Source organism: Phoca vitulina, unplaced genomic scaffold, assembly GCF_004348235.1.
Source record: "Phoca vitulina isolate PV1807 unplaced genomic scaffold, GSC_HSeal_1.0 scaffold2, whole genome shotgun sequence".
Taxonomy (NCBI): domain Eukaryota; kingdom Metazoa; phylum Chordata; class Mammalia; order Carnivora; family Phocidae; genus Phoca; species Phoca vitulina.
The window spans coordinates 70102670-70173437 of NW_022589705.1; the positions used below are offsets into that span (position 1 = coordinate 70102670).

Below are 70768 nucleotides of genomic sequence, written 5' to 3' on the forward strand. Positions count from 1 at the left end.
AAGTTTTGAAATAAAAACAACCAACATACTGAACACGTACTATATGGCAACTATTTGAAGGGTTTTACATGTATTAACTCATGTGATCTTTAAAAGAAACCTGAAGTAAGGATTAATATTATCCCTCTTTTATAAATAAAGTGTGCTACAAAATAATTAGGTTAGACAGTGATTGGTGGAGTAAGACTTCAAATCCACACAATCTGACTACCTTACAAGAACCAGATGTATGGAAAAGATCTGTGCTCATGTTGAGGAAAAAAAGAAGAATGAAGATTTTAGGAATTAAGAGAACAAAGCAAGGACCTCCATGGAACAGGCAGTGCAGGGAGCCAGGGCAGAGAGGAGAGGGCCCTCCCTCCATACAAAAGCTGAGCAAAGAGAAAGAGTAGCCATGCGAGCAGAGTGAGTGAAGGTGTCATCTGGGGATCTGACGATGTTATGTCAAGTGGCCCCAGTCACTTCCAAAGCTGTGTGGCTTTTAAGAAGGGCTTCCTGAAAGAGCTGCTTCAGAGGGACCTGTCCCTCACTGACCGACTGGAATCTCAATTCCAAAGACTCCCATCTGCCTGGTTTTCTTTCACTCACCTGGATGGCGCCAATGTGGGTTCTCCCCCTCCCCCATCCATGGCTCTTGTCCTTGCTCTGCCTTGAAGATCGCTTTTGTTTGGGTAACTGGGCCCCCTGTTCATGGGAAACAACACAGAACTGGAGACCAAGTGCTAGAGACAAACGACTACCTCACAATTCAGGTCTGTCTCCTTGAGTCTCAGGGCCTGGAAAGGATGACAAACAGGCTTTAGAACAGAAAAGACCCTTCTCCTCCATTTGGGAGGCAGAAGCATAAACCCTCTATCTGTTTATGCGTCATCTCAAAGGGGATTAAGAATCTGTGACCACTAACGTTCAGGGCCAAACTCAGGAATGCTTCAGAATGTCCACAGCTTCCAACAAGTCCTAAAGGCAGGGCGCTAGGAGTATATTCTTAGTTCCCCTGAACAGTTACCACCCACTGTCCTTACCCACTGAGATGAGGTTTCTAAAGTTCTCCAACATCACATCCCAATACAAGGTTCTCTGCTCACAGTCAAGCAGCTGCCACTCCTCTGGGGTGAAGTCCACAGCCACATCCGGGAATGTCACTGATCCCTGTAACAGCACATTCATCTTCAAACTAAAGTATGCATCATTTGGGGACTTGCAAGAGAATCATGGCAGCCTCTTATGATCGTATCATATTCATTGTTGAGTTTTCAGAAAGTTATATATTATAACTACTATATGCTTGACTCAGAAATATATTTTGTGATCGGGCGCCTGGGTGGCTCAGTTGGTTAAGCGACTGCCTTCGGCTCAGGTCGTGATCCTGGAGTCCCGGGATCGAGTCCCGCATCGGACTCCCTGCTCGGCGGGGAGTCTGCTTCTCCCTCAGACCCTCCCCCCTCTCATGTGCTCTCTTTCTCATTCTCTCTCTCTCAAATAAAAAAAAAAAAAACTTTAAAAAAAAGGAATATATTTTGTGATAGAAATAAAAATCACATTAAAAATATTCACTAGTGTCAGGACAGTTCAATCGGGTAAAGCATAGTCTTTTTAACAAATGGTGTTGGGATAGCTAAATATCCACATGCAAAAGAATGAAGCTGGACCCCCTTCACACACACAAACACCTCATATCATATGCAAAAATGAACTAAAAAGGGATCAGAGACCTAAATGCAAGAGCTAAAACTATAAAATTCTTAGAATACATACATAGGAGTAAATCTTTCCGACCTTGGATTGGGCAATGGTTTCTTAGATACGACAGGAAGTGTAAGTGACCAAAGAAAAAAATAGATAAAATGGAAATCATCAAAATTTAAACTTTGTGCTTCAAAGGACAACATCAAGAAAGTGAAAAGACAACCCACAGAATAGGATAAAATATGTGCAAATCATATACCTTGATAAGAGACTTGTACCTAGAATATGAAAAGAACTCTTACAACAATAAAAAGATAACCCAACTTAAAAATGGGCAAAGGATTTGAACAGATTTTCTCCAAAGACACACATGGTCCATAAGCACATGAAAAGATGCTCAACATCATTAGTAAATACAAATCAAAACCAAATGAGATACCACTGCACACTCACTAGGATGGTTAAAATCAAAGACAGACAATGACAAGCAGTGACAAGGATGTAGAAAAACTGGAACTCTCATATATTGCTAGAGGGGTTGTAAAATGGTGCAACAACTATGGAAAACAGTTTTACAGTTCCTTGAAATGTAAAACATTGAGTTACCATATGACCCAGCAATTCCTCCTAAGTATATACCCAAGAAAACTGAAAATATATGCCCGCATAAAAACTATACACAAATGTTCACTAAGAAGTGTTCATCCAAAAGTAAAAACAATATGAGTATCCATCAGCTGATGAATAGATGGATGAACAAAATGAGGTATATCCATATAATGCAATATTATTTGGCATACATGTAACATTAATGACCCTTGAAAATACTAAGCTAGGTGAAAGAAGCTAGTCAAAAAAAAAATCACATATTGTATTGTCCTAGTTACATTAAATGTTCAGAAAAGGCAAATCCATAGAAACAGAAAACAAATTAGGGCTGGGAGATGGGAGGAACAGGGAATGACTGCTAATACTGGGTTTCTTTTGAGGTAATGAAGATATTCTAAAGTTAGATAATGGAGATGGTTTTAGTGAATAGACTAAAAACCACTGAGTTGTATATACTTTAAATGGGTCAATCTGTAATATTTGAATTATGTCTCAATAAAATTATTAAAATATTGCTTATATGTCCTTCATTCATTCACTCAAAGAATGTTTAATAAGGACCTATCAGACACTGTACTAGTGATACAAAAAAGAATAAAGGTATTACTGGTCTCAGAGATCTTACAATCTATTAGACACAACAAAGTAAATATATAAATTAGAAGGGCTATAAGGTTAACATGTCAGACTCACATGACCATAATAAAATAGAAAATAAGGACTCTTTTTTACATGATAAAATATATCCTCTCAACCATAAGGCCAAAATCATGTTTAACTAACTTATGCTGAAATTAAAAAGGCATGTAGCTACATGTCTATCACAAAGAGATAGTTAAGATCATAAAGAACAGGGGTCAGCAAACTACAACCTATACACTGGCCTGCTGTTTTTGTAAATAAAATGTTACTGGAACATTTACACCCATTCATTTACTTCAGCTGCAAAGTCAGAGGTGAGTAGTTGCCACAGAGGCCATGTGGACTTCAAACCTAAAATATTTACTATATGGCCCTTTAAAAAGTTAGGAGACTAGCTAGGGTTTGTCCCATGAATGCATAGATAGTTCAGTATTAAGAAATGTATTAGAAATTATCTAAATTGCTGTATTAAAGAAGACAAAATATATTATTTTATCAACAGGTATTTTAAAAAACATATAAGGAAAAAAGTTTCCAATTTATGAAAACAATCTTAAGCTAAAAATCTTTAACTTGATTAAAAACAACAAAAAACAAAAAACCCCAAATATCTACCAAAATACAAAAGGAAACAATGAAACACTGGAACCATTCCCATTAAAACTGGAACAAAAAAGATACTGGCTAGTAATTACATTGAAAATTATAGTTCCCAGAAGTCCTGTCCATTGCAATAAGACAAGAAAAAAAAAAAATGAAGACATACATACTGAGCAGTAAGGAACAAACTCCATTTGAAGAGTATATGACTGTCTACCTAGAAAATCTAAGAACCAACTAAAAAATTCTTGGACTTAATAAGAGTCCTGTAAGTTGACATAAAGTCAAATAGATAAACACATATTTTCCTATACACCAAAATAGCTGATTAGAAAATATAATGAAAAAAGATCCATCCATTCTCAACAGCAACCTAAACCATAAGTAAGAATAAACATTACAAGAAATGTACAAGAATTATAATAATAAACCTATAAAAATATAAATAAGGACCTATAAGAAAAATTGAACGGAGAATACATTATCAAAAAGTTATGAATTCTCTACAAATCAATATAAAAGTATACTGCAATCACAATTAAAACACCTAATATATTCCTTTATAGAGCCTGACACACTGATTTTAAAATTCACATGGAAGAGAAAATGCTCAAGAATACCAGAAGACTCTGGAAAAAGGTACAAGGTTTACTTATGGTTCCAGAAGAATATTAGAAAGGCTATGTAACTGAACTTACAAATTGAGTTCATATAGTGCTGCTTATTGGCACTATGTTCTCTGCTTACTCTGGGAAACACTCTAAGAAAGTCATAGGAAATGTGATGTTATATTTATCACAGGTTTGTTGCTGTGAATGTTATTTCTAACATTATCTCTATAAAAACCCATTATAAGATTTTTTTTTTTCAGAGAATTGAATCAGGAATATCTTTACTTATCTGAGGAATTATTTAGCTTCAATCCTTACAGATAATACCAACACTTTAACTGGTTGGCTATCCATTTTCTATGATTGAATAAAGACTGGGTATACACATGCAGCTCAAATTTATTCCAACTATGTGCAGACCCTGTGACCTGGATATCAACTTAACAATTTTCTAAATTTTCTTTTGGACTTGATCTATTCAATCCACGTTTCCCCTGTTTATACATTTCCTTTTTATATGTTTTTTTGAGAGATTTAAATGACTGAATAAATGGATACCTTACCTGCAAGTTGATCATTTTCTGCAGCTCTTACACAGAGACCTATGAATATAAAAATGGGAAAAAAGAATAGAAAGGCATGAAAAACTAGAAAGCAATGTAGAAAAGAAAAGAAGCACAATCAGAAAAGAAGGACCCGGGTGCCTGGGTGGCTCAGATGGTTAAGCGTCTGCCGTCGGCTCAGGTCATGATTCCGGGGTCCTGGGATCGAGTCCCGCATCGGGCTCCCTGCTCCGCGGGGAGCCTGCTTCTCCCTCTGACTCTCTCTCTCTCATGAATAAATAAATAAAATCTTAAAAAAAAAGAAAAGAAGAAAAGAAGGACCCACATTGCAGCTTCAGTAAATGTGACCTAGTGGGAGAATGATGATTCTAGGAGATGTCAGAAAAGTCCATATTTTATAAGCACCAAACTCTACTGGTGGTTTTGTTATGAATATATGAAGGTTAGATAAGTATGTTGTACATTTCTGTCCTGCTGATCTAACAGCAAGTTGTTAATCTTTGAACCAGTGACATTTTTTCCTCCCAAAATTTATCCTAAGAAAATAATAATAAGTGAATCAAAAGACTAACTAAAAGCCTGGTCTCTGAAACTCAGTATCTCTGGAAGTCTCTGCTCTGAAGCTGGGATAAGAGAGCTCAAATTAGGTTGGGTTTTCTTGAGAAGGCTGGACCCAGGATTTTTTTTTTTTTTTTTTTTTTAAGCTGGAGCACCTTCAGTTTAAACTCTAAATCAAACTCTCTCTGTCTCTCTTTCTCTGGAAATTTACCATCTCCTATGAGCCTAGTATCAGTTTTTAAAAATTCCAACCAGCAAAGCTGGGGCCATAAAAAGGCTAAAATATGCAAAAGAGATTCACAGCTTTATTTACACAGCCTTCCCTGGAAAATCTGCAGATTCAACAGAGACCCTTTAAAAAAAAGAAGACTACAAATAGAAATTTACTTAGAATTCATTGCTCAAATATTTCAAAAGGAGAATAAATCCAACTTTTGTTTTTTTTGCAGGATGCTATCTTGCAAAAAAAGAATAAAATCTGGAGCACAGCATAAGGAATATAGTCAATGATACTGTAATAGTCATTTAAGGGGTAGAGATGGTAACTATACTTGTGGTGAACATAGCATAATGTATAAACTTGTCAAATCACTAAGTTGTACATCTGAAACTAATATAACATTGTGTGTCAACTATAGCCAAAAGAAGAAAAGGAGGAGGAAGAGGAGAAAGAGAAGGAAGATAATTTATAGAAAACTCATCTGGGTTTGAATCTCAGCTCTTCCACTTTCTAAGCTGTCAGTCTAAAGCAAATAACCTCTCTCAGCTTCAGTTCATACGCAAAATGGAGAGAACACTTACTTCAGATTATTGTGAAAATACACTAAGAAGAGAACATAGCAGTTTCTCTAGAAATGCTTTCTTCCTAGATCCTTTTGAAGGTTTAATATTACCTTTTGCAGGCTCTGGTAGGGCCAATGATGTTCTTGTAACCAGGAAAGGTGCAGCTTGATGCACATACTCCTACACAGTGATCTCTACCTACAAGAGCAGGAATATGCAAACTGAGCCTGCCCCAGCCCCACCCGGAATCTGGGAACCCACTGAGTGGTAGTCAGCCCCTGCTCTTGCTCTCTCTGAACTACTCCAGAATTGGACAGGTTTCACACACCCAAACACGAAATCACCGCACGTGGGGGTTGTGAAGTTTTATCTTCGGTTAGGTAAGCCAATAAACTGGTCCCTGTCTTTCTCCTCGCCCGTCCCTTACGTCCCCAGGCTCCGCAGAGTCATACCTGCCTTTCACCGCCACGCTCCCAGCGTTGCCTCTAAAACATCAGGTTACAGAGCTCTCCTAGAGACTCGGGGCGAAACCCGCGTTCTCACTTCACTCTGCACAGGTTGGAAGATTACGGAATACCGGTTGCCGCCCCATTGCGCGTGTGCGGAAGTAATTGACGTCCAGGTTCCCAGGTCCCTCCGCGGTGCAGCCTATTCATAGGGGACTACATTTCCCATAAGGGCTGTGGAGCTCGTTTCCGGAAGGCGTCAGAAGCATCGGCCTCTTTGGGGCAGGTTTCTGGGTAGTATCTCTGGGGCTTCCCTGAGAGCTGCGCTCGCTTGTAAAAAGGAGGTGTATATATCATTTTCGTTAAAAAAAATATAAAGACATCAGAATTTTTAAGAACTGGAAAATCTAAATCAGCGGTGTAAAATAATAATCTACCCTTAGTTCAGTTTCTTCTGGCAATGCCCCAGCTTAGGTCCCAACAAAGGAGGTGAAGAGGACTCAAGAAAAAAGACTAAGAGATAATGTGTGAGACAGACTTAAAAGTAGGAGAGTTTGGATCTACAAAATCGAAGGAAGAAAATGTTTCAAGACGTGGAGACTGATCCACTGTGTTAAATGCTAGTGATAAGTAGGATGGTAACTAAGAATTGACCATTGGATTTAGCATGTGGAAGCTGTTAAAACATGCTGTTTTGGTGTAGTGGTAGAAGTTTGATTAAATCTGGTAAGAATTTGGTAAGAGTGGGATGAAAGAATGGGAAGAGAGGAAGTGTAGAAAGCAAGTATAGACAGTACTTTTAAGAAGTTTGTTTTGGGGGGGCCACCTTGGTGGCTCAGTCGTTAAGCGTCTGCCTTCAGCTCAGGTCCTGATCCCAGGGTCCTGGGATCGAGTCCCATATCGGGCTCCCTGCTCCTCGGGAAGCCTGCTTCTCCCTCTCTCGCTGTCTCTCTCTCTGTCAAATAAATAAATAAAAATATTTTTTTTAAAAAGTTTGATTTTTTTAAAGGTGAGTAGAAAAAGAAAGCTGTCATTGTGTATGGATTTGGGGTCCAGAATTTTTTTTTTAAGTTGGAAGAAATTATAGTATGTATGCTAATTAAAATGATACAGTAGAGGGGGAAATTGACAATATACGAGACATGGGACAGTTGCAGAAAGAAAGTCCTTGAGAAAAGGGATGGAATCCAGTACACATCAGAAGGATCAGTTGTGAGTATGGAACATTCATCTATTGAAATAAAAAGGGAGGCAGAATTTATAGGTACAGATGCAGATAGGCATACAGATTTGGTGGTGGGAGAATGAGTATGTCCTTTTCTGAGTGCTTCTGTTTTCTCAGTGAAATAGGAAGCTGAAAATGAAGATAGGGAGAAGGTATTGGAGGTCTGAGGAGAGAAAAGAAATACGATATTACATTGATTCTAATACACTTTTCATATTTTAACATCTGCGAAATTGCTTTCTTACAAATGTTGGCATGCCATAGTTTAACTGGCAGTATTTTTTTTTTTTAGAGTATGTGAAATATTTATGTATCTTATAGTCAATGGCATCTGAGATTCTAATGATAGTTACTTAGGAATGTGGGAGAGTGAGTGGATTAAGGAAATATAGTACTATTGCTCGGTAACAGTAAGAGCCCACTCGATATTAGTAGCCATTGACTTTACTGGCATTTTCAATGTCATAAAAACATATTTTTATATCTCATCTTTTAAAAACATCCTTTTGGGGCACCTGGGTGGCTTAGTCAGTTAAGTGTCTGCCTTTGGCTCAGGTCATGATCTCAGGGTCCTGGGATCGAGCCCCACATTGGGCCACTGCTCAGTGGGGTGTCTGCTTCTCCCTCTCCCTCTGACCCTCCACCCCTGCTCATGTGCGCACTCTCTCTGTCTCTCTCAAATAAATAATTTTTAAAAAATTAAAATCTTTTCTTGGGGTGCCTGGGTGGCTCAGTCAGTTAAGTGTCCGACTCTTGATCTCAGCTCAGGTCTTGATCTAGGGTCATGAGTTCAAGCCCAGTGTTGGGCTCCATGCAGGGCAGGCATGGAGTCTACTTTAAAAAAATCCTTTCTTGATCTGTAGCCCACTTGAGCAATTGCACCATTTCTTAACTTTCCTTCATAGAAAAATTCTTCTTAAGAGTTGCTTCTTGTTGCTGCCTACATTTTCTCACCTCCAATTTTCTCTGCAGTCCACTCTAATGGCTTCTTGACTCTATTCTCCTGAAACTGATCTTGTAAAGTTACTAATGAAATTCCATTCTGTCCTCATTACATTTGACCTCAACAGCACTCAACATAATTAAAACACTTCCTTATTTTGGTTTCTAGAACATCTCAAAAAATCTAGTTTCTCCCACTTCACTAAGACTACTTCTGTATTTCCTTTACTAAAACTCTTCCTCTGTTCTACCTCCAAATGTTTGAATACTCAAGGGTTTGACTTTGGGTCTTTTCTTTCTGAAAATTTCCTCTAAATGATCTCATTTGGTCCATGACTTTAAATACCATTTATGTGATGATGACTAAAAAAATATATATCTCCAGCTTTCACCTCTCCCCTGAACAGAAGACCCCTGATTCCTATGCCTACCTGAAATCTCCCCTTAAATATCTAAAAGTCACCTCCAACTTCACATGTCCAAACCCATTAATGCCTGCCCCCTCCCATCCCCCAGTCTAGCACTTCTAGTTCGATAAATACATCACCACCTCATTACTCAAGCAAAAATTTAGGAGCCATCCTTGATTTCTCCTATTCCTTTTCCTTTCTTTCCCTCATTGTATATATGTTCTATGAAAGCACATTATTTTTGTTTTGTGATATTGTGACATAATAATAAATATATATTTCATCTTCATCCCCATTTCTGGCACAGAGCTCCTAAAACTCTTGGAATTTCCTAATGATAATGGTGTCTTTTATTATATTAATGAAGTGACTTTTGGACTGTACCTAAGGATGGGGGCTGGCTGCCAGGAGAACCAACCATATGATTAGAGGGTTGGAACTTTCAGTCCCAACTCTCTGACTTCTGGGGAGGGGAGAGAGGCTGGTGGTTGAATCAATTGCCAGTGACCAATAATTTAATCAATCATGCCTATGTAATGAAGTCTCCATAAGAACTCAAAGGATGGGGTTCAGAGACTTTCTGGGTTGGTGAACACGTGGAGGTATAGGGAGAGTGATGACCCAGAAAGGGCGTGGACGCTCTTTACCCCTTTCCCATACTTTGCCCTATGCATCTCTTCCATCTGACTGTTCCTGAGTTATATATTCTTTTCTAATAAACTGGTAATCTAGAGAATAAAGTGTTTCTCCAAGTTCTGTGAGCTGCCTAGAAAATTGGTCAAACCCAAGGAGGGATTGTTGGAACTGCCAATCTATAGCCAGTAGGTCAAAAGCACAGGTGACAACATGGACATGTGATTGGCATCTGAAGTTGGGGGAGAGGGCCAGCCTTGTAGGACTGAGCTCTTAACCTGTGGGATCTGACACTATCACCAGGTGGTGTCAGAGAATTGCTTGGTTGTGGGGAAAAACCCATACATTGGAATTGATATTGGTAGAATTTTAGTTTTGTTCATGACTATATCTCCAGAACCTGGCACATAATAGGTGCTAAATAAATATTTGCAATACTGAATAAATGTGTAATTGTCTATAGTTTTATCTCCATAAATGCATCATGGAATTTGTGTTTCCCAGATATGGGAAAATATGAGTCCATTTCTGTTCTGCTTTATTTGTTCATTTGTTTTGTTTTTCAGATCCCACATATAAGTGAAATCATATGGTATTTGTCTTTCTCTGACTGATTTCACTTAGCATAATACTGTCTAGGTCCATTCATGTTGTCAAAAATGGCAAGATTTCATTCTTTTTTATGACTAATATTTCACATTCCATTTTGTGTGTGTGTGTTTGTATGTGTGCACACACACACACATTTTCTTTATCCATTCATCTCTTGGGCACTTAGGTTGCTTCCATATCTTGACTATTGTAAATAATGCTGCAATGAATATAGGGGTGCATATGTTTCTTCAAATTGGTGTTTGTGTTTTGGTTTTTGGTTTTCATTTTGTATAAACACCCAGATGTGGTATTGCTGGATCACATGGTAGTTCTATTCTTAATTTTTGAGTAATCTCCATTCTGTTTTCCATTGTGGCTGCACCACTTTACATTCCCACCAACGGTGTTTAAAAGTTCCCTTTTCTCATGGAACAAATAATCCTAAAATTTGTATGGAACCAGAAAAGACCCTGAATAGCCAGAGGAATGTTGAAAAAGAAAAACAAAGCTGGTGGCATCACAATTCTGGACTTCAAGCTCTATTACAAAGCTGTAATCATCAAGACAGTATGGTACTGGCACAAAAACAGACACATAGATCAATGGAACAGAATAGAGAACTCAGAAATGGACTCTCAACTCTATGGTCAACTAATCTTTGACAAAGCAGGAAAGAATAGCCAATGGAAAAAAGACAGTCTCTTCAACAAATGGTGTTGGGAAAATTGGACAGCCACATGCAGAAGAATGAAACTGGACCATTTCCTTACACAACACAAAAAAAGTAGACTCAAAATGGATGAAAGACCTAAATGTGAGACAAGAATCCAGCAACCTCTTCGACCTCAGCCGCAGCAACTTCTACCTAGACACATTGCCAAAGGCAAGGGAAGCAAGGGCAAAAATGAACTATTGGGACTTCATCAAGATAAAAAGCTTTTGCACAGCAAAGGAAACAATCAACAAAACCAAAAGACAACTGACAGAATGGGAGGAGATATTTGCAAATGACATATCAGATAAAGGGCTGGTATCCAAAATCTATAAAGAACTTACCAAACTCAACACACAAAGAACAAATGATCCAATCAAGAAATGGGCAGAAGACATGAACAGACTTTTCTGCAAAGAAGATATCCAAATGGCCAAGAGACACATGAAAAAGTGCTCAACATCACTTGGCATCAGGGAAATCCAAATCAAAACCTCAATGAGATACCACCTCACACCAGTCAGATGGCTAAAATTAATAAGTCAGGAAATGACAGATGTTGGTGAGGATGTGGAGAAAGGGGAACCCTCCTACACTGTTGGTGGGAATGCAAGCTGGTGCAGCCACTCTGGAAAACAATATGGAGGTTCCTCAAAAAGTTGAAAATAGAGCTACCCTATGACCCAGCAATTGCACTCCTGGGTACTTATCCCAAAGATACAAATGTAGTAATCTGAAGGGGCACCTGCACCCCAATGTTGATAGCAGCAATGTCCACAATAGCCAAACTATGGAAAGAGCCCAGATGTCTATCGACAGATGAATGGGTAAAGAAGAGGTGGCATATGTATACAATGGAATATCATGCAGCCATCAAAAAATGAAATCTTGCCATTTCCAACGATGTGGATGGAACTAGAGGGTATTATGCTAAGCGAAACAAATCAATCAGAGAAAGACAATTATCATATGATCTCACTGATATGTGGAATTTGAGAAATACGGCAGAGGATCATAGGGGAAGAGGAAAAAAATGAAACAAGATGAAACCAGAGAGGGAGACGAACCATCAGAGACTCTTAATTTCAGGAAACAAACTGAGGGTTGCTGGAGTGGTGGGGGGTGGGAGGGATGGGGTGGCTGGGTGATGGACATTGGGGAGGGTATGTGCTATGGTGAGCGCCGTGAATTGTGTAAGACTGATGAATCACAGACCTGTACCCTGAAACAAATAATACATTATATGTTAAAAAAAAAAAAAAAAGAAGACGATAGTAGGAAGGGAAAAATGAAAGGGGGAAAATCGGAGGGGGAGCTGAACCATGAGAGACTATGGACTCTGAGAAACAAACTGAGGGTTTTGGGGGGGGTTGATGGGTATTATGGAGGGCACATATTGCATGGAGCACTGGGTGTTATATGCAAACAATGAATCATGGAACATTACATCAAAAACTAATAATGTAATGTGTGGTGACTAACATAACATAATAAAATAAAATTAAAAAAAAATAAAGCTTCTAGTATAACTAAGATGATGCCAACAGAACTCTGAGCAAGTTGTTTTCTTGAAGACTGTTAATACTGTTTATCCTATAAAGTCCAGTTTACTTACTATGCCCCCAGTTTGATTCCAAACTTCCTAGGGCCTAGAATAAGATACAGTGTAGGAGGCTTAACAACAGCAAGAAATATCTTAGAGCATAATGGTGAAGAGCATAAGCACTGCAGTCAGACATACCTAGGCTGGAGTCTCCCACTTTCAAATTGTAGGATCTCAGGCAAGTTTTAGAAGGCTTCTAAGCCTCAATTCCCTCATCAGGGATAATAATGGATATACAGATTTAATCATAAAAGTTCTTAGCACAATGCCTGGCACATAACACTCATTCAGTAAATGAGAAAGAGTTATTATCACAAGATTCCCATTGTCCATAAGAAAAGTTTATGTGTAGCTCAGAACACCTCCAGAGGTAATTTACCATAACTCCAAAAATGTCCAGGTTTTACCAGTTCATGTAGAACATGGAGTCACATTAACAATATTCACCATGTTCTGCTGGTTCTTGGCCTTCTAGTTCATATGGAAACCCCACCCCTGCCAACTCTTCTCTCCCCTCCATCTACTTATGCAAATTCTCCAGTAGTGTCTGCATAAACAAGTCTTTTCCTTCCAGGTGATACCCGTATCATTCTTTCCTCTGGCCTCTTTGGTGATGTTTACAGTTAAGGGCTCCACCGCCTCCTAAAATGCACTGAGATTCCTCTCCACTATCTTCATGTTTTCCTTAAAATGTTTTTAATTTTGGGCGCCTGGGTGGCTCAGTCAGTTAAGCGACTGCCTTCGGCTCAGGTCATGATCCCGGAGTCCTGGGATCGAGCCCCACATCGGGCTCCCTGCTCAGCAGGGAGTCTGCTTCTCCCTCTGACTCTACCCCCTCTTGTGCTCTCTCTCTCAAATAAAGTCTTTTAAAAAAAGTTTTTAATTTTATTGGTTCTCCCTTTATAAAAAGGGCACTGTACCGTATGTAACCTTTGGGGGCTTATCCTTTCATTTAATATTGTGCTAAGATTCACCCATGTTACACGTCATTGCGGCTCATTTATTTTGGCTGCTATACATTACCCACACTCTCCTGATGATGGGCACCTGGATACTTTCTAGGTTTAGGTTTTGCTATTGTGAAAGTACTACAAAGTATACTCTTCTTGGTATGTGTAAGAGCTTCCCTTGGCCTACCCCTAGGAGTGGTATTGTAAGGTGTAAATGTTACATGTTACTTCATGTATTATATTTTTTATATCTAATGTTTTCATTTTTTATGATCTCCTACTCCTGCTTCATTTTCCCTTACTTCTTTGAGCATATTTATTATGCTTATTTTAAATTCTTGGTGTGCTCATTCCACTAATTCTGCTTCAGAAATATGTTTATGTTATGTACTTAAAGGCTTGGAATACCATACAACTATTTATAGTGGTCATCTTTGAGGGATTGAGATTATGGGGGGAAAAAAAAAATCAGTTCAACTGACCTGGACAGCATTTCATTTTATTTTATTATATAAAATGTAGAAAGCCTTGACTAATAAAAAATAGGGAAGAGACTTAATAGAAACTTCAGAATCTTCTTAGGAAAGCAATGATTGCTGAAGGATACCTTTTGCTCAAGCCATGATGAGCAACTGTCTTCTTGGCAATTCACAGCAAAGTTCCAGAGACCATATAATCCCAGATTCCTCCCACTCACCCTTGAACCTTGGTCATGATTTAACTGGTTAGAATTTGAGGAAATATGAAAAGAACCAAAATAAGAACACTCTCCATGAAAGCCAAGCTCAACGACTGGTCCTCTTTTATTCTGCTGATATAAGCTGAAGTTCCTGAAGAAGGCATACACTTCTATTCATTTCACTTTTTTGGCTTGGGGCTCTAGAATGGAGCTGGGCATCCCACCACCCTTCCTCCACTCACAGATATCTGCATAGTTGCATGTCCGGCACTTCCAAGCCTCCTCCACATCAACCCCTTGAGGCTCTCGGTGGCCCATCCAGTAGGCCATATAGTGCTGCACTTTGCCTTTCACCTCGCTCTCTTCGAAGGCCACAATCTCTGTACCCAGCACAGTGGCAGTCTCTTGGTGGAGGTACTCAATCTTCAGGATATCAATAACTGGGAGGTCAGACAGTGTTAGAGACAAGAAGACTAGCTCCATGAGGTCACCCAAGGACTTCACAGAGAAGCCTCCCTGCCGGGCATGCCTCAGCACTGAAGGTCCTAGCGGCTTGTCTGGACATAATTTTGTGTGGTGGATTAGGCTGGCACTGGTCACTTTCCCTTGAACCATGGCATCAAAGATGTATTTGTACAGGTTGACTTGAAAACAGTCTTTTTTTTTCTGGGCTTCCAGAGGGAGCACAGGGCGCCTGCGTGTCTTAAGTTCAGCCAGTTCCAGTTCCCCCTTGGCTGTATAGTGCAGCTCATCAATTACTCCAACGAGCAGCACACCCTCCACTTCTCCAAACACTGGAAACTCTCTGATGCGTCCTTCTGACTGCAAGATAGGAATCATTGATAATATATTCAGAAACTTAACTGCCCAAGCATCTTCTTTAGTATTGATGGGGATAGTCACAAGATCATGAACTTCTAGTTCTCTAGCTAGGTGGATGCTGGCACCAGAGTCCAAAACAGCTGCCTTCTCAGGAGCCAAGAAACCAGGAAGCTCCTTCTCATATACCATTTGCTGTTCACACCAATCCTGAGTACACAGCTCAGTGACATACAAATATTTAAGGTGGAATCGCTCAATAGGTGATGAGACATCCAATCGTCTTTTCCACTTTGGTAAGCTGATGAGCTTGCCATCCTTCCCAGGGAGTTCAGAAGAAGGGCCAGGCTTGCTAAGTGAAGCACTTGACTCTTGAGTATCTTCCAGGTCCAGATACTCTAGAAACTCTGAGTCACTCAAGTCTGAGAACCCTGAGGCCTCTGCTGACACCTCTTCCCCAGTCTCTGCCATGGCACAAAGCCCTGCATATCCTGTTAAAGAAATGTATTATCCAAATAAAAAATTTCTCCAAAGCACTGTCAAATTCTAATAAGGTTAAAAGAATCATGACTATTTACATTCTTTAAAGTAGCCTATTTTTTTTAATTTAAATTCAATTAGCCAACATACAGTACATCATTAGTTCCAGATGTAGTGTTAAATAATAGAAGCCTATCTATTTATGACCAATTAGTAATGTAACAGATTTGCCTTGGCCTCAGTCTCTTCATTTAAAAGGAGATTGAGGTCAGGGGCGCCTGGGTGGCTCAGTCAGTTAAGCATCTGCCTTCGGCTCAGGTCATGATCCCAGGGTCCTAGGATCGAGCCCCACATCAGGCTCCCCGCTAAGCGGGAAGCCTGCTTCTCCCTCTCCCACTCTCCCTGCTTGTGTTCCCTCTCTCGCTCTCTCTCTGTCAAATAAATAAATAAAATCTTTAAAAAATAATAATAAAATAAAAGGAGATTGAGGTTTGCCTTTTCTGCTTCAAAATTCTCCTGACTTGGGACATTATTTCATTATTTTAAGTGAGTACAGATCTTTGTAAATGTTGGGGCAATGTTGGTAAAACCATGTCCACTTCTACAATTCCTTCGATACAAAGTCCCTGACTAGGAAAATAAAATTACAAACTGTTCCTTGAGAAAAATCAGCTCCATAATGACTGTTTTTAAATGTAGCTCTCAGGAACACAGTATGGCAAAATTCAAAGACTAACTATAAATAAATACAAATAGATCTGCTCACACACAAATTATTGGCATGAAGTAATGAGAGAGGATGTTCACAGCAACATGTGGAAATCAGTTGCTTTTTATATTTGAGATATATCAAGGAAACGGCAAAGAGGAAATGCTCTTGGTGGGTTCTATTTTACCCATACTGACTTTACAAATTACCCTCCTAACATTACAGAAATTGGTGTTTCCCACTAAGTTTATTTTTTCCTTCCACAAGAAATTAGCTTATGATGGAAAATATCTGTCAATAAGCGTTATAAAATACCACTGTATCTGCTATAATAGTGAATATTTTATTGTGCAGTTATTGAGTGTCAGACACTGAGCCAAGTGCTTCACATCCAATACCTCACTACTCTACTGTGGGACAGGTACTCTTTTTAAAACTTTTACTGCAAGAAATTTCACATATACAGAGAAATAGAACAATGAACACCTATATACATACAATGTAGATAAACAACTGTTGATACGTTGTTGTATTTGCATCTTTCATGTGTGCATTTTTTTGGATTATTTTAGTTTGGCTATTTTAAAGTAAATTATAGATATCATAACATTTCAGGTATAAATGCTTCAGTATACATTTCTAGATAAGGACATTCTCCTACATTAACTACAATATTGTTATCACATCTAACAAAATTAATAATTCCCTAATACTACCATCCGTACTCAAATTTCCCAACTGCCCTAAAATGTCTTGGATAGCTTTTCTTTAAACCAGGAAACAAAGACCACACATTATGTTTGATTTGCTTGGTCTCTCAAACATTTTTAATCCTAAGAAACTAGGCAAATTATCCTGTAAAGATACTCTTCTTAAGCCTTCTTCCTAACCTCACATATCTAATCTAGCATAGAGACAAGACAAAACAAAACAAGGTTATGACCACTCCACCAGTATTTGACTTTGGGTGCCAGGAAAATAATCTGACACAGAATTTAAACTGATTGAGGTAACTTTGAGCCAAGTTTTCTCTTTGCTAATCTAATAAGCAATGAATAAACTGACTGCACCAACTCCCATATTAAAAGCTTAAGAATTGATACCTTGAAAATGGTATTAATATTAGTTATGGTTGTACCTAACTCATTTTTAAATACTCTAAATGTCCCTAATGAAAGAAAACATAGATATAGCTGGAATAAAAGTTATTTGCAATGTAATACAATGTGAAGACTTCTGCTTATATCCTATAAAGTATAGGATATACTTTAATAGTAATAAAACACAGAAGCTACACATTTGTACAAGTGTCTTAAATTATAAGCAGTGCCTGGGTGGCTCAGTTGGTTAAGCTACTGCCTTCGGCTCGGGTCATGATCCTGGAGTCCTGGGATTGAGTCCTGAATCAGGCTCCCTGCTCAGTGGGGAGTCTGCTTCTCCCTCTGACCCTACCCCCTCTCATGCACTCTCTCTCTCTCAAATAAATAAATAAAATCTTTTTTTTTAAAAAGTGTCTTAAATTATAAATGTGCCTTAGATGATGATGTTTCAAAATGAGTAATGTTAGTTGGACTATGAAGTCCCTGTAAGTTGGAGAGAATCTTTACCCTCTGTCAAGAAACTGAAGTTAAATGGCAATTAACATATATTGGGGTGTTCCCCCCCCAAGTGGGAGGGCATTAAATCCAAATCAATGGACCTTGAAAAAAAATTTTTTTTCCAAATATTTAGACCTGGGCTGTCCAATATGTAGCCATCAGCCACATGTGGCTATTTAAATTAACTAAAATCAAATAAAATTTAAAACTCAATTTCTCTGTTGCATTAGGCACATTTCAAGTGCTCAACAGCTACATGTGGCTAGTGGGTAGTACATCATAAGGCAAAGATACAGAACATTTCCCTGACCACAGAAAGTTCTATTGGACAGTACTGTTTTAGATTAATTCATGTGTGAGTATTAACTCCCAAAGAGAGAGTAAGCTCTTGAGGTATGGACTTTGTACTTGTTTTACATACTGAGAATAGGGTAGCCCTGAACAGGTTAAGTGAAATGTTTTGCAGAGAAGACACAAAAAGGGGGCATTCTCTGTGGAATTATTCATCTAAAGGAAGAAAACAATACACTGATGATGGACAATTTAGACTCAGATGTATTGCCTGGACTTTCCTATGCAGAAAAAATCCAGGCAAGAGCATGATGCAGTACATTGTGTCCCTAATGCAAGTTTGTATCTTTCTAACATGAGATGATTTTACATGGCACAAAGGTCAACATTTTTAGATGTATCTCAGAATATAAAGCTATTAGAGTTTCCATCAAATGCATAATTTCATAGAGAGTGTTTCTTAGGACAAGTTTGGTTTTTAAATAAATGAAAGTAAAAAATTTAAAATATGACAATAACAATACAGGTAGTACATAGGAATGGAAACAATTATTAGGTGGTAAGGGAATGAAATAAAATATTCAGGAAATACCAGCAATACCAGTGTCAAGAGTCTGGGGTCCTATGGATCTAGATTCTAAACCTTATCCTGACTAGGTCAGTAGTATTTAGTAGGATGCTACTTGCCTCATGAGTATTCTTGGGCAAGTTTTTCCTTTTCCTGAAGCTACTGACACTTTAGAGTACTCCTTCCAACCCTACTCAGCTACCCAAAATAATGATAAAACATTATATACATACTAACATTCAACAAATGTGGATCTCCTTCCCCTTCCCAAGGAAGGGATGATAGTCTATCTATTCCCTCTGACAAATGAGATTAAACTTTAGGAGAGAGGAAACTTCTACTCCCCTGGGACTTGGCTGATCTTTCTCCTCACGAGGTAGTGCAGAATGCTAAAATGACACACGGCTAGGGGAGGAGAAAGGAGCTCTGAAAAACCAGGTCTGCGTTGAGGAATCCAGATTAGCAACTCTGCGCCGTGCTGTGGCAAAACGGGGACTTTTGGTCCTTTCTCACCTGACCAGTCCCTCACATTGCAGCATATCATCCTCTCTGATCCCCTCGGCACAGGCTGTTGCCCATCCCAGATACTAGGTAACGCTTGCCCCTCTCCTGGATCAAATTCTCCATGACCTCTTCGTTTTCCCACAACCCGGATGTAGTTACTTAATCCAATCTTTGCTCCCTGCAAGCAAAAGAGTCAAAAATAACCAAAAGTCCCCCAGGAGTCCAAGATCAGTTCCCTCTTCCAGCCCCAAACCTCAGCCCAGGTGCTCAGCAGAGACTCAGGTGAGAGGCTTTTCTTTGATGGGTTCCTGCTGCCTGTGGGGCTGCCACGACCTTCACCCTCAACATCCTGACTTGTTCGGAGCAGCCCGGACTTCTGGGCTCCGAGAGCGCTCGCCTTCAGCAGGGACCTTTCCAAGAGCCCCAAACAACTGTCGGCCCAGGAATTCCACGTCTGCCCTAAAGTTTACTGAGCACTCCCCACCACGTCTTGGAGGAGCCGGAAATGACAACAAGGAGTCGCCGGCCTCGGGAAGGGGTCCCAGTGGACCTCCGCAAAAGGTCCAGAAGCCACAGGAGCCTGGCCTGCGAGGGCAGACACGACGAGCCGCTGCCCGGGGACCGCTCCCATTCGGGGGCCGCGGGGACAGCGGGGACAGACCCCTGCGCTCCACACCACAGCCCCTCAGCTCCCCACCCCCATTCGCCGGCCTTGCCCTAACCTTGGCTACTCCTTCGAACCGCGGGCTCTTCCCGGCTCCGCCGCGGCCTCGGAAGTGCTGGCGGACGCTGCCCACGACCAGCAGGCGGAGCGTGGGCAGAGAGCAGCGGAGTCGGCACAGCCCCGGGTGGAAAGCACACCCAGAATGCTCAGCGGCCGCCCCAGACCCGCCCCCTCCCAGAGGCCTCAGCGGCGCCGCCTGGTCCTCGCGAGTCCCGGGCCCGAGCGGACTCCCTTTCGCGGCGGGGCGAGGAGGCCGCTAAGGTGAGGGGTAGTGTTTGGGCAGGCCGTCCCCGCGCGCGCGGGCTGTGCGTGTGGCTTCATTCTGGACGGAACCGCGCTGTCGCCTGACCCGGAAGCTCTCACTGCGGCGGGGCTCCCGGCTAGCTGCAAGCCGGGGTCCGAGAGAGGTGAGGGCGCGGCCCTCTCCCGGCGGTGCACCGGCCTCTGTCCGTTCAGTGCTGCCGTCTTGGCTTTGTCTTTCTTGGGTTCCGCACCACCTTGCTTCTCGCGCCGGCGTTCCCAGCTGAGAACAACCACGAACTCCCTTTGCAAAGATGCTGGCGCCCGTCTTTTAACCTTTATAAACACAGCTATATTCTGAAATAGAAAATAAAGGTAAATATTAAGTATTGAAAAGATATGTCATCGTTAGATCAAAAACAGAAAAGCGAAAGTTCTTTTCCAAATACACTCCCATGCCCCCTTCCGGAGGAAACACACTAGCCTGACTTTTAGGACAGTCCCTTCCTTGCTTTTCTTTACAGTTTTATCACATATGGGAAATTTATTTTACAATAAAGGTGGCATCACATAGCAACGGAGAAAAGATGGTCTTTTCGATGAAGGTTCTGTGACGATAGGGTATCCTTATGAAAAAAAATATATGAAATGAGACCTCACAAAAATCAATTCCAGGAGTATTAAAGTCCTAAATGTGAAAAGCTAAACTAGAAAGCTTTTAGAATATAATACAGTAAACTATTGTTTGGACTTCAAAATAGGCAAAGATTTCTTAAAAATAAAATACAGAATACTAGAAAGGACAGTTGGGGAAATTAAATGTGACTTGTATATTAGATAATAGTATCTATCAATTATAAGTACCCTGGGTGTGATAATGATTTTGTGGTTGTGTAGGAAAACGTCCTTGATCTTAGAAATATGAAAGTTGAGGACAATCTTTTTAATCAAGTGAAATGAGTAGGCATTGCTGGGTTGAGGCTGGAGAAGGTTTCTTCCTCCTCCCCAGTATAATCTTCTGTAGCCAAAATGTAACTTCCAAAGCCAGGAAAGCCTCTCCTCAACCCTTTCACACATGGACCTGTCTTCAAATGAAGTTTGCAGTGTAGGGTATGCTGCTGGGGGGAGTGAAGCAGGAGAGATTCCCAAGACAGTAGGATCATGTTCCCCAAGGCTTTCATTCTCAACACTGTGGGACTCAAATTTTAGGAAGTGATGCCCTTTCCCCAAAAGGCTATATCCTAAGAAGTGTGGGCATGTAAGGCCCATTCCTATACAAAACTCACTGATACAGTTCATCCATCTCCAGGGATATCTGTAACCATGGAAATACTGTTAGACTCAAATGATCTGCTTGCCTCTCTTTCCATCTTTCCTTCCTCTTTCAGAGCACGGGATTTGTACCTCTAACATCGCACTGATTACAGTCTATCATATAAGAGTCTATATGATAAAAGTGTTTCTCTGTATGATTACTCTCTAGAGCTGCACTGTCCAATGAAGTAACCACTAGCCACATGTGGTGCTCTTGAGCACTGGAAATGTGGCTAGTCCAAAAAGATCTACTCTTAACTACAAAATACTAGATTTTGAAGACTTAGTACCAAAAAAAAAAAAGAATGAAAATAACACATAATTTTTATATTGATTACATGTTGAAATTATAATATTTTGGATATATTGGGTCAAATGAATATATTTTAAAGTTAATTTTACTTATTTTTATTATATTAATGTAGCTGCCAGAAAATTTTAAAATTTAAAATTTTAAAATTTTAAATTACCTATGTGATGACATTTGTGTTGTGGCTCACTTGTATTTCTCTTGGACAGTGCTGCTCTAGGGCATCAGAGCCTAAGGGCAGGGAATTTATTTTGCTCATTTGTGTTCCTCACAGGTGCTAGAACAATTATTAACATAATTTTTATATGCTCAAGAGAAGCCCATTGGCAATATTCTGCATTTGAAAATCTTTTCTTCCACATATTAAGATCAGCCTCTCTTTAGCCAAACACTTATTTCTGGTAATTGAAAAGGGCATTGCTTGCTTGGAGAGAGCCAGAGAAAATGGCCCTGAGGGAGGGGGAAATGAGCTAAGGATGTCAGACTGTGCTAAGGATGTAAGACTGAGGCATGGCTCTTCTAAAAACAGTCAGCTTCAGATGTAGGACATTTGAAGCTTTGAATCAATTAGGGTTTATTCATTTATAAGAGATTGGAAACCCAGGTTTCTACAGCTTCAGGTGAGGCTTGATCCAGGGATCAAATAGTGTGACCAGAATTGAGTTTTCTATCTCCATTTCTTGGATCTTCTGTGTTTGCTCCATTTCTAAGCAGCCTCCCTCCTTTTCCACTGCCAGTAGCTTCCAGGAATATAGCCTTCCAGATTTGTGTCTAGTGGCAAAAAAAAGGAAGTCTATTTCCCTAATACCTCGAAGACAAATCCAAAAATTGTCCCCTTAACCCTGATTAATCAAACTGGGGTTATAAGTTTGCCTTAGCCAGAGTCTTACAGAAAACAGAGCCTAGAGCAAAGATTAGATTTTTTTTTTCTTTTTCTTTTTGGAAATGCAAACCTATAGTAGCAAGGATAAGAAAAGGAAGTAAAGCAAGCAACAACTTGAAGCAAATTGAAATTGTGCACTGTTGTATGACTATTGCTTCATGTTAACCCCATGGTCTTACACACTGATTCCAGAGTGATATTATAAAATTAAAATCCCATGTTGTCAGTCTTTGATTTTAAAAATCTTGTACGATAAGGCCTATCTCGTTATTTAGTAAATTCAGCCAAAAATTCAAGTGTTCATCTGAGAAGGCGTAAATTGTGTGTAGTATTCCCTGATGATGTGACACAAATTTAATCTGGGAGGATAAGTAGGAGCTAACTGAACAAAGAAATTAGGCAGAACAAAGAAAAATAGCACAGTTGAGGACCAGAAACCATGCAATATATTGAATGGAATATTTACAGGACTATAAGGTCTTTATGACTAGAGCAAAGTCTGCTTGAGGGGAGATTTGGGAGCCACTGCCGGAAAAATAGGTAATGCTCTATGCCAAGTGTTCTGTATTAAGAAGAATACAGAAGATGAAGTTTACCTTCAAGTTATGAGAACCCATTGAGGGGTTTTAAGCAATGTGATTCAATTAGATTAAGTTTGATTAAATATGTGTTTTGGAATGATCACTCTAGCAGCAGTGGGGAGGATAGAAAAATGAGTCCAAGTCTGGAGGGGAGGCAGAACTCTGAGCAGGTGATACATTATGGCTGACATGCAAAATCTGGTAGAAAGACTGGACAGGGCAGTGGGCCACCTGGAGGCAGTATCCCATGCCTCTGACATGCACTGTGGGTCTGGAAACAGTGCTCTGAGAGCAGGAGCCGCCCCATATGTGCAAGTATTTGACTCGCTGCTTGCCGGTCCTGTGGCAGAGTACCTGAAGATCAGTAAAGAGATTGGGGGAGATGTGCAGAAACATGCGGGGATGGTCCACACAGGTCTGAAGTTGGAGCAACCTCTCTTGGTTACAGCTTCTCACTGCCAGGAGCCAACAGGCTTAATAAGCTTTCTGATTTGTTGGCACCCATCTCAGAGCAGATCCAAGAAGTGGTAACCTTCAGGGAGAACCAAGGCAGCAAGTTGTTCAATCACCTGTCAGCTGTCAGCAAAAGTATGCAGGCCCTGGGTTGAGTGGCTGTGGCTCCCAAGAGCCTGGTCCCTATGTGAAAGGAATGAATGATGCTGCCATGTTTTATACAAACCTAGTCCTCAAGGAGCACAAAGATGTTGACGAGAAGCCTGCGGACTGCATCAAAGCTTATTCGAGTATATGGACAGAGCTACCTGTCCCACTGGACTGGCCTGGACCAAAACGGGGCCTGTGGCAGAGCTAAGTGGATTGCCATCTGGCCCTTCTGCTGAATCAGGTCCCCCACCACCCCAACAGACCCTCCCCATAGAAGTCCCCACCATTCAGGCTCAGATGAGTCTGCTTCCCACTCAGCACTGTTTGCACAGATTAATCGGGGGGAGAGCATCACACATGCCCTTAAACATGTATCTGATGACATGAAGACTCACAAGAACCCTGCCCTGAAGGCTCAGAGTGGTCCAGTATGAAGTGGCCCCAAACCATTCTCTGCACCTAAGCCAAGAGTCAGTCCATCCCCCAAACCAACCACAAAGAAGGAGCCAGCTGTATTTGAACTGGAGGCCAAGAAGTGGAGAGTGGACAATCAGGAGAATGTTTCCAGCCTGGTGATTGATGACACAGAGCTGAAACAGGTGGCTTACATATACAAGTGTGTGAACATGACATTGCAAATCAAGGGCAAAATTAACTCCATTACAGTAGATAACTAAGAAACTTGGTCTGGTGTTTGATGACATGGTAGGCATTATGGAGATAATCAATAGTAGGGATGTCAAAGTTCAGGTAATGGGTAAAGTGCCAACCATTTTCATCAACAAAACAGATGGCTGCCACATTCCAAGCAAGAATTCCCTGGATTGCAAGATAGTTACTGCCAAACTTTCTTTTTTAAAAGATTTTATTTACTTATTTGAGAAAAAGAGAGAATGAGCAGGGGATTGGGGTAGTGGGGGAGGGAGAAGCAGACTCCCCGCTGAGCAGGGAGCCTGACTCTGGGCTCAATCCCTGGACCCCCAGGATCATGACCTGAGCTGAAGGCAGATGCTTAACTGCCTGAGCCACCCAGGAGCGCCCCAGTGCCAAATCTTCTGAGATGCGTTTCCTCATTCCTGCAGAAGGCGGTGACTTTAATAAATTCCCAGTCCCTGAGCAGTTCAAGACCCTATGGAATGGGCAGAATTGGTCACCACTGTGACGAAACTGCTGGATAAGCGAAGTGCCACTGGGTCCTTTCCCCTCTCCCTCACACCACGGGATAAATCTCTATCAAGACGGTTCTTTTCTAGATTTCCTCTACCTGTCTGCTCTTAAACTGCTTCTCTGCCCTGAGAAGCACAGCTACCTGCCTTCACTGAAATATACCTCAGGCTGAGATTTGGGGCGGGAGAGCAGGTCAGTTGATCTGCAGGAAGGTGCGGCTTTTCCCTATCGGCTCAACCACACCGCCAGTCCATCATTCTTAAGGAGCCGCACACCAGGACTGGTGTGTTTAAGCTTTCAGCCTTTGGGGGCTATTTGACCAACAAACAACCTTTTGGGAAGAATAAAGCAGTCCCCAGGGATTAACAGATCAGAATGTTCACACAAGTTCATCTTTTTCTAACAATGAGCATGAAGTTAGCAGAGGCTGGTGTGATTCTAGCTGATTCTTCTAACCAAACTAATTTTTCACTGTTGACAAGTGAGGCAGGGGTTGCACCGGACCAAAGGCTGAAACTTGGCCAGCTAGCATTCCAAGCAAAATTGTTTCCCATAAGCATTCCTTTCATTCTGCGTTCCGTCCTGGGTCTGCCTGAACCTGCGAGAGTAGGTTCTCCTGTGTGAGCGGCTGCGGCAGTGCCCTGCACCCAGGCCAGTTTAAGGAGTCTTGGCCCCTTCCTTTCACTGGGATCCCTGCCCAGCACCTTCCTATAGAGACAACTTAAAACAAGAAAAAAAAAAAAAAGGAAAACACACCATTCCAAGGAATCTGGAATTCCTTCCTCCTTCCGTGCTAGGTGCCTGTCCTCCACCTTCACTGCCTCCTCTGCCCCGTCATGCTCAACTGCTTTTGGTTTCTGTCTGGGCACCTGAACAAAGGATGAAAATCTCCACTGCAGCCTGGTTTTAGGTCTTATGTAAGAATCTTGCACAGCACTGCTAATGTAAATTACACTTTTTCTCTCTAGGACACCTACCAAAATATGCTACTTTTTTGGTGGGAAGAGATTGTCCTGTGTCTTTGACCCATTTCCCGAGGCCTGTAGAAATAAAACTTTATGTACTTAAAGTTATACAGAAAATAGAACCAATTAATAAACTTAAAAAAAAAAAAAAAGATGAGTCCAGATTATAGAAAAACCAGTTGGAACCCTATTTAAGCAGTTAGGACGTGCTAACAGCCTAATTAAAGAACTGACAATGGGAATGGAGAAGAAGATAGTGAAGAGATCCCAAATAGAATATATAGGACTTAGTGACTGAGGGAGGTGATGGATGAGAAGAGGAGGAAGTTTAAACTGGAGAATTGGATAGAGGGTGGTACCACTCCCTGGATTGAGGGTACAGATTTCATTGAAAAGATTATGAGTTGAGTTTTGGACATACTTTGAGGTGACTATGGGATATCCAAATGGAGATATTCAGTAGGATGTTGACTATAATGTTCTGGAGTTCAGGAGAGATTCCTAAGATAGAGATGTAGATTTAAAAAGTGTTGAGATGTTAACAAAATCAGACAAAATGTGTAGTTTGAGAAAAGACCATGCCTAAGGACATAGCCCCGGGGAAGAGCATTTATGTGATCAGCAGAGGGAGAAGTGCCTGTAAGATAACCAGAAAGAAGGAACAGGCGGAAATAGGCAAAACCAATGGATAGGCTCTAAAGTTATTAAGACCTCCTGAAGCAGTAGCAGATCTAAGAAATAAAACTTAGAATGGCAAAGAACAGCTTTGTGTAGCCATTAAGGGCAGGTGTTTGGAAAGCTAAGCTAAACCTGGAGAAAAAATGCTCAAAAATACAACTCAAGGGGCGCCTGGGTGGCTCAGTCGTTAAGCGTCTGCCTTCAGCTCAGGTCATGATCCCAGGGTTCTGGGATCGAGCCCCGCATCAGGCTCCCTGCTCCGCGGGAAGCCTGCTTCTCCCTCTCCCACTCCCCCTGCTTGTGTTCCCTCTCTCGCTGTGTCTCTCTCTGTCAAATAAATAAAATATTTAATAAAAAAAAAATACAACTCAAGCAAAGGAAATGAATAATTAAGGGGGACTCTGTTTCTTCATCTATAAAGTGAGTTTTTTTTTTTTAAAGATTTTATTTATTTGTCAGAGAGAGAAAGCACAAGCAAGGGGAGTGGCAGGCAGAGGGAGAAGCAGGCTCCCCGATGAGCAAGGAGCCTAATGCAGCACTCAATCCAAGGACCCGGGGATCATGACCTGAGCAGAAGGCAGACACTTAACTGACTGAGCCACCCAGGTGTCCCTAAAGTGAGGAGTTCTAATTAAGTGAATTCCTAGACCCTGTCCAGTTCTAAAATTCTGATCCTATGAGCTGTTGTCAAAAAGTGAGTTAGGATCTGGAATTCTATGAACAGTAACGCTTTCTGCTCTCTTGCCCCTCCAGACACCCCCACCCAATTCACACCATCCACATGGTTCCCACAGAAGTTCTCTGCCCACCTAGAGGTGGGCACCTGACCTGGCTGGGCCAATAAGAGAACTTTCCTAGGATTTTAAGATAGGAAGTAAGAAAGAGAAGACAGTATCTTTTTTCTGGGTGATGGAGACAATATATATAAAATCTGGAGCTGATGGTAACTGTAATTTGCTACAAGGTGTTAAAAAAAAACATAAAAAGCACAGGTGAGAGATGGAGAGAAAGCTGCCTGGGTTTTCTCAAGTGCTTCAGGTCCTAGTTCCAGTCTGCTGTTAGAATGTGTTGCAGCCTATGAATTACAGAATACCCCAATATCCCTCTAGTAACACCCCCACTTTGAGACTTAAATTGCCCCCAAATGATTTGTGTTATTTGACCAGAGTCTCAACTAATCTACTGGGCTCAGTCAGAGCCCACATGGGAAGGAGGAAAATGGGAGATGGAACTCTGAAGTAGCACCAGCTACAACGGAGGATCTAGATGCCAGGCTTTGGTTTATAACTGGAGTAGTGGCTGTGGGATGGAAATCAGGGGAAATCCATTACCATTTTACAGAATCACTAAAACTGTAATAAACGTTTACCAGATTGAAAAATGAACATGTACAAAACCATGTGGTCCTAGTCTTGGTGCTCAGCTTTCACAACATAAGCAATGTTAATTAATGCTCTCATTCATTCATTAATGCTTATTAGAAAGTCACACCCTACCTCTTTTCTGTCTTCCTCCATGTGTTAACTGTAACTTGCTAACATAACCATCCTGTAAAAGGCTGTGTGGTTGATCCATGGGACACCCTGCCATCTAAGTACCCTGACTCAATTGTCAGTGTTCCTCCATTCCATCAGACGGGCTGCAGCCAAAATTTTACTTGCTAAGTGTATTGGTCTCCTTAAAGGGACTCTCATTGATCAGGCAGCTCCAGCCTCAGAAGTCAGGGACTGGAGCAGTTGGTGGAGAAAGTTTCTCCTTCTCCAGCTGAGATTTTGGTGGGCGTGGCTGCTGTTCAGGAAGATGCAGATTCCTCTCTGGCTCCAGGAATGGCAAGCACCCCCTTCCTGGGGATGCAGCTCAGCTGGTACCTCTATGCTAAGTTACTGAGACAAACAGTGATGATTGAAAGGGCAGTTGGTCCAGGACATGCTTCAGCATCAGGCAGCTCCTACAGTTCTCTATCTTGCTGATAGGAAAATAAGTTGGTCCAACCTATGAAGGCCAGTTTGGCAATATCCATCATAAAAATGCACATACCCTCTAGTAAGAGATTCCAGTTCTCGGAATTTACCCTACATATATACTTACATGTGAGAGAAATAAAAAAAAAATGTTTCAAACTATTCATTGCAACAAAAGACTGGAAATCCAAAAGTCCATCCATAGTGAACTAGCTAAATAAAGTACAAACCACAGGATATTATGCAGTTGTAAAAAACAATGAGTAGGCACTTTACTAATATGGAATGATCTTCATGATATATGGTTAAGTAATAAAAGTAATGTGCAGATGTGTTTACAAGGGAGGCTGCCATTTATGCTTAAAAAGAAAAACTCTGCGTTTGTATTCTCTTGGATACAAACAGAAAAATCTCTGGAAGGGTGCATAAAGTGGTTGCCCCTATAAAAAATTTGGTGGGGGGGGGGATGTAGGAAAAGGATTTTTCACTTATACAACTATGCCTTTTGAGCCTTACACCATTTTTAAGTTTCCCCATTAAAAAAAATAAAAGTTTACTTAAAAAATAGGGGTGGTGATATTTTTGACAGTTCTTCCCAATTGTTAGTCTATAAATGAGTGAATGCCCACGGAGAATAACTAATCCACCATGAAATCAGAAAGATAACAATTATGTGTGCACTTTCCATTATGCTGAATTTAATTTGAAGGACCATCCTTTATTCTTGATTGAGTACTTTGTACAGAGGCGTTAGTAGATAGTAGTTATCAATGCAGTTTATTTACATATTGGGCAAGATTAAAAGCTGGCATCATGATATCAATTCCTCAAATTTAAAATCCTGGAATTTAAAAACAGAATCACTGATCTAGAGCTGGCTTTTGTTCTCATGTTGAATAATCTATTTTCACATGTTATTTCGAAAGGCATTCCTCCTGTGTATCTCATGGTGTCGACTAAGTGACGAATTATAGCTGAAGGCTTTTCCGCATTCATTACATTCATAAGGTTTTTCTCCAGTGTGGTGTCTCTGATGTTTCTTAAAGGATGAATCATGCCGGTAGGCTTTTCCACAGCGGTTGCATTCATATGCTTTCACTCCTGTATGAACAGTTTTATGGTTGCTAAGGTGTATCCTCTGCCTAAAGGCTTTCCCACATTCCTTACATTTGTAGGGTCTCTCCCCAGTATGGATCCTCTGGTGATGTGTTAGGTATGCTCTATGACTAAAGGTTTTACAACACGCAGTGCATGCATAGGGCTTCTCCCCAGTGTGAATTCTTATATGTTCACTAAGGTGTCTAATTTGTCGGAAGGTTTTCCCACATTCATTGCACGTAAAGGGTTTCTCCCCAGAATGAGTTCTCAGATGTTGGATCAAGCTAATGTTCTGGCTGAAAGCTTTCTGACATTTATCGCATACGTAGGGTTTCTCTCCAGTGTGAGTTCTGTGATGCTGATTAAGAGATGAGCGATGTCTGAAGGCTTTGCCACATTCTTCACATTCAAAGGGTTTCTCGCCGGTATGGATCCTCTGGTGTGTAGTCAGCGATGCGCTTTGACTAAAGGCCCTTCCACATTCCTTACACCTGAAAGGCTTTTCACCAGTATGAATTCTCATGTGTTCAGTAAGATGAATGGGTTGTTTGAAGTTTTTTTCACATATATTACATTCATAGGTTTTTGTTCTTATGTAACTCGGATGATTAATCAAGTCTAATTTGTATTTGTTCCTCTTTCTAGGTGTTTCACATTTATGGTGCCTCTGCTCTATAATAACATTTGAACTGACAATATTTTCCCCAAATTTGTTAGTTTCTTGGCCACTCTTCTTGTGGGTCAGGATGGCTTGTCTTACATCTCTCCCATGGGTTTCCTGGTGCCTTTCTAAGTCACCATCATACTTAGAGACTTTTCTCAGTGTGGAATAAATGACATCATCTCTCAGGAACCCTTCCATCATAATGCCATGATATAACTGTTCCTGTAAGATGTCATTCTTTGCAGTTGATGCATTGGTTTCTGTTTTATTCTTCAAGTCTGAAAGAAATGGAAACATGCAAATAACTCACATCCATTATGCTTTAAAAAATCAATTACTGTAATGAGTAAGACAGAAATTTAGATAACTATACATATAAAGTATGAGATTTTGATTACAGTTGACCCTTGAACAACATGGGGGTTGGGATACCAACCCCAATACAGTAAAAAATCCATGTATAACTTTTGACTCCCCCCAAAACTTAACTACTAATAGCCTACTGGTGCCTTGAAGCCTTACTGATAAGTCAATTAACACATTTTTAATGTTATATGTATCATATACTACAGGTTTACAATAAAGAGAAAATGTTAAATTATAAAGAAGAAAAAATACATTTATAGTGCTGTAAAAAAATCCACATATAAATGGACCCATGCAGTGCAAACCAGTGTTGTTCAAGGGTCAACTGCACAATTAAATATGGTTATGCAACCACGGGGGGAGGTAATGGGAAGTTAAGAAACAGAGAAATAAGGAAAATGTGTGATTTTATATAGAGAGTAAAATTTGAGCACTTTAGACCTGTTCTAATACTAAATAATCAAATTTCAGAGTTATGTCTTATGAATATCTTTTTAATTGACAACCACTTTTGGAAAACAGTATCAGAAAGATAAAAAGACGTCCCTCTCCCCACACCAGCAGCAGGAGGAAATGCTCGTTCAAAAAATAAGGTCTGAACTAAGAACTTTCATAAAAACATTAAGCTTTTATTGAAACTTGTATTAATATTTACATTGTTCTATTTTCTGTGGTTATTAGTCTGTCCCTAGAAAGGAGACTTGTAAGAAACCCAGACTATGTTGCTATTATTTTTTGTTTTTTGTTTTTTTTAAAGATTTTATTTATTTATTTGACAGAGAGAGAGTTAGCGAGAGCAGGAACACAAGCAGGGGGAGTGGGAGAGGGAGAAACAGACTCCCCGCCAAGCAGGGAGCCCGATGTGGGGCTCGATCCCAGGACCCTGGGATCATGACCTGAGCCGAAGGCAGACGCTTAACGGCTGAGCCACCCAGGCACCCCACTATGTTGCTATTATTGCTATGTTCCATGAAAGTATCTTTTACCTTTTTTGAGGGAGGAGGGGAGTGAGAGGAATAGGGAGAGAGAGAATCTTAAGAAGGCTCCACACCCAGTAGGGCGCGATCTTACAACCCTGAGATCATGACCTAAGCCAAAATCAAGAGTCGAACACTTAACTGACTGAACCACCCAGGTGCCCCTGAAAATATCTTTTATCCTTTAAAATTCTGACTGGCTTTTTTACTTGATAATTTGTTGTACCCATTACCAATATTTCAACTGACAGATCTGTATCCTGAAAGGTATAACTTCTTGTAAGATTTTTTGTTCAGCACAAAAGGATCATTAGTACTAACAAATTCTTTTTTTTTTTTAAGTACTTACAAATTCTTAATGAGTAAAGGCAATAATAGAGTCTATGCTCTGTAGGCTTCTGATTCTAGTCCTGAATATGGGAGGGGGAAGAGAAGAGGACAGGGAAAGAGAGAAGAAGCCACCATCTATGTCCCCCCTTCCCCAATTCAGTATCCAGGCCTGAAGAAGAACCAAACTATTGAAGAAAAGATTTAACTTTGAATGAAGTTGGTAGTTTTTGTTATTGCCCTAAACTAAACATTTTACTAAAATCAGACTGTTCTTATTATTTAAAGGGACTGGACCATCTAGATGAAAATCATGGTAGCTTTTATTATTTTCATTATTTTAAGTTGAAAAAGAGTAAACCCAAGAGAATATATAAACAAATTGTTGGAATTAATAATGGAGTGAAACAAGGTGGCTAGCTATAAGATCAGTATATAAAATCAAATGTGCTATTACACACCAACAACAAACAGAAAACATAATTTAAAAATATATACTATTGGGGCATCTGGGTGGCTCAGTCGGTTAAGCATCTGCCTTCGGCTCAGGTCATGATCCCAGGGTTCTGGGATCAAAACCCAAATCGGGCTCCCTGCTCAGCGGAGAGCCTGCTTCTACCTCTCCCTCTGCCTGCCACTCTGCCTACTTGTGCTCTACCTGTCAAATAAATAAAATCTTAAAAAAATACACACACACACTATCTACAATAGCAAAATATAAGGTCTTCAAGATGAACCTAAAAGGGGATGTAATATGAAGAAGACCTTATAGGGAAAATTCTGAAACTTTTTTTTAAAAAGTTAGGAAATACCAATAAATGGAGCAATTTACCATGTTTCTGGAATAATAAAACTCAGTATCATAATATTAATTACCCCCCAAAGTTGATCTATAAATCCAATTCTATTCCAATCAAAATACCACCGGAGAGGGGCGCCTGGGTGGCTCAGTCGTTAAGCGTCTGCCTTCGGCTCAGGTCATGATCCCAGGATCCTGGGATCGAGCCCCACATCGGGCTCCCTGCTCTGCGGGAAGCCTGCTTCTCCCTCTCCCACTCCCCCTGCTTGTGTTCTCTCTCTCGCTATGTCTCTCTCTGTCAAATAAATAAAATCTTTAAAAAAAAAAAAAAATACCACCGGAGTATTTGCACACATGCACATGTGTGTATGTGTGTGGGTGTGAAATTTGATGCACTCATTTGTATGGAAAAAGCAGGAGGCTAAGAATAACCAGGACAATTTTGAAGAACAAAGTGGGAGAACTACCTCTACCAGATATGCACCTCACTATGAAACACAGTAATTAACTTGCCATTAGAGTAGGGCTAGAAATTCCAGGTGAATTAACTCTAAATATGAAAAGCCAAATCTTAAAAATATAAGAATATATATTACATCAATTTTTCTATAAATCAAGAAAAAAGATAATAATAGAGCAATTGGCAAAGGATATAAACAATTTATGTAAGAGCACTCTGGATGGTCAATAAACATGAAAAGTATGCTCCTCTTGCTAGTAATCAGGAAAATGAAAGAAACAAGATACCAAATTCACCCACAAATTTACAATAATTTCATTTTTTTATTTTCAATTTATTTATTTTTAAAGATTTTATTTATTTATTTGAGGGGTAGGGACAGAGGGAGAGAAAGAATCTGGAGCAGACTCCATACTGAGCGTGGAGCCTGAGATGGGGCTTGATCCCACGACCCTGAGGTCCTGATCTGAGCTGAAATAAAGAGTCGGATTCTCAACTGACTGAGCCACCCAGGCACCCCTACGATAATTTTAAAGTTTGACAAGGCCAAGTGTTGACAAAGATGCTGAGCTCTGGGAACTCTTATGGCTTGCTGATGGGAGGACAAACTGGTGCAACTGCTTTGTCGAGCAAGTTGGTAATCTCCAGCAAAATGAAGGTGCATATACACCATGACCAACAATTTTGCTTCCACCAAACATCTCGAAATACTTGCATATGTACATAGGAAGACACTGCATCTTGGTAACCCCCAACCTTAGGAACAATATAAATGTATATTAATAGGAAAATGGATAAATTGTGGTTTATTAGTTCAGTGGAAATAAAAGAACTAGAATAACATAGATTTCAACCATGTTGAATGAGAAAAGCAAGTAGAAGTATATACACCATTTATTTAAAGAATAAGAACATGCAAAACAATACTATATATTGTTTCGGGATATACACATGTAATGAAAGTATGAAGACATGTGAAAATGACAATATTTAAACTCTGAAAAGCTGGTTATTTCAAAAAGTAGGAGCGTAACAGCAGGGCTTCAACTCTTTTTTTTCTTAATCTAGTTGGAAGCTACATAGAAGTTTGTTTTAATGTTCTCTATGCCTTACTGAACACCTAAAATATTCCATAATAAAGCAAAATTTAAGGAGATGGTTAAAGACCACTGAATTTGTGGTAATTTCTCTTGCAAGAATTTTCATATAGTTGTTACAAAAAATACAAAAGATACACGAGTTTAAAAGAGACTGAGAATCAAAGCTGAAATTTTAAAATGGAAGTTAGCAAAAAGTGGAAATAGAATGGAAGAGAGAAAATTAAAGATCTGTCAAATGCAGTGAGAGTCCTGAAAAGAGATGTGTTTTCTGTGAGGAGAGACCATGTACATCTGACTGCTTAGAGAAAGGAGCTTTCAATTCAGAGTTCAGGATACTGAAGAAAAGAGGGAAAGTCAAGTTTAACCTTAATGAAGACAAAATTCCTTCCCTCCAACTGCAGAGAGACTTTTGCAAGGTCAGGTGAAGTAAAGGCGTGACGGAGGGAGGGGTGAAGTCAGGTTTAGCGCATGCCCTGTCCAGGGGCTGGAGGAAGACTTCGGGGACTCTGGCCTACATATTAAAATGTACTACCTGTCTTGGTCTCACCTGAACTGGGATCTCCTGGGCCTTCTTTCTCTGTCATCCATGGTTCTTGTCCTTTCTCCAACTGGGATATCACACTAGGTTTGGAAAGTTGGTATCCTGCTTATAAAGTAAAAAAAAAAAAAAAAAAAAAAAAAAAAAGCATGAATGGTTATGCTGAGTTCTAAGAACTATCCCCAGAATTTCGTTCTAGTCCTCTGATATTCAGGGTCTCTGAAGATGGAAAGGGGCACCACAGAACGTCTTTCTATTCTAGCTCTACCAAGTAAAGCTGTTCCCCCAAGGAATGTGACATCTCTAATACAGAACCCAAGGTCAAGCTCCAGACAACATTTAATAATTTAGAAATAAGGACTCTCCTATAATGGGCAGGTTTCCTGGATGAATGTTTTGCCATCCTTACCCACTGAGACCAGGTTCCCATAGTTCTCCAGCATCACCTCCCGGTATAGATTCCGGTGAGCAGGGGCCAGTTGCCCCCACTCCTCCTGGGTGAAGTCCACAGATATGTCCTTGAAGGTCAACAGTCCCTAGAATATTGAATATATTCCTTTTCAGACAGAGACCACCTCCATCAAGGTCCAAGGAGTTCTGACAGAATTCTAAGTTCTGAGAGATTCTAAACTAGTTTTACTGGGAACCTCCTTTGGATGTGTTTAAAAATCCTTTAGAGATTATCATAAATAAATATTTGGAAAAACAGATGGTCATATGTGCCTTAGAAAAAAATTAATTAGGATAAGGGAGGAACATGGAGAACACAGTGAGGGGAGAGAAGGATCTTTTATGCAGGGTGGTAGGGGAAGGCCTTTCTAAAAAGGTGGTATTTGATCAGAGACATGAATTCAGTGAGGGAGAGCTATGTGGAAATCTGAGGGGAGAGCATTCCAGGCAGGTACAAAGGACCAAAGTGAGAGCATCCTTGGCTTGTCTGAGGAACAGGAGAGTGAACAGCATCACTGGTGAAGGGTGGCGAAGGAAGGAGTAGGAGATGAGATTACAGAGGCTGGGGGCGGGGGGGGGGGAGGCTTTCAGCACTTATTATCAAGCAACCAATGCATTCCTGCTGAGCTTAAATTCTGGGGCCCCACTGGAGTTTAATGCAAAGATGAACAAAACTGTCTGAAACTGTGGTCTAACCCCAACCTAGCTCAAATACTTGAAGAGCTAAAAAAGATCAGTTCCTCCCCCCCCCCCCCCCCCCCCCCCCCGCCCCAGCTATGGTGGCATGGGCTTTTGTAGTTGGGTTAATCAGAAGTGAACTGAATCAAATAAAAGCTGTATCTCAGCCAGAGCTCAGCCACGGCTCTAGGGGGAATATGAATAATCAGTCCCTCACCTTAACCACCAGACAGAGGAAAGGGCTTAGTCTCCTGGAAATAAACAGAGCTAAACAAACAAACTATATTTCATCCCCCACTGTTCTTTAATACCCAGTATCTGAACTACTATATAAAACTGTTACACATGTAAAAGAGAAGGAAATCCGATCTATAAAGAAGAAAAAAAAAAAATCAATAGAAGCAAACCCATAGGTGGCCAAGTCATTGGAATTAGCAGACAAGAAGTTTAAAGCAAGTATTAAAATATACGTTAAAAAATTTACAATAAAGTATGGATAGAGGGACACCTGGGTGGCTCAGTCGGTTAAGCATCCAACTCTTGATTTCATCTCAGGTCATGAGATCGAGCCCCATGTCAGGCTCTGTGCTGGGCGTGGAGCCTGCTTGAGAGTCTCTCTCTCTCTCCCCCTTTCCCTCTGCCCCTTCCTGCCCCCCACTCACTCACTCAAAAAAAAAAAAAAAGGACAGACTAGGTGAAAACATGGGGTAATTGAGGAAGAGAAAGAATGCTAAAGAACTAAAAGAAAATTCTACAAATGAGAAATATAATACCTGAAAAATCCACTGAACGGACTTAGTGGCAGATTGAACCCTGACAAAGATGAGATCCGTGAAACTTAAGACAGGTCAATAGATATTATTCAAACGGAAGCACCAGGAGCAAAAAAAAAATAACCCGGGATAATACCAAGTGGGTTAATATACATGTATTTAGAATCTCAGATGGAGATAAAAGAATGGGCAGAAAAAAATGATAAGAAATAAAGGCTGAAAATTTTCCAAATTTGGAAAAAAAAAAAAATCAAGCCACAGATCCAAGAAGCTCAGCAAATCCCAAAAAGAATAAATTCAAAGAAAATCATCCCTGGGAACACTGTAGTAAAACTGCTGAAAAGCAAAGACAAAAGGGAAGACCATGACAGTAGCCGGAAGAAGGTAGGAAAGGAGGAACAGAAACACAAGAAAAGTTGGTATAAACAAACAGAAAGATATGTCACCTAGAGGGAGAGAATAGTAACAGCTGACTTCTCATTCGAAACAGTACAAGCTAAAGCATCATGGAACACTTTTAAGTGCTTAAAAGAAAAAAGTCACCCTAGAGTTCTATATCCAGCAAAAGATTCTCAAGTAGGAAGACAACAGAAAGACATCTTAAGATCAGCAAAAGCTGTGAGAATCCGTCAGAACAGCCACACTACAAGAAATGCTAAACAACATTCTTCTGGGTGAAGGGAAATGATGCTAGTTAGAAATTTGGAACTAAAAGAAGGAATGAAGAGGGCCTGTATTGGTAATTATGTAGATGGATATGAAAAGACCTCGGGTTTTTTTTCCTTTTCTTAATTTTTTTTAATAAAGATTTTATCTATTTATTTGAGAGAGAGCGCACGTGTGCTGGGCATGAGTTGGGGGGAGGGGCAGAGGGAAACGGAGAAGCAGATTCCCTGCAGAGCAAGGAACCCAATGTGGGGCTCAATCCCAGGATCCTGAGTCCATGACCTGAGCTGACGGCAGACGCTTAACCAACTGAGCCACCTAGGCGCCCCTCCTTTTCTTTATTTCTTAAAAACAATTTACTATTAAAAATAAAAATAAGAGGAGAGTATGCTTTCAACGGGGAGCCTACTTGAGATTCTCTCTCTCCCTCTGCCCCTCCCCCCGCTCGCTCACACATGCACACTCTCTCTCTAAAATAAATACATCTTTTTTAAAAATAAAAAAATAAAAATAAGAACAATGTACTGTGGGGCTTATAACATGTAAAGTGAAATGTATGATAACAATATACAAAGAATGGGAAAGAATAAATGGAAATATGAGGCTTTCATACCATATGTGAAACAGTATAATATTAATTCAACTGTGATATGTTAAAAACCTGTATTGTAATGGCCAGAACAACCACTAAAAGCAAATCAAACAAGTATAGCTAAAAGGCCATCAGAGGACATAAAGTGGAATACTAAAAAACTATGCAATCCAAGAGGAAGCAGAAGAGGATCAAAGAAACAAAGATGGGTGAACAGCAAACAAAGAACAAGAATACACACTTAAATCCCACTGTATCAACGAGTATGGTAACTGTAAATGCACGAAACAAGCAAGACACGGCTATATGTAAGGTCACACTTTAAATATAAAGACACAGATAAGGTTAAAAGCAAAAGAACTGAAAAAGCTATGCCACACAAACTATAACTAAAAGGACACTGGAGGAACTATAGTAAATCAGACAAAGCGGACTTAGGAGAAGGAATATTACTAGCCATAAAGAAGAGACATCTCATAAACTGTCAGTTCATCGAGAAGGCAACAGTCCTACACATTAATGCATCTGATAGCAGAACTTAAAGCAGAGTTGACAGAACTAAAGGGAGATATAGATGAAACCACAATATAGATTGTAACACTCCTTTCTCAGTAATTGATACAAGTAGACAAAAATGTATCAAGGATTCAGATTTGAACAACCTATCAGCCAACAGAAACTAACAGACATTTATAGAACACTATACCTACCAACCGCAGAATATAAATTCTTTTTAAAACTTTTTATTTTGAGATAATTATAGATTCCCATACAGTTGTAAGAAATAACACAGAGATCCCATGTACTCTCTACTGGGAACAAAGCAGTTTTGATTGGAAAGGGGCATGAGGGAACTTTCTGAGATGGTGGAAATGGTCTATATTTGGTTACAGGGTGTATATATATGCCAAAATAGAACTATACACTTTCTTAAGTGTATTTTCCTATATTTAAATTGTATCTCAATTTTTAAAAAATTTAATCTTTTCCTAGCACTAAGAATCCCATCAGTTTTTGATAAATGTCAAGAGGCGAGGAATTCCAGATAGTGGAATGTAGAGATAACTCTTTAAATAATTAGACTATTATAACTTCTTCCCTATTGCTGTAAGTAACTTTGAAATGCATTTCAATCCTAGAAGGAATCAGCATCTGAATCAGCTAAGGAAAGTGGGATTATAAACAGCTAGAAAAAACTGCCCCATCACCAAGCAAATAAAGACAAGAGATAAACTCAAATCCTGTACCATCTAACTTCAGAACCCCAGTTCTTTTCACTTAAAACTCTCTGTCATCGAATAACAGCTCATCTTTAATAGTCTTCCTTTCTCACTCATTCTACAATTTTCCTCCTGTTTCTCCTATGCTTCTAGGCAGCAGTGAGGACAGCCCGTGAGAACTGCCCATCCTGTCTAACGTGTGTGCTGTGTGGCTAGACCATTTCTTCCCCATTCACTTCTCCTTCAGTTGCAGTTTGACCTCTGCTCCCAATACTATACTAAGGGTCACTGCAAGAAGTTCACCAGTGATATGTGTTCAGCACTTAAGAATGTCAGGACCTTCTTCTCCCTTAACAAAGTTTGTTTCTGAGTATAAAATACTCAAAAAAAAAAAAACAAAAACTGATGTACATCTTAGACTCCAAGTGGTTATGTGTTTGTTTTTAGGGGCTAGAATTCTATCACTCATTTTGCTTTCTCTACGGAAATCAGCACAGCGTTAAATCTAGATGTTGGTCACAAACAAGAGTTAATAATAGGAGGGAAGCCACCATGAGTAGGGGAATGGTCACCACTGCAGCCCAGGTTTCTGTATAAGAGCAGCTTGCACTGAGCTCCCTATGTTGAACCTGTTAGCCCCAACACCGCCCCACACTAAAAGAAAAAAAAAAGGCAAGTTAAAGCCTTAAAAACCAAACAGCATGTCAAGAAAATGAAAGGAAACCAACCCACCTGGGATTCTGCTGCTGGGGACCCAGACGTGACTTCATCCTTCAAACTTTCTTCCTGGGTCTCATCAACATCCTGAGAGAGCAGCGCTAAAGAAGGGAAAGAGTTATGAGGTTTGCATGTCCCCAAATCTCCCAAATAGAAAAATTGCCTGAAGATCTACTAAACATGGCTTTTCTCTCAAAACATTCAGAGAGGGACACTTAGAGCAACTCAGAGCAGTCGGAGCCTCCTTAACGAGGAGGGTCTGCAGTGCATTGCCTTGGGCATTAACACTTCCCAATGGTCAATGCTGGTCCAAAAGCACAGATCTAGGCCACTCCTCTGTTCAAAAGTTTCTGACAAGAAAGAAAAATCCATACGCTTCCCATGGACTTCAAGGTGCTCTACAACTTGCCTGAAGCATCCTTTCCCAGCATTTGTTTCTGCTATCCACCATCCTTTATCCATCCTACACATACACTGACCACATTCTTAGCCTTCAGTTAGACCAGGATATTCCCCATATTCCCCCTTTCTGAACCACTCTTCAAGGCACTCATTTCTGTACCCTTTCCCTAAATCTTCTACAAAAAACTTAGACATCTTTCAAGGCCCAACTCAATGCTATCTGCTTTGTGAAAATTTCTCCAATAAATACAATCAGAAGAATGTTTCCTGTCTCTTGTCTTCAAAAAGAAGTTTACCATAGCATTTTCTTAAACTACCTTCTATTATTTTAATCTGGATATGTGTCTTATCTCCATCAATTAACAATAAGCATTGGAGATCATCATTCATTTTTCAATCGGTCAAGACGCTTAGCAAGGTCCCTGCCTGACACAGCTAGAATAGATATCAGCTGGACTTGAAGTGTTAAAGGTATGAACTAAGAGACCGTGTGAGACACACAAATTCCTCTGTCCATCTGTCCTGACCAGACCACCAGATAATGTGTAATCTTGGACATGTTTCCCACTGACCACCTGTAAATTGAGAGTCATCAAGCATGTCACTCCTTCCTCTCCGAAAGAACGGTTCCTTTTGAAAAACACTGGCTTTGGGCCAAAATGACCAAAACTTATGAAGGAAGACCTTGGGAGGGCTTTAGGGAGTGGAAAACTTTGACCTCACTGTCTGCGAATCCCATATACTTGGGAGCCACTGGTGGGGAACACTGTTGTGTGCTATACCTGAGGACTGGAGACGGGAACAGCATGGGCACATGGCACAAGGAGCCCATGCTCAGAGCCTAACATTTCCTCTCATCACTAACCCGTTCCCAAAAGCCATAAGCCCGAACCCCAAAGACCTGCTTTCCCCCAATTTTCTCCCCAAGAGACCACCTCAGTGAAGTGTGTACCTATCTTTTCACACACAATTGAGAATTCTTCTTTCCCCATTCCCCTCCATCAGCCTATTCTCACCTTCTCCTTCAAACATCTTAGTCACGTCCTCCCACAAGGGCGCCCCCTCCTTGGCCTTCTTTGGATGGCGCAACTTCACCCAGGTGCTGGCCTCCGTGGGCAGGGTGATCAGGAGCTGCTGCAGCATGACGATGCCCACCCAACTGGGCTTGTCCACTTCTGGTGAGGTAAACTGCCAGAACCTCTACTGAGAGCCTTCACAAGTGTGTCGTCTCCTCTGAGCACAATCTCCTGCCCTCAGGACTTTGGTGTGTCCCTGTGGTACCAGAAGCTGGGGGCTCCTAGAGGCTGATATGACTTTAACTCTGAAAAACTGACTTCTCTCTTAAATTAAGTACTGCCCCTTTGGGAGGCAGCCAGCTCAGTAGGTTTGAGTGCATGCCTCTATATTCTTCTAGAGGAGCAAAAGGCAGAAGAGGGATCCAGAAGCACTCACCACACAGCCAGAACTCCAGAACTTGAAGAAATATATTTTAAACTGCAAAAGATCCAAAAACAAAGATTTGGCATCAATGTGGGAATAAGTATAATCAATGTTCTTGGATGTGGTTGTCTCCCAATTCCATATGCACATACACAAACAGCCAAAGATATACAAACAAGCATGAGCGCTGCCTTGACGTCCCCCCTTGTAAGCTGCAAGCATCTTTTGCCTGGATACAGTCTCTGGAGTTAAGAGGGCAAGCTTTGAAATCAGACAACTTGGGTTGGAATCCTGACACTTGTACTTAAAAGCTCTAAGGCACTTCAACTCTCTGAGCTTCAGTTTCTTCATCTATAAAATGGGGATAAAATTATACTTTATAGGGCTGTAATATTAATTGAAACAATGTCAGGCATACAGAAAACCCTTAATAAATATTACTATAAAGTTTTGTTATAATGCTGCATCACAGCATTATCTTTTAAGCTACTTTTTAAAAATAAGTAGAGATCTAAATTTAAAGTTCAAGTATCACAAGTGATGGAATAATCACACAGCTGCATTTTCACATGACCAAACAGCGCCAGACACATCCCCACCCACGCACATGCCCAGCAGCTGGCAAGTCCTTCTAACCTGTTAAGATGCCTCCTGGTTTCAGAAATGTTAAAATTGGGGGAGGGGTATGTGTTCAGATGGAGGAAATAACAGTACTCTTGAGTATCATGAGGACTACTGCAGAACTGTTTGTAGCAGGAAAATCTGTAAACAACTCAAATCTATCATCTTAACTAACCGCCCCCCACCCCCGACATCTGAGCAGGTGCCTCCGCAGCGACCAGGTCCAGCACATCTGGGGCCCCACGCACAGTCCGAGTTCCGTGCAAAGGGAGCTGGCTCAACTTTCTGAAGTTTGTGAGGAAGGGTACGTAGCTTACGGGCTCCGCCCCCCCCCCCCCCGCCCAACCCGGCCCCAAGCTGCGCCCGATGCACAAAAAGGAGCTGCATCCTGCGGGCTGGAGCATGTGGAAATAACCTGCCCCGAATACATAAAAGTAAACGTCTAGTTACCAAAGTGGGGAAACTTTCGAAGCATCATTTGGAAGCTGGCCCTCCCCACTGCTCCCGGCCGTGCCTCCCCGGGACAGAGGCTGCAGACCCGCGAAGCCTCACCAGCTCGGCCCTGGACGCTGCTGGGATCAGGGACTCGGCCGCAAGAGCGCTCGCTCCCGAGGCTTTCGGCGCCACAGGGTGTCTCTTCAGAGGACCGGGAGGTAGCAGATTTTGTTCTTCCCCAGCTTTCGTAGACCACATGCCCCAGCTCACCGACGATTCTCCAAAACACGCCCCACGTTCCCGCAGGCTTCCTTCGGGAGCCCGCGGGACCTCGGCCTCCGCCCCGGACGCGGGGCTTCTCTCGGCTCCCCGCGGAGCCGGCCTAAGGCCCGCCGCCGCACCGCATCACGCCGCCGCCCTCCCTGGCGGCCTTCCGCGGCCGCGCGCCGGGGAGGGGGTCTCCGCGGGCCGCTGTGGGAGGGCTGCCCCGACCCCGCTTCCCGCAGACGCGGGCGAGGATACACCTCGCGGGCTGTCGCTGTGACGCCGGGCCGGCGCTGGCGGCCGGCTCCACCCGCCGCCCCGCCTCGTGGGCCGCAGCCCCGGGTCGCCCGGCGCCTCAGTCCTCCCGCCGCGCCCCGCCGTCGCCCGCGGCGCCGGTGGCCCCCGCGCCGCCCGTCCCGCCCCGCCCCCGGTCCGGCCACCCCACGCGGCCGCGCAGCCAGCCGCCCGGCGCGCGCGTCTTCCGGCGGCTCCGCACACCCCGCTGCGGGCTCCGCCCACGAGGGGCCGCCCCGAGCCCGCCCACTCCCGGGAAGCCGGCGCGCCCGAAAACCCGGCGCCGGAGCGACGGAGCGCGCCGGGGGCGCCCAGACCCAGGGGCAGCGGCCAGTCCGCCCACCGTGGGCGGGGCTAGGCGGCAGCCGGAGGGACCACGTGGCCCGCCAGCTCTTCCGGTGGGGGAATCCCTTCTTTGTCATCCTGTCATTCATTCGTTCAGCAACTATCTTGAGTGCCGACCATCGGTCCCGCATTGTTACAGGCTCTGAGCGTTATAGCAGTTATCAAAATGGTCCCTGCTCTCTTGGTTCTTAATTCGTGAGGAATTAAATAGATAATGTTAAACAAATTCAACCCAGTACAGTTGAAGATCTAATTGGCTTTATTGATTCATGAATGGGGTAGCATCCCATCTAGCAAGTAGAGGGGAGCACTAGGGAGGGAGTTGTATAAAATAGAAGGTTTTTATAGGAGGGAGGGTGGGGCGAGGAAGTTGCTAGCAAAGGAAAAGAAAGGATTGTTTCAGGTAAGGTCACCTTCTCTTAAGGGTTAGAGCTGGGGGTCTGATTAGGTGGATTACCTCATTTACCTTTGGGGGATGGAGAGGGCCCATGTGACATATTAGCTTAGTGGTGCCAGATCACAAAATTCCCGGTTGACTTGTTAAAGACTATTTCTGGGGGTGGTTGGAATTCTAATTAGCTTAGCTATTAAGCCCCAGTTTAATGACTTAGCCTAGGTGGCCCCATTTTGAGCCTGTGGTTTTCTTTTTAATGATAAAAAATAGAGAAATTAGTAACACCCCAGATGATGGTAAGGGTTATGAGGGAACAGTGTGTGGAAATGGGATAATGAAGACTTTCTCTTTCTGATAATAGTGGGGCTAGGATATTTCTATCAACTCACCTCAGAAAACAATAAAATTAAAAACTGAAGTCTGGGGTTGCCTGGGTGGCTCAGTCGATTAAGCATCTAACTCTTGGTTTTGACTCAGGTCATGATCTCAGGGTTGGGAGATTGAGCCCCACATCAGGCATAGAATCTGCTTGAGACTCTCTCTCATTGTCTCTCTCTCTCCCTCTCAGAAAAAAAAAAGGAAAAAAAGTCTGGAATATATATTTTTAATGTTCTTAAAGGAGTGCATTAGTTTGCTAGGACTGCCACAACAAAATACCACAGACCGGGTGGCTTTAAACAACAGACATTTATTTTCTCACAGTTCTGGAGGCTAGAAGTCCAGGATCCAGGTGTCAGCAGAGATAGGGAAACTGAAGGGACTCCATTTTAGAAAGTCTCCATCTCTGCTGTTTCCTTGCTAGGCCCCATTTACTCGTGTTCTGTCTTTCACCTTGCATCTGAGTAAACCAAGGAAGCTCTATGTTCCCACTCCAAAGGGGAAGCAAGAAAGTTAATAATTCCCTGAGTTTCATCCTCGGCTCCCACATACCTGATTACATCTAAGAAGAACCGGATCCTGAGCTCCAGGACATTAGCTTTGAACAAACCTCCGCCAACACTGGCATCCATACCCTCTATCTTCAGTGATTTATAGAATAACAGCTATTGTTCACTGACACCTTTAATCAGACCTGGATTCCTAAAGGAACACATATCCTGGACCTCTTTCCAATATAAACACCTAACACCAAGCAACATAGAGATTCGCTTCTCCTTTTATGAGTCTCCCAGACACTCTGTCTAATATACTCTATCACTTACACTATTCAATATACTCTGCTCTCACTTCCTCCTGGCTTGAGCTTGATTTCTATCCTGTGCAAAGCAGAGGACCCTCTTGGCTGGTCCTGTGGGACCCCCTCTGGGTCCTCAGACCAGGCCTGCCTACGTCAGCAGAGTTGGTTTCTCCTGAGGCCTTACTGCTTGGCTGCAAATGGCTGCCTCATTCTATGTCCTCACATGGTCTTTCCTCTGTGTGCTTGCAGGCCCCTGGTGTCTCTCTGTGTGTCCATATTTCCTCTTCTTATAAGGACACCGGTCAGGTTGGATTAGAGCATACCCTAATGACTCGTTTTCTCTTAATCACTTCTTTAAAGTGATTAATAAATTTAATCAGTCACATTCTAAGGTACTAGAGGTTGGGGTTTCAACATATGAATTTGGCAAGGACAGGGGAGGACACAATTCTGCCCGTAACAAAGTGTCTAAGAGAGGGCAAAAAAGAGAAAGTCAGGATCCAGGAGGTAATCCAACTTGTAAAATGCTTTTTTGCCCTGAGGAAAGGTGTTAACTACATATGTATATGGAGTGGAGGACGTTTGCAGCTGCATAACTAAAAGCTGGGTAGGGAGAGAAGGGAGGACATGACTGTTGTAACGGTCAGTGAAGAAGTGATATGGCATTGGTACAAGTGGGTTGGAAGAATTTTTCAAACTGGGTACTAGAGTGTGTCCACTGGAAAGAAATACATCCAAAAATTGTGTGTGTGTGTGTGTGTGTGTGTGTGTGGTAAAACACGTAACATAAAATTTACCATCTTAACCACTTTTAAGTGTACAGTTCCATAGCATTAACTATATTCACATTGTGAAACAGACCTCCAGAACTTTTTCAGATTTTTGAAAATCTGAAACTCTATACCCATTAAACAAGAACTCCACCTGTCACCCTCCCTCTAGTCCCTGGGAATGGCCATTCTACTGTTTCTATGAATTTGACTACTTTTGATACTTTATATAAATGGAATCATATGATGTTGTCTTTTTAAAAGATTTTTTATTTTAGAGAAAGAGAGAGAATGTGGCGAGTGGAGGGGGGAGGAGCAGAGGGGGAGGGAGAGGGAGAAAAAATCACAAGCAGACTCCCCACTGAGCATGGAGCCCAATGCAGGGCTCAATCCCACGACCCCGAGATCATGACCTGAGCGAAAAACAAGAGTCAGATGCTTAACCATCTGAGCCACCCAGGCGCCCCACAATGTCTTTTTAAATCAACATTTTAACATTGGTATATCTGGGTTCTGTCATATTTGTATTCTTTATACATGTCTGTGATTTCATAAATGAGCATTTACTTTTTTTATCACAAGCAGAGAAGCCATAAAATGCAATATTAATAGTTTCTGGGTTTGAGTGGTTATGTGTACCTGGCATAATAAACCTGTTGTGTAGCGTCTATTAAAAGTGCCTCTTGAGAGATGAAAAAGTAAGATTAAGTTTGACTAAGATCACAAAGCTAGGGGTGGTAGAGTTGGAATTTGAATACATATTTTTATGATTCCTGAATGCAAACTCTTTATCACTCTGCTATGAAGGCTTAGGATCTGAGCACAACCTAATATTCAGTGAAAAAAAATTGCAGTTCCAAAAGCAGCTAAACCATGATCCTAATTATGTAAAAGCACACACAAAGAAGACTCAAAATAACAAAAATAATCCTCTATGTTATCCCTGTAATGAAGGAGGGTGAAACATTATTTTAGCTCTACAGTAATACTGCTGTACTGAATTGTCCAGGTTGGTGCTCCCCGCCAACCTCCAAACACCACCCACGAGTATTACATTTTCAATATTCTGAGAAAATTAGTGAAACCTGTAACCAAAGTGTTAATGGGACTAATTGTAGCTGCAGACTAATAAGTGCAACTGCAAATTTTTACCCTTTTTGTTTGCCTTTAAATTTCCCAGACTCTCCTGGGAGAGGCAGATTTGAGATCTGCCCTCCCGTCTCCTCATTTTGCCGCCTCTAGAATAACCCCTTTCCTTGCTGCATACTCAATGCCTGATTGTCTTTGCTATCCATTAGGTGGATGAACTTGGGTTAGGTTACAAATTTGGGGAGGAGCTCTTTGTGCATGGTTCGTTGGCCTCAGCCTGTAACAGGAGTCCGGTGGTGAGTCTTAGCTGCTGCCTAGACTCTTTGTCCTGGGGACCATCCCCAGCCCCTCCCCCCCCCTTGGGTGACTCCTGCTTAATTTAACTCTTGTGGCAAGGAAACAGTTTTGGGTTTGGTTTGGACAGAGATCTCTGGATGAGTTTCATATGGAGAGCATGTGAGCTTCTTTCTTTCTCCTGTTTGGTTTAGATCTTAGATTTCTTCTTCCCATTCAGATGCCTCCAAATAGGGGGTTTTGGTTCTCTTAGCTTCCTTTTCTAAAAAGTTGATGAGGAAGTTGTTTGGTTGAGTTGGGGAAGCCCAGGCTTTGGGGAGGAATCAATGCTCACAGAGGTTGGGCTTCATTTGGTTTGTTTGTTGCTGCATCTTCTGGTATCTTTGGATAAAACTGGCTATGTTCTCATTGGAAAATGGGAAATGGCAATTTGATCCCCCCATGCAGCCCTTTGGGCTGTATTTTCCAAAACTGGACAATCATTTTTTGTAATGCTGCTTGGCCACAACACAGAGAAAAATGACCAATGAATGGATCCATACATTATAATACCATCTTGCCATTAGATTTGTTTTGTAAAAAGGAGACATTTGGAAATTGGGCCTTTAAGATTTTGCTCGCATCTTGTTTGTGTACTTTTGTGTCCATGAATATTATAAATGTGAGATATTTTCTCTACCCCAGGGTGGTATTGCTAAAATTAATTTATAAAAGAGCTCTATTTAGTTGGTTTAAAGTAAGTGCTTGTAGGAGTTGGGTATTCTAAAACTCAAAGATAGAAACTAACCCAAATGTTTTATAAGTTCACATGATCTTGGAAAATATTCAGTATTAAAGCTAATTTAAGGTTGTTGGCTTAATCAAATGGACATGTCTTTAGAATTATCAGCATTATATATAAAACTTTCACTCTGCTTATGTTTACTGGAATTCAAATAAGTTCATGTTATCTCCATTGCAAAATTTGTCAGGAAAGGGGAAAAAAAAAACCTTAGAGCTTTGATGCCTCATGAAGTTTTATGGGTGACCTGAGAACAAACAAGCAGATGTGATGCAAGAAAAGTGAGACTGGTTATTTAAAGAGAGAAAACTTAGGACAAAATCTGGATGTAAAAAGTAAAGTTGTATGTTTGTGAGAAGGGAATCTGGAAAGGAATTTTGCACGGGGTCAGGACTAAGATTGTGGTGATTAATATGTAAAAAAAAGTTTATTAGGGAGTGATCAACACGCGGAGAAGAGAAGGGAGAGTAGGAGAGCAAGATGAGGCAGAAGTTGAGCAGTCATACAATATCGACAGGAGCCTTCATTGACTCTGAGGAGTTCTAAAAGTTGGATTACCCTTCAGAACCATCCTAAATTGGGGCAAAAGGGCTGGACTTTTATAATAGTCATTGGATGTAACAACCTGGGCAGAGGGTATGCCCTTTGACAAGGCAGCTGTCTTCAGTTAAGGCAGCCTCTGATGGTGTGTGAGTTGAGGACTATTGGCTACATTCCCTGCAGCACAGAGTCCTTCATTCCTAATGGGGATTCTGGTCAGCACGTCACAGCACCCACCACGAAAACTCAGATCCATGCAGCACCCTGCACGTCCTTGTCTCAGTAAGTATATATCAACATGGGAGACGACAGGGAGGAAAAAGGAAGGTCTGCATGATTTTTTAAAAAGTTCATCTTGTTGGGGCACCTGGGTGGCTCAGCCGGTTAAGCATCTGCCTTCGGCTCAGGTCCTGGTCTCAGGGTCCTGGGATGGGGCACCGGGTGAGGCTCCCTGCTCAGCGGGAGCCTGCTTCTCCCTCTCCCTCTGCCCCTCCACTCCTGCTCTCTTTCTCCAATAAATAAATAAAAATATTTAAAAAAAATTCGTCTTGTTGGAATGAGTTTTTTTTTTTTTAAGATTTTATTTATTTGACAGAGAGATACACAGCAAGAGAGGGAACACAAGCAGGGGGAGTGGGAGAGGGAGAAGCAGGCCTCCCACCGAGCAGGGAGCCTGATGCGGGGCTCGATCCCAGGACCCTGGGATCATGACCTGAGCCGAAGGCAGACACTTAACGACTGAGCCACCCAGGCGCCCCGAAATAAATGAGTTTTAATATTGGAAGTATACCAGTATAAGATTGGAATTTGGTTTTTCTGTTAAAATGGTAGTTTTCTTAGGTTATTAGTTTAAGTTGTAAACAAAGATTATTCTATATCTTTAATCAGCCTAGAAAAACAAAGTTTCTAAGTTTTGTCTTTAAAATGGAATCTTCTCAACATTAAGCTAAATTTTATTAGCAATGATGTAATCCTCTGCATTTGCCTTTAGAATCTTATTGCCACCTTGGCTAATAGATAATTATTTTTAATTTTTTTTAAAGATTTGAGAGAGAGAGAGAGAGAAGGGGCAGGCAGAGGGAGAGGGAGAGAGAACCTCACGTAGACTCCCTACTGAGCATGGAGCCTGACACAGGGCTCCATCTCATGACCCTGAGGTCATGACCTCACCTGAAAGCAAAAGTCGACGCTCAACCAACTGAGCCACTCAAGCGCCTACTAAGTTGTTAAATGATCTATAATCTTACTTAGGCATGTACTTTAAAATCTTCTGATATTTCAGATAAAATTCCCAAAATTCAACTTCTAAATGAAGTCTTTTTGACTAATTAGGCTTATTTGGTATGTCAAGTCACATGGGAAACATTGTCAAATAAGTGATGATAAACCTCCTCAGGTTATATTTTATAGTTGAATGCTAGAACTCTTCCAGAAATTATATAAAATTTCTAAGGTTTTAATATGACATTATAGCAGGACACATCAAAAGTTCCAGCAAAGCAGGGGCGCCTGGGTGGCTCAGTTGTTAGGCGTCTGCCTTCGGCTCAGGTCATGTTCCCAGGGTCCTGGGATCGAGCCCCACATCGGGCTCCCTGCTCCGCGGGAAGTCTGCTTCTCCCCCTCCCACTCCCCCTGCTTGTGTTCCCTCTCTTGCTGTGTCTCTCTCTGTAAAATAAATAAATAAAATCTTTTAAAAAAAAGTTCCAGCAAAGCAGATTTAAAAAAAAAAAAAAAAACAACCCTATATGACCAATCACTATTCTTGCTGTGCTTGCTCGGGGGCAAGAGGGGGACAGTTATTTATGTGCTGTACAGCAGGAATGGTAAACTGCAGCTCTCAGGCTAAATGCAACCAAACACCAATTTTTTGCATGAAGTTTATTGTTTATTGGAACAGAGCTACACCCATTCATTTAGGTCAGTGGTTTTCAAGTACTTCATGAGTACAATCTTAACCCCCAGGGCACATCTAGCAACATCTGGAGACATTTTTGGTTGTTACAGGGCGGGAGGGGAACTATTGGCATCTGTTACTGGCAACTTGTGGCCAGAGATACTGCTAACCCCACTGTTGTGCACAGGACAGCTGCCTAAAACATCTGGCCCAAAATATCAGCAGTGCCAAGGCTGAGATACCCTGGTTTATAGGTTTCTCTGGATGTTTTTGCACTAACATTGTAGAGTTGAGCGGTCTGACAGAGCTCATATGACCCACAATACCTAACATGCTTACCATCTGGCCCTTTATGGAAAGTTTGCCAATTCTCTACAAGAAACCATAAAATATACTTAAGTTATTTCCTGTGTAGTAGGTTATCTATCAATTCTAGAAAGCTTCAACATTATTTCTTCTAGAAATGAGCCAACCAATATTTTTTTATACCTCTTCTAGCCATTTAAAGGTCTATAGTAAAAAATTATACTTTATATTTTATTCTGATTTAAGGGATATTTAAAACAGTGATTCTCAAAAGCCAATCCAAGTATCAGTAACTTTCCATGATGAACTTTTCACTGGCCCATAATGAAATGAGAAAAATAAAGATAAATTTTGGAGATTTTTATAAAGCTAACTTAATTCAATGTTAAGTGTTATTCCTAATGATTACATCCTTCCTATATTTAAAAATATTAAAATGCCCTTTCTTTTCTGAATCAATGTTGGTAAAAGGTAGTTTCTTTAATATGGCAAAACTGATAGTTGTAACATTGGATCAAGTCGTTAAAAAAATTCATTGCTTCTTGAAATCCAAAAGTCAGAAGACCTCTGATTTAGAGGCTTTTGTTCCATTATGAGGATTCTTTGATGTTGAACATATGTCACATATCATTGCTGAAGGTATTTCTTAAGTGTGTTTTGCAATGTCTAATAAGTGATGAACTACAGCTGAAGGCTTTTCCACATTCATTACAATCGTAAGGTTTTTCTCCAGTATGAATTCTCTGATGTTTAGCAAAGGATGAATCATGCCTAAAGGCTTTCCCACAATGACTGCATTCATAAGGTTTCACTCCCGTGTGGACTCTCTGATGAATAGAAAGATGAATTCTCTGGCTAAAGGCTTTCCCACATTCCTTACATTTATATGGTCTTTCCCCAGTATGAGTTCTCTGGTGTTGAGTTAGGTACGTGCTATGGCTGAAGGTTTTACTGCATACATTACAAATGTAGGGTTTCACACCCGTATGAATAATCTCATGTTGCCTAAGGTGTCTAATCTGGAAAAATGCTTTTCCACAGTCTTTGCAGGTGAAAGGTTTATCTCTAACATGAGTTCTCAGATGCTGGATCAGCCCAATGCTCTGGCTGAATGCTTTCTCACATATGCCACATTCATAGGGCTTCTCCCCAGTATGGATTCTAACATGTTGAGTAAGAGATGAGGGATGTCTGAAGGTTTTCCCACATTCCTTACATTCATAGGGTTTCTCACCAGTATGGATTCTCTGATGTGGAATAAGGGATGAACTTTGGCTAAAGGCTTTTCCACATTCTTTACATCGGAAAGGTTTCTCTCCAGTATGAAGTCTCATGTGTTCTGTAAGATGAATGAGCTGTTTGAAGATTTTTTCACAAATATTACATTCAAAAGTTTTCATTCTTGTATAACTCCTTGAATGATTGATCAAATCTAAATTGTATCTACTTCTCTTTCTAGATATATCATATTTATGGTCTTTTTTTCTTGGAGGACCTTCTGGTCCAGGAATAACTTTTGAGCTCACATTAATACTTTTCTCAAATCTGTTAGATTCTCGGCCTCTCTCCTGGGTGAGTGTTTTCTCATGGGTCAAGGGGATTTGCCCCTCACCCATTCCTTGGTTTTCCTGGTGGCTTTCTAACTTATCACATTTGGAGACTCTTCCCAATGTGGAATATACAGTGCTTCCTCTCGTGGACTGTTCCTTCATTAGGCCATGGTGTAATTCTTCCCCTGAAATATCATTCTTTAAGGTTGACTCCCTGGTTTCTGTTTTATTCTCCAAGTCTGAAAGAAATCCCAAAATACAAATGACCCACATTCAGTGCACTTTATTTTTTTTTAAAGATTTTATTTATTTATTTGACAGAGAGAGAAATAGCGAGAGCAGGAACACAAGTGGGGGGGTGGGAGAGGGAGAAGCAGACTCCCCACTGAGCAGGGAGCCTGATGCGGGGCTCGATCCCAGGACCCTGGGATCATGACCTGAGCTGAAGGCAGATGCTTAATGACTGAGCCACCCAGACGCCCCTTCAGTCCCTTCAGTGCACTTTAAAAAATAAATGGCCATAGAGGGGGAAAATGAACATGTACTAAGCATAGCAACCTTGGACTATCTTCAAATGTAGTTCTGCCCCCTTTAAAGCTAATATAAAAGGAAATGAAGAAATGGTCAAAAGAAAGAAGCTTTTAGAGTATGGAAGGGGACTTCCAGGAATTGGGAGGAGTTCATCCATGTGATTTCCAGAAGGAAGTGCGCTAAGAAGAGAGCATTGTTGTAAGGGTAAATATCAAGAGATAAGATTAAGGAACACAGGATTATAGTGCCATATCATCTCAAGTCCATATTTCTATGACAAAATTTTCTCTATTAAAATAAGTTTTTTCGGGGCGCCTAGGTGACTCAGTTGGTTAAGCGACTGCCTTCGGCTCAGGTCATGATCCTGGAGTCCCGGGATCGAGTCCCACATCGGGCTCCCTGCTCAGCTGGGAGTCTGCTTCTCCCTCTAACCCTCCCCTCTCTCATGCTCTCTCTCATTCTCTTTCTCAAATAAATAAATAAAATCTTTAAAAAAAAAAGTTTTTTTTCAAGTATTTATCTCATACTTTCTACACATTAAAATAAAACATTAAATAATATAGGAGAATAGCCTCTCTCAATCTCATCTCCATTCCCTTAGTCTCTTAGGATTTTGGAATACATCCATTTAGATATTCCCAACAGTATGTATATGTGAATGTGTACATTTATGTATGTATGGTCACAAATATACATTTGCACAAAAAGGGATATATATAGTTCTGCATCTGTTTTGTTTTTTATTCAACTATATCTCATGGGCCCCCTTCTGTCTGTACATTTAGATTTATCTCATTCTTTTTAACAAGTGCAATGCATCCCACTGCATTCCACTGGTGGGCGTATCATAATTTGACTTTTCTTTACTGAAAAATATTTAGGTTGTCTCCAGTTTTTCATGTTATCATTATGCAAACATTTGTTTACACTCCTGTCAATATTTCATAGGATTTACTAAAGAGGAATTACTGGGTTCTGGATATGTGTGCTCTCAGTAGACGTGGGTGCCCGTAGAGGAAGAATCTCTACAGGGAATAAGGAGTCACTTAACTTTTCAGGGTAAGAACAAGAAAAATGTCATATTTCAAGAGGTCAAATCTGACAGTAACATTCAAAATGATTCAGAAAAATAATAAAACATCACAAATACAACTAAAAATCATAGTAATAGACATGAAATGATGGGAACTTGGCTTGGCACTGCGTCAACAAAGATGAAGAGGAGAAGAAGGGGCACCTGGGTGGTTCAGTCGGTTAAGCATTTGCTTTCGGCTCAGGTCATGATCCCAGGGTCCTAGGATTAAGTCCTGCATCAGACTCCTTGCTCAGCTGGGAGCCTGCTTCTCCCTCTGCCTGCTTGTGCTCTTTCTCCCCCTCTCTCTCTGACAAATAAATAAATAAATAAAATCTTTAAAAACAGGGGTGCCGGGGTGGCTCAGTTGGTTAAGCGTCTGCCTTTAGCTCAGGTCATGATCCCAGGGTCCTGGGATCGAGCCCCGCATCGGGCTCCCTGCTCAGCGGGAAGCCTGCTTCTCCCTGTCCATCTGCCTGCCGCTTCCCCTACTTGTGCTCTCTTTCTCTGTGTCAAATAAATAAATAAAATCTTTAAAAAAAATAAAAAATAAAAATAATTTTAAAAAAGAAGAGGAAAAGTGGATCTACTAGCAGGTAATACCAGAGAAGCATGAGAAATGAGGTAGCACTGAGAGTAGAAAAACATGATACATTCTTGCTGATACCATGATTTTTGTTCTTTGAGACTAAAAGAATAGGAGGAGTCAGGATGAGAAATTTGCTTGGGAGAGAAGACGGTCTCTGTTTTCAGATGTATTGGGTTTGAAATGACAACAGTGCATCTAGACAGAGATGTCCTAAATACCAGGGGTATGTGGGAATAGAGTTCATATGGATGTATGAGACAAAGATGAAAATATGGAAAATATAGGTGTCAAGGAACAAGTGAAACCATCACAATGCACTTGTGGGCATTTGTGCGGATATAAAACAGCAGCGTAAAAGACAGAGGCCCCTCAGGGATTGTGGCAGACACTGTTGGATATTCACCAAAATCTGTTCTTCCCATTTCTGGACACGCAGCTACACTATATTTCCCAATCTTCATTTTGATTTGAGTTAAGGGACAAAGGTTTCTCCCATAAGTGACTCAAGAGTGAAAGTCACGTGAACCACTCCAGGCTGGCCCATTAAAGCTCCCAGATGGGATTCGTGCGTGCTCTTATCCTGCTGCTGGCTATCCTTAGATGAGGAGCAGGCCCTAGGGGATGGTGCAGCCACCGTGTGGGAGAAATCTCAATCCCAGATCCGCTAGGTGGAAAAGAACTGGCCATTGGCCTAACCAGTTCCCCTAGACCAGTGTATGAGCAAGAAATTCCTATTCCATTTGAGCCACATTTTAAAGTCTATTGCTATAGTCGTTTAGCCTATCCTAACAGAGGTGGAAATGATGTATCTGCATTAAAAAGAATATTGATGGGGCACCTGGGTGGCTCAGTCGTTGAGCGTCTGCCTTCAGCTCAGGTCATGGGCCCAGGGTCCTGGGATCGAGTCCCGCATCAGGCTCCCTGCTCTGTGGGAAGCCTGCTTCTCCCTCTCCCATTCCCCCTGCTTGTGTCCCCTCTCTCGCTGTGTCTCTCTCTGTCGAATAAATGAATAAAATCTTTAAAAAAAAAAAAAAAAAGGATACTGATGAGAAGCACTGAAAAGGCAATAAGAGAGATAGAGGAGATAAAAATTATTAAACTGGCTGGTGGAGGAAAGGACAGATACCAAGAAGGTGGTGAGGTCTATGAACCTAATGCCGCTGTGTAGAATAGCGCCGTAAGAACACAAACTGTGGAGTCAGGAGGATTCGAATTCAAATACCAACTCCACCAACCAGTAGCTAAGTGATGCTGGACAAATTTCTTAACCTGTGAGTCTTCTTTTCCTCCTCTGTAAGATGTGGCTAACGTAGGCACAGGACTCACAGAGGCCACCTGGATGAACAGCTGTCGTTATTACTGTTCTTAGATGAAGAAGGCTGTTAAAAGCTGTTTGATTTGGTAAGAAGGAATTCTGTGGGGATTTCTCACAGAGTCCTAAGTTATCTGAAATAAAAAGTTAAACTATACAAGTTAAAAAGAAAATCAGAATTGAAACTATGATTACAGAGTAAGATTCAGGAAAAAATTTTAAAAGGAATCGTGAGAGTGAGATCCATGATAAAATGACATGAGAATCTGGTGAAAGGTGCTGTCCTTAATGAGAGGAGACCCATGAATACCTGAATGGACAGGAGAAAGAAGCTATGATCAGGGCAAGGTTTGGAATACTGGAGAAAGCAAGAAAATCATGAAAGTCAGGTCAGGAGAATTAGTCAAGAAAACTAACCCAGATGAGAAAGGCATCTCTTTCCCCAATACTCCAGAGAAACTAATGAGAAGAGGCAAATGCAGGTGGTAATCAGGTTTCTCGTGGGTCCCATCCAGATAGCATGGTCTCCCCCACAGCCTGGAGAAGGCTTCAAGTGGAGCTCTCCAGTAAACATGACAAAGGCCCCAACTGCCTTGCTCTTACCTGAACTTGGACTTCCTGAAATCTCTCTCTCGATCAGCCATGGCTCTTCTCCTTTCTCCAGCTGGGAAATCACACCAGGTTTGGAGAGCTGATATCCTGCTCATGAAGAAGAAAACACTGCATGTGCTGAGGTCAAAGAGCCATCCCAAGAATTTAAAGATAGTTCTTTGGTATTCAGGCCTGCTGAGGGGTAGAGTAGAAAGACCAGGGCAGAAAAGACCACAGCTATCCTGACTTGCTGTTTAGAGGGAACTAGAAAGCTCTATCATAACCCAAAGCCCAAGCATAGCACTTTGGTTAGAAATAAAGATTTTCTTCCAACAGGCAGGTTCTGGTTGTAAGGGGAACTCATCCTTACCCACGGAGACCAGGTTCCCATAGTTCTCCAGCATCACCTCCCGGTATAGATTCCGGTGAGCAGGGGCCAGTTGCCCCCACTCCTCCTGGGTGAAGTCCACAGATATGTCCTTGAAGGTCAATAGTCCCTAGAATATCAAATATGTTCCTTTTCAGTTCTAATACTGCCTACATGCTAAGAGATTCTAGCCAAGTCTACTTGGACACTCTCTTGAAAATTGGTTGGCTGACTCTGCAGGAGGTTACAAACAACGCAGAAAGCATATAAGTTGTCTTTTGCAACTTATCATTTGGCTGAAGGAGAAATACTCATGAAATATTAAAGAAGGTCTCAGAGCAGTATACAATAATTTGGATTAAGGACAATAAAGATCAGGAATATTTGAGGAAAGGGAGAGTTCAGAGAAGACAGGGACCTTTGTCAGGCTGAGAGAATTGGTTAAAATGAGAACATTTCAGCATAGGTAAAATACCATTAGCTGGGTATTAGTAAGAAAAGTACGTGAGAACAGCACATTCCTGGAGGGAGCATGAATTCTGCCTAGTAAGGAAGATTTGACCAAAGCAGATACCATGTTGTGAAGTACAAGAGCCTGTCATGTATGATCCACACAAATTAAATAACCATTTTATGATTATTTTTAAAAATATTACCAAATGCAAAGAGAACCCAGAAGCCAGAAGGTTAAGATAGTAACACATTCCTTAAGTATAAAGATGACTCTAATGCTTTTTATGTATTATAAATAAGTCTGGAAGGCATTTCAGGCCTATTGGGCTGGCAATAGCATCCACATTTAACCCATTAGAAAACTGAATTTGAGGAATGTTAAAGATATGGGATTAAACCCTATACCATGTTATTTTGGAAACTAAGATCACTCCACTATAAAAGTCTTCTGTTCTCTAAGAATATCTCCTTCTATATTGATTTTCTGATTACTCTATTTTCTGAGTTTCCCTATGATTTGGGGGTTTGGTAGCACAGAGCTTTGCCTGCTGCCAATGGTTTTCTGATTAGCTCATTTATGATACACAGACACTATTAAACTGCTCTTGGAAGTTTTCCTTTCTTTTCTGGTCAGCCTATTTAGTGTGTGCCCTTCATCACCTGCCAGTAACTACTCTACTCATTTCCTTTTTCATCTACAATTCTGCTCCAAAATATGACCAGCAATCCTCTCTTAAAGGTCATTAATGAAGTGCATTACATCTCCAAGAATGTCAGAACCGCATTCTGTTAATTTTTAAATGTTGCTTAAAAAGTTTTACATCTAAAACTAATGATGTGCTATATTGAATTTAAGTTAAAAAAAAAATGTTTTACAATGTTTGTCTTTCCCCTAGATGACACTGTGAGGTTTCAGGGCAAGAACTACATTACATACTTTTACACACACACATACACACACAACCCAGGACAATTTTTATTTTTTATTTTTACTTTTTCAAATTTTTATTTAAATTCTAGTTAGAATATAGAATATAGTGTAATATTGGTTTCAGGAGTAGAATTTAGTGATTCATCACTTACATATAACACCCAGTGCTCATCATAACAAGTGTACTCCTTAATACCCATCACCCATTTAGCCCATCCCCCACGATTTTTAAATGTGTTGGATAAATGGCCAGAGGTCTGTCTGAAACAAGAAGGTTCCTCAGGAACCTTCTATTATGGTGAACCTCCTATTATGAGGAACCATCTACTATTGGTGGGAAAATTACCAGTGAAATGAATCAATGTGGCCTGGTTTAGAACAGGCTAAGAAAATCCAACCCAGCAAGTTAAGCCAAAGAAAATCAAAGTCCAGGGCTCTTAAAATCTGAGAAACAAGTTCAAGAAAGTGACAGGAAACTCCAACCCACCTGAGATTCCACTGTCGAGGGCCTAGAGGTGACTTCATCCTCGAGACTTTCTCCCTGGGTCTCATCAACATCCTGAGAGAGCAAAACTGAGAAAGGAGAAGAGCCATGAGGTTTACATCTCCCCAAACAGAAAAACAGCTTGCAGACCTGCTGAACACGGCTCCTCTCTCAAAACATGCACAGAGAGGGACACTTAGAGCAACTCAGCGCAGACTGGAGCCTCCTTAATGAAAAGGAGCTACAGGGCACTGCTTTGGGCATTAATACTCCCCAATGGTCAACACTGGTCCAGAAGCACAGATCTACTGGGCCACTCCTCTGTTCAAAAATCCTCAAAGCTTCCCCACTGATAAGAAAGAAAAATCCAAATACCTGCCCATGGATTTCAAGATCCTCCACAACCAGTCCATCGTTGCTTCTCTACCCTCCTTCATCCACTGGACTCACCCACCCACATAGCCCCAGTCACCCTTCTTTGAACATACCTCCTACTCGGTGAAAAACTGAGATATCCTTCTGGACTGGTTCAGGTGAAGTTTTCCCAAACACTCTTAATGAGAAGAAAGCTTCTTCTTCCCTGTACTCTTCCAAAGCTTGTTTTTATCTCTGCTTAGATATCGATCTCAGACTGCCTCCTGTTATATTTATTTATATAGTTATCTCCCTCAGTTGAATATTAGTATGAATATATGGGTAGCAACTATCTGGTTCATTTTTTTTTCCATCTGCTAAAGTGTTAAGCATAACACCGTGCCAGGTTGCTAGAATTCCAATACTGGCTGAATTTAGGTATTAAAAATATGAACTAGGAATTAAGGCAAATAAATTGTTGTCCTTATATTTTTTCCCAACTTTTTATCATTAATACTGAACACCTATATATCCACCACCTATATTCAATGATTGTTAACGTCTGCCATATTTGCTTCATCTATCGATATATTTTTTGAACCTTTTCAAAGTTGCAGACATCATGATACTTCATCTCTAATTACTTCAAATAAGGATCTCCTTCATAATCCTAATACCATTTATCACACCTAAGCAAGTTAACAATTCATATTCAGATTTCCTCAACTCTTCTCAAACTGTCTTTTATTCTGGATTTATTCCAACCCAGGAGCCAACCACGGTTCACACATTCAAAGTGGTTGTTATTTGTAGTCTCTCTAGAATAGTACTTCCCTCTTTTTTCTTGACGTTGGCTTCTTAAGAAACCAACAGTCTGTGCTAGGGTTTACCTTACTTGTCAATCCCCTGTATTTTCTTTAAACCAGAAATTCAGCCTTTAAGCTCAATTTAGGACCAGGTTAAATATTTTGGCAGGAATTCTTCATGAGTGATACTAATGTGCTTTTTATTACACTACCCAGAAGACACAAAATGTGAGGTTATCCCATCATTGACACACTTGGTTAAGAGAGTGACCACCACAGGCACCTGGGTGGCTCAGATGGTTAAGCATTTGCCTTTGGCTCAGGTCATGATCCCAGGGTCCTGGGATCAAGCCCCACTCCTCACTCCTGCTCAGTGAGGAGTCTGCTTCTTCCTCTCCCTCCTAAGTAAATAAATAAAATCTCAAAAAAAAAAAAAAAAAAAAAGACAGTGACCACCAGATATCGCCACTGGAAAAGAATGTTCTTTCCTTAGCATTTAGCAAGTAATTTATGGGAGCAATACTTTGGCACCCTGTGATGACCCTGCCCCATTAGCTTCTCAATTATTTCATTTATAGTAAAATAGTTTATCATTTCTTCTACTTTTTTTATTGGCAGATATTTTCTGTAAAAAGCTTTCCCTCAGCAATTGCAAATGATCTAAAACGCAAGGTAAATGCATTCTTCGTTCCCATAATAATTTATTTCCAAAGTAAGAAATCAGTGTATGAATCACCACCACTGTTGGTAAATGAGTCTTTCCCCTTTCTCTATTTTTTTTTTTTTAAGATTTTATTTATTTGTTTGACAGACAGAGACACAGCGAGAGAGGGAACACAAGCAGGGGGAGTGGGAGAGGGAGAAGCAGGCTTCCCACAGAGCAGGGAGCCCAATGCAGGGCTCGATCCCAGGACCCTGGGATCATGACCTGAGCCGAAAGCAGACCCTTAACGACTGAGCGACCCAGGCGCCCCTCCCCTTTATTTATTTTAAGTGTCATCATGAACTTATGGAATTTTATTTATTCAAGGTGTTACAATCAATCTGGATACTTAATAGTCCTAAGTTTGTCCAAACCTGCCATCCTGCTGGTACATGTCCATTAGTCTCTGGACTCTTCCTCGCTTTCTAGCACAAGATACTCCAGGCTCACCTGGTGCTTTCCCTGCTGCCTTCTACTTCTGACCTAGCCACCAAGTGCCTGGACAGGTCTCTCATTTGACTCAAATTTCCTCACTGTAAAATAAAGAAAATCAGGCAAGTCTTCCTTGCCCCACATGGGGAAAATGAAAAGAAATAACATATACAGTCATGACACTTAGATATCGGGTTCAGGTTGAACCTACAGTATTATTCAGGAAAACTCCAGGCCAGGAGCCATAATCAAGAATCCAGAGACGTTTTACCCAATTGCCTCCCCAAGGGATGCTTCCGCTCAGCTGTCTACCTTCCTTCTCATACTAGAGGACGCTGCTTTTCCTCCTTCCCGCCGACCAGCCTATTCTCACCTTCTCCTTCAAACATCTTAGTCACATCCTCCCACAGGGGCGCCCCCTCCTTGGCCTTCTTTGGATGGCGCAACTTCACCCAGGTGCGGGCCTCCATGGGCAGGGTGATGAGTAGCTGCTGTAGCATGATGACTTCAGCACTCCTTTATGGGGCTCTCTGTCTCAGCCCACAAAGCAGAAGGTCCTATTTGGCTTGGCCACTTTGATAAGCAAACTGCTGGAAACTCGGGCTTCCCAGTTGTGCTGGAGTTCTCCACTATGGCGCACCTGGGAACATACAGTACCAAAATCCGGAGTCTGGACCTTTTAAATGTCTAGGCTCGCAAGGAACATCTCGTCTTGAGCGCTGTCTCCTTAGCAAGCAGCTGGAGGCTCCAGGTTTCTAAGCAGCCACCTCTACAGCCCCCTGGTGATACTGGACAGAAAACATTAGTCAGCAAAAGGATCTAGAAAGTTCAGTCGCACAGTCAGAATTCTAGAACTTACACCAATAGTGATTATTTTTTACAAAAGGTACATGAAGACGGTGGATATACACAGCCCACGCGGTCCAAACCACGGTACTGGTGTCATGGAACACAAAGAGATGAATAAAGCCCAGTTCTTTGTTGTGGGTAGTACTCTGTTTAAACTAGTCTTGAGATTTGAAATCCCAAAGGCGCTGGGCTTGAACCCAGCTCCTTCGCTTCGCTTGGCCGTGGCAAATCACGGAACCCCTGCAATCCCGTCTCCTCCTCCCGCAACGGAGAGAATAAACCTTTCTCCAGGCCTGGACCTCGCGGGCTTTGTCTGAGCGCGACCCCGGGCTGCCGGGCGCACCACGCGCCACGGGGGCCCGCAGGCGGGGCGGAGCCGGCGCTTCCCGTCGCCCCGCCCCAGACCCGGCGGAGCCCCCGCTCACCCCGCTGGCCGGCTCGCCCCGCTCGCCCTCGCCCCCTCACCCGGCGGCTGGCAGCCCTCCACGCAGCGCCGAGATGCTCCCACGTAGCGCAGCCGTGGCCGGTGCGCCTGCGCGGCAGCGGCCTCCGCGCGTGGTTCCCAGCGTCCTCCGGGGCAGCCTCCGGCTCGCGGCGCTTCCCGGCATGCTCGCCGGGAGGCCCTGTCACTCCGTCACTCCGGGCTCGCTGCTGCGCCGGATCCCAACCAGGGGGGATGCAGCCCCACTCCTGCGGAAGGAGACGGATCCGGTGCTCTTGTCCCCACCCAATCTACTGAATGGAGCCGTCTCCCTTCTGCCGGTAAGAGGCAAGTGAATGTTTCCCTGGGGAGATTGGAAACCCTTGACAAAAGGGAAACGTCTCTGTCACCTTTTTGTCCAAACAACATTGCTCTAAACGAATCCATAGCACTTTTACTTCATATGTACGTGGAAAAGACTGAAAATGGAATGGAACCCTGTGTTTTATTAAAAGACTACCATGATCACGTCGTTTTTGTGCTAGCATTCAATAAATTCTTATGTTAATTGCTTTCCTTGTATTTCTGAAATGCCAGAAAATACACAAAAGCAAGATAATTATTACCTAGAATCTCATCAAGCAGAGATAAGCATCGCTAACATTTGGTGCAGACTTACCTACACAACCACCCCCCCCCACCACACACACACCCCATGTTTTCTTCATGCATTTTTATGTATTCTCTACAAAAATGATTATACTGTAATGCACTTTTATTGGTGGGTTTTGTCTCAACAGAATAGGAGTACATCATTCTTTTTTTTTTTTTTAAAGATTTTATTTATTTATTTGACAGAGAGAGACACAGCAAGAGAGGGAACATAAGCAGGGGGAGTGGGAGAGGGAGAAGCAGGCTTCCAGCCGAGCAGGGAGCCTGATGCAGGGCTCTATCCCAGGATCCTGAGATCATGACCTGAGCTGAAGGCAGACGCCCAACCAACTGAGCCACCCAGGCGTCCCCAAGTACATCATTCTAAATACACTTCTACATCAATAGCTTACAAAAACTTTAGAAAACAGAATGAAACTATGTACTTGCTAGCTGTTGTGGACTGAATCTTTGTGTCTCCCCACCCACCTCTGCAATTTCATATGTTGAAGCCCTAACCCCCTATTGTAGCTGTATTTGAAGTGAGGGAGTAATTATGATTAAATAAAGCCATAAGGGTGGAGCCCTGGTCCCATAGGATTAGTGTCCTTGTAAGAAGAGACACCAGAGGTCTCACTCACTCTCTGAAGGTGCAGGCAATGAGGAAAAATCATGTGAGGATTTAGCAAGAAGGTGCCATCTACATGCCAGGAAGAGTTCTCATGCTAAACTGACCCTGTCAGATCTGGAACTTCTAGCCTCACAAATGTGAGAAAATAAATTTCTGTTGTTTAAGCCACCCGGTCTATGATATTTAGTTATAACAGCCCAAGGAGATTAATGCACTTGGCATACAGTATTTACACAGCATGAGGCTTTGTTCTCAGTGCATTACATATTTTAACCTGTTTAATCCTTTAATACCCTCTGAGGCAATTCCCAGTTTGCAGATAAGAAAACAGGTTTGGAAAAATTAAGTAACTTGCCCTGCAATATACACTTTGCAGGTGGTGAATCCAGGCAGTCTATGGTCCCATTCACTGCCTAACAAAAACACTGCATGAAATAGAGTAAAATGTTGGGGTAGGTAGTGATACATGGATGCACACTGTAAAATTACTTCAACTTTTCTGTATGTTTGAATATTTTCATAATAAAATGTTAGAAAATATAGCTAAGAATAAACAAGAATTATGTGGGACATTATAAATAAAACTACAAAAGTTACTGATTTAAATAGAATAGTGACAAGCACCACATTCATGGATTGAAATAGAGCATTCTACATATGTCACTTTTCCTCCACTTTAATGCTCCTCCACTAAATCTCAACTTTTCTTTTTACTCAATTAAATGACTCTAAAGTTAACTTGGAATGGTAGGTATTCTAGAATGGCCAATAAAATTGTGCAACAATAATAAAGTCAGACTTGCCCTACCAAGATGATATAAGATATTATATTATAGAGGGACAATAATCAAGATAAAACTAGTGCCAAAATACACTCATAAATTAGTGAAATGATTTTGGAAGCCCAAAACCAGACTTGATAATTTATTTAAATTTAATATATTATAAAAGTGACATTTCAGGGACTCCTGGGTGGCTCAGTTGGTAAAGGGTCTGCCTTCAGCTCAGGTCATGATCCCAGGGTCCTGGGATGAGCCCTGTGCCAGGCTCCTTGCTTAGTGGGGAGTCTGCTTTTCCCTCTCCCTCTGCCTCTCCCCCTGCTTGTGCTCTCTCTCACACATTCTCTCTCTCTAATAAATGAAAAATAAAATCTTACAAAAAAGTGACATTTCAAATTGGTGGGGTAATGATGGATTGTTCAGTAAAAGGCATTAGGTCATTAGTTAGCCATTTGGGGGAATTGTATTAGTCTGCTTGGGCTGCTACAACAAAATACTATAGACAGATGACTTAAACAGCAGAAAAAAATTTTAAAAGATTATATTCATTTATTTGTCAGAGAGAGGGAGCACAAACAGGGGGGCAGCAGGCAGAGGGAGAAACAGGCTCCCCGCTGAGCAAGGAGCCCGATGCAGGACTCCATCCCAGAACCCTGGGATCATGACCTGAGCCGAAGGCAGATGCTTAACCAACTGAGCCACCCAGGCATTCCTAAACAGCAGAAATTTGTTCTCTCACAGTTTTGGAGGTTGGGAAGTCCAAAGTCAAGGTGCTGGCAACGTAGGTTGCAATCTGAGGCCTCTTCTCTTGCTTTGTAGGTGGGTGCCTTCTCACTGTGTGCTCACATGACCTCTTTTTGTGTGCGTATGGGAAGAGAGAAGGAGCTCTTTGGTATTTCTTCTAATAAAGACACTAATCCTATCTTTATGACCTCATTTAACCTTAAATACTTCCATAAAGGCCCTATCTCCAAATACAGTCACTTTGGGGTTTCAACATGAATTTGAATTTGGCTGGGACACCAAACACTGTCTATAACAGGAACAAATCAAATGGGGTTTCTACTACACATGTTACGTATCATGTGATTTCGGGAAAGTTAAGCTTTGCTTTAAAACAAAAGCAAAGCTATTGAAATACTCAAAGAAAGGTGACTCTATACATAGTTTTGTGAGTAAGCCTCTTTTATTTGCAAGTAACAAGTTCACCAGAATTGCTTTCTAAGTTAAAAGGATGATGGTTGTGGTGGTGGTGGTGGTGATAATAATTGGAAGGATTCCGGAGTGTCTTTGGAAATCCAAGGAAGAAGTGATTAGCCCAGTCTGTGGAAGGTTAGAGACCAGTGTATCTGGTTGGTGCCCAAGGGATGCCCTCTACACTCTATACCACCACCCTTAATATGGTTCAGTTTTAGTAACTCCAAGTGTCTGATGCTCAATTCAAAATTCTAGATCTTGGCAATATCATTTAATTAGTGAGCTGTGACCAGGTGGGCAAGCAGTGTCCTAGTAGACCTGGTTTCTGGGCACTCACCCCCATGAGTAGGGGGCAGTTCTCAACAAAGGAGAAGTGTTCCAGACTGAAAAAAAATATGTATGTTCCTTGAATCATTTAATGACACAAGAAACTTTAATGCTAAAACATGATTTTTTAAGTACAAAAAAGAACAAATAAATAAATTTATGACTATTCAAATATTCTAAATAAAATATTAGCAAATAGAATCAACAATGCATTAAAGACATAATATATATGACCAAGCAAGGTCAAGAGCAAAACCATATGATCATGTCAATAGTCAATGAAAAAGGCATTAATAATCTTTAGCAGTCATTACTAATATACCTTTATTTGTTTAACAAGTAGTTATAGAGCACTTACTCTTTGTCAACTATTGTTCTAATTAATATACTGAAAACTCAAGGTAAAATAGGAATAGAAGGAAACTACTTGAATATAAAAAAAGACTATTTACAAAAGACCATAGCAAATAGTATTCTAAAATGATGCAACACTAAAACCATTTTGATTAAAATCAGAAAATTGCCAGCACATTATTTTTTAACATTGTCTTGGAGGATTATCAAATACAATAATATAAGGAAGCTAGCAAAAATATTGGAAAAGAACAGTTAGAGCTATAAATATCCTTTTGCTGATAATATGATACATGATAGACCATCTAGAAAAACCTAAGTCTTGAATAAAAACTACTAAAATAAATAGACTTTCATGTGAGGGACTTGCCTTGTAAGAAATACACAGAAAACAAATATCTTTCTCGCTCTAGAAATGAGCATCTAGGGGTACCCGGATGGCTCCATTGGTTAAGCAACTGACTCTTGATTTCGGCTCAGGTCATGATCTCAGGGGCCTGGGATAGAGCCCCGCATTGGGCTCCGTGCTCAGGTAAAGTCTGCTTGTCCCTCCCCTTCTGCTCCTCCCTCCTGCTCATGTTCTCTCTCTCTCTCAAATAAATAAATAAAATCTTTTTTTTTTTTAAAGAAAGTAATGAGCATCTAGAATGAAATGTAGATGAAAGCAGTGAAAACAAACATTATTAAAAGCCATAAAACAAGATTTGAATAAATGTAAAAAAGTATATTACACTTGAGGGACATTTGCTATCATAATGGTCAAGTAATATAAAACTTCATTGCAATTCCTATTAGGATTCCAACAGAGTTTCACTTTGATTTCTGAATTAGATAAAAAGATCTTAAGATTCATATGCAAGAATAAGGTCCATGAAGAGACAAAAATTCTCTTTTTTGGAAAGAGAAAAGGAAAAGAACAGTGATGGAGGACTTGCCTTCCAGATATTACAACATACTGAAAAGTCGTTACAGCCATGTAATTATGATACTGATGAGAAATGACAAAGAAAACCAACGTGAAAGACTAGGGAATCCAAAAATAGGTTCTGGTTTATATAAGATTTTAGTAAATGACAAATATGGTAGTTTAATAAATGAAGCTTATAGAATTTTAGTATTTAGCATCTGAAAGTAAATAAAAATGGATCTCTATCTTAACCCATATTAAGAAATAATGCCAGTTGCATTAAACGCTTACATGTAAAAACAGAACAAAAATCTTACAAGAAAAAAAAATCTTGCAAGAAAATCCAAGAAAGTAGATACATAATCTAACAGTGGGAGAAATGCTTTTAACCAAGTCTGGGAACCTAATTAACATGCTTGACTATATAAAAATTAAAAAGCTTTGTAAGCAAAAGATGCCTGAAACAAAGTCAATATGACACAAAATATATTTGTAATGCAGATGGCAGACACAACAGGTCTTTGATTGACTCTAAAATACCATTTATGTTAAAATACACCATTATGTATGTACCACTAATACAGAAAAATCCTGCTATTAAATTAATGCACAATGCTTTCTTTAGCTTAGAATTTTATGTTACACTTAATGAAAGAGCTCTTTAGATTACTTTTACACATCGATTTTTATCACATCTCATGCTGCTGGGTTTCTATGCCTTTATGAACATGACAGTTTTTTCATTGTAATGCCAAGTCACTCTGTAACTATTAGGACAGTTAAAATAGTAATTAAACTCAACACATCTAGTACCAACAGTGCACATAGCTGATGCCTGGGCAATCACAGTCAATGACAACAATATCTCAACTGCTGATTTCAGATTAGCTTCAGCCACGTAAAAGGGGTGGGAGCAGAGGGAGAAAAAATAACCCCACAGGACAATGGGCAAAGGATATAATTAGATAAATCAGAGAAGAGAAATCCAAATAGCAAGCATATGAAAAATAGCCAAACATGGAAATTAAAAGTCATAATGAGATACCACTTTATACCCAAATTGGTCAAAAATAAGAAGTATAACAGCTATTGCAAATGGGACTGTAGAGAGAGAACATTCCCATACATTGCTAATAGAAGTGTGTACCAGGGCGCCTGAGTGGCTCAGGCGGTTAAGCGTCGGACTCTTGATTTTGGCTCAGGTCATGATCTCAGGGTCCTGGGATCAAGCCCCACATGGGAGTCTGCTTGAAGATTCTTTCCTTCTCCCTCTTCCGTTCCCTCTGCCCCTTCCCCTGCTCATGCATTCTCTCTCTCTCTCAAATAAATAAATTTTTTTTTTAAAAGTACGCACCAGCCTTTTGGAAATCAATCTGTCAATATCTCTTAAAATAAAAAATATATACTTCTTTTGACAAAGCATTCCTGCTCCCCAGGATCTATCCCTTGGAAACAAAAGCACTGTTACAAAGGACAACAGTAGGAGGGTGGTTACTGCAGAACTGTTTCCCAAGAGTACAGAAACTGCTGAATAAATCATGATACACCCACACACCAAGGCCCTGTAAAAGAATTAGAGCTATACATCACTTGGCAGGATTTCTGTGGGATTTTTTTTAAAGATTTATTTATTTGAGAGAGAGCATGCGTGCATGTGCGAACAAGGTGGGGGGCACAGAGGAAGAGGTAGAGAGAGAATCTCAAGCAGACTCTCTACTGAGTGTGGAGCCCCCTTCAGGGCTCGATTCCAGGACCCTGAGATCATGACATAAGCCAAAATCAAGAGTTGGCCACTTTACCGACTGAGCCACCCACACACCCCTCCATGAGATATTTTTAAGTGAGAAAGTATTAGATAAAGCCATATGAGCTTCCTGGCATATAATCAGTTTTAACATACAAAAAGGCAATTTCATATGATTAAGCCTAATAATTATCCCATAAATATGTAGTCGTGTGTGTGTGTGTATATGCACATATATACATATGCATACACAATAATGAGGGTTATCTGAATATAGAGTATAGAGAAAAATATATACTAGGTTGTTAACACATACAAATGAAACAAAAAGAATATAACATGATCTAAAAGAAGGCTATTATAACACTGAGCTTGAACTGCGGATTTATGCCAAATGATGTTAGCTGTATCCTCTTGAAGCTCTCAAATCCCTTTTTTATTTCAAAAAATGTATTCAACAAGAGAACGATTTGTCTACTGTAAATAGGAAAGCAGCAATGCCATAAAATATGATAAAAATATTAAATCCAAGAAATTAAACTTTTAAATATTTTTGCTTTAAGATCGTATTTATTTACTTGAGAGAGAGAGAATGAGCATGAGCGGGGGGCAGGGGCAGAGAGAGAGGGAGAAGCAGACTCCCACTGAGCAGGGAGCCAGATGTGGGGTTCGATCCCAAGACGACAGGATCACGGCCTGAGCCGAAGGCAGACACCCAACGACTGAGCCACCTAGAAGAAATTAAACTTTTAAATAAAACAATTACTAAATCCAGTCAACTTTAAAAAAATATATTTTTTTAAGATTTTATTTAATTGTCAGAGAGAGAGCACAAACAAGCAAGGGGAGCTGCAGGCAGAGGGAGAAGCAGGCTCCCTGCTGAGCAGGGAGCCTGATGCAGGACTCAATGCCAGGACCCCGGGATCATGACCTGAGCCAAAGGCAGACACTTAACCAACTGAGCCACCCAGGCGTCCCCTAAATCCAGTCAATTTTTAAAGTACATATCTGAAAATAAATTTCTCAATGCAAGAACAGAATTGTTTATCAATGTAAAAGGGGAGAGAGATTTAGGTTGATGTCACTTACTTGAAAAAATGAAAGAAAGAAAGAAATGGGCTTCTATATTAATAAGAAGTTTCTGTTTTTCCATTTTGATATAAGCCAGCCCTGGAAATCCATGCATAGTGTATGAGGGCAAGATACTTAACTGTATTCTCTGATGGAGCTAGAAACTCACCAAAATAATCAGAAATTTTTGTTTAATAAACTTATTTCAATAGTACATCTAATTCAATATCTAGAATACATTCTTCAAAATATATCCAGTTATTTGCTTATGTCTACAAAGATGTTGGGGAAAGGGCTCCTCATCTAGTCATCTCCACCATTAGATTCAGAAAACCCTTATGAAGACATTTTATCAAGTCTTTCAAATGTCTTTTCATAATCTTCAAAATATAGACCCAGGGAGTAGTTCAGATGAGTTAATAACCGTATCATCCAAAGAAAAGGTCCCAGTTCACCATTTGAAAGAGGCATGCCCCCCAACTCCAGTTACACAATATTGAATTTAATGCACTCGATCCCTCAGTTGGAAAACAGGTTTAAACCTTGCCTT

The 70768-nt window shown here is 41.1% G+C and overlaps 4 protein-coding genes and 1 pseudogene across 11 annotated transcripts in view; 1 reads left to right on the top strand and 4 right to left on the bottom strand.

Moving 5' to 3' along the window:
- ZNF684 (zinc finger protein 684) overlaps window positions 1-6660 on the bottom strand; it is an 11430-nt gene extending 4770 nt beyond the window's left edge. The window contains exons 1-5 of one of the 4 annotated variants that reach the window (XM_032431792.1): window positions 6505-6660; window positions 6163-6250; window positions 4712-4750; window positions 1023-1149; window positions 589-684 (exon numbers count right to left, since the gene is read on the bottom strand). In XM_032431792.1, the coding sequence (XP_032287683.1) occupies window positions 589-684; window positions 1023-1149; window positions 4712-4726 (238 nt within the window). In that variant the 5' untranslated portion in view covers window positions 4727-4750; window positions 6163-6250; window positions 6505-6660. Of the gene's footprint in view, window positions 1-588; window positions 777-1022; window positions 1150-4711; window positions 4751-6162; window positions 6251-6504 lie in introns of those variants that run through there. The other 3 variants (XM_032431781.1, XM_032431801.1, XM_032431807.1) reach the window with 3 other exon arrangements.
- A 7252-nt stretch (window positions 6661-13912) lies between these two features.
- Window positions 13913-20278, bottom strand: EXO5 (exonuclease 5). Of its 2 annotated transcripts, XM_032431819.1 has the most exons (3): window positions 19938-20278; window positions 19225-19393; window positions 13913-15556 (listed from the first exon to the last, which is right to left on the bottom strand). In XM_032431819.1, exons 2-3 carry the CDS (start codon window positions 19253-19255, stop codon window positions 14421-14423), a joined length of 1167 nt encoding a protein of 388 aa, XP_032287710.1. In that variant the 5' UTR covers window positions 19256-19393; window positions 19938-20278; the 3' UTR covers window positions 13913-14420. The 2 variants fall into 2 exon arrangements, with proteins under 2 accessions (XP_032287710.1, XP_032287721.1); XM_032431830.1 differs by lacking the exon at window positions 19225-19393.
- A 3152-nt stretch (window positions 20279-23430) lies between these two features.
- LOC116638732 lies at window positions 23431-28650 on the top strand (annotated as a pseudogene).
- Window positions 28651-29328: 678 nt separating this feature from the next.
- ZFP69 (ZFP69 zinc finger protein) lies at window positions 29329-43477 on the bottom strand. 3 transcript variants are annotated; one of them, XM_032431870.1, is made up of 6 exons: window positions 43082-43477; window positions 41485-41962; window positions 40082-40167; window positions 35380-35506; window positions 34980-35078; window positions 29329-30681 (listed from the first exon to the last, which is right to left on the bottom strand). In XM_032431870.1, the coding sequence occupies exons 2-6, from the start codon at window positions 41609-41611 to the stop codon at window positions 29549-29551; spliced, it is 1572 nt and encodes a 523-aa protein (XP_032287761.1). In that variant the 5' UTR covers window positions 41612-41962; window positions 43082-43477; the 3' UTR covers window positions 29329-29548. The 3 variants fall into 3 exon arrangements, with proteins under 3 accessions (XP_032287761.1, XP_032287752.1, XP_032287769.1); XM_032431861.1 differs by having other exon boundaries at window positions 42980-43477; XM_032431878.1 differs by having other exon boundaries at window positions 34980-35075; window positions 42980-43476.
- A 7159-nt stretch (window positions 43478-50636) lies between these two features.
- Window positions 50637-62684, bottom strand: ZFP69B (ZFP69 zinc finger protein B). Of its 2 annotated transcripts, none has more exons than XM_032431842.1 (6): window positions 62602-62684; window positions 61661-62075; window positions 58996-59081; window positions 57128-57254; window positions 56770-56865; window positions 50637-52901 (listed from the first exon to the last, which is right to left on the bottom strand). In XM_032431842.1, the coding sequence occupies exons 2-6, from the start codon at window positions 61785-61787 to the stop codon at window positions 51733-51735; spliced, it is 1605 nt and encodes a 534-aa protein (XP_032287733.1). In that variant the 5' UTR covers window positions 61788-62075; window positions 62602-62684; the 3' UTR covers window positions 50637-51732. The 2 variants fall into 2 exon arrangements, with proteins under 2 accessions (XP_032287733.1, XP_032287740.1); XM_032431849.1 differs by having other exon boundaries at window positions 62562-62636.
- Between the last annotated feature and the right edge of the window lie 8084 nt (window positions 62685-70768).

What these genes read in the sequence shown, in the direction of transcription:
- EXO5 (XM_032431819.1), bottom strand. Translation starts at nt 19,255, where the DNA reads ATGATATGCTGCAATGTGAGGGACTGGTCAG. An exon ending in CAATGTGAGGGACTGGTCAG is followed by an intron (nt 15,557 to 19,224) that starts GTGAGAAAGGAC and finishes TTTCTTTAACAG; the next exon opens with GATATGCAGGGCTTTGTGCC.
- ZFP69 (XM_032431870.1), bottom strand. Translation starts at nt 41,611, where the DNA reads ATGCTGCAGCAGCTCCTGATCACCCTGCCCACGGAGGCCAGCACCTGG. An exon ending in TAAGATGTTTGAAGGAGAAG is followed by an intron (nt 40,168 to 41,484) that starts GTGAGAATAGGC and finishes TCCCTTCTTTAG; the next exon opens with CGCTGCTCTCTCAGGATGTT. An exon ending in CCCAGGAGATCCCAGTTCAG is followed by an intron (nt 30,682 to 34,979) that starts GTGAGACCAAGA and finishes CATTTCTTTCAG; the next exon opens with ACTTGAAGAATAAAACAGAA.
- ZFP69B (XM_032431842.1), bottom strand. Translation starts at nt 61,787, where the DNA reads ATGCTACAGCAGCTACTCATCACCCTGCCCATGGAGGCCCGCACCTGG. An exon ending in TAAGATGTTTGAAGGAGAAG is followed by an intron (nt 59,082 to 61,660) that starts GTGAGAATAGGC and finishes CTCCTTTCTCAG; the next exon opens with TTTTGCTCTCTCAGGATGTT. An exon ending in TTCAGGAAGTCCAAGTTCAG is followed by an intron (nt 52,902 to 56,769) that starts GTAAGAGCAAGG and finishes GATTTCTTTCAG; the next exon opens with ACTTGGAGAATAAAACAGAA.